The sequence below is a fragment of the Phascolarctos cinereus genome, unplaced genomic scaffold, assembly GCF_003287225.1.
Source record: "Phascolarctos cinereus isolate Bilbo 61053 unplaced genomic scaffold, phaCin_HiC Scaffold_4;HRSCAF=312, whole genome shotgun sequence".
NCBI lineage: Eukaryota > Metazoa > Chordata > Mammalia > Diprotodontia > Phascolarctidae > Phascolarctos > Phascolarctos cinereus.
In genome coordinates, this window is record NW_027555847.1 from 157,574,199 (window position 1) to 157,646,287 (window position 72,089).

Below are 72,089 nucleotides of genomic sequence, written 5' to 3' on the forward strand. Positions count from 1 at the left end.
TAGGATTTGGAACTGATTGAATGTACCTAACCCAAATAGCAATTTGTTACTTGGAGGGGGATCTCTAGTAGAGTGCTTCAGGATTCTGTTCTTGGCTGTTGGCAATTCAACATTTTTATCATCAACGTAGTTGAAAGGATACTTGCTTTACATATCAAATTGCATGCGGCATGAGGCCGTAAGGGATAGGCAACAGTCAGGGTCTAAAGAGATCTTGCCAAGGCAACTGTAATAAGATGAAATTTAATGTGGACGAATGGAAAGGTCTTTATTTAATGTCCCACAATTCTACTTCAGAAGCACAGCATGAGGGAAGTGTGGCTAGGCTAGAGTTCGTATGAGAGAGCTGTGGGTCTCAGAGATCATAGACTCAATATGAGTTAACATCCAGGAAAACGAACTCAATCTTAGATTGCATTACAATGGGGCATAACCTCCAGATTGTGGAAGGTGATTGTCCCATGGGATTCTGGTCTGCATATACTACAACTGGGGCATTATGTTGAATGCTGGGTGTTATTCTTCAGGAAGGATTTAGACAGTCTTGAGTACATTCAGATTAGGGCAATCAGGATGGTGAGAAACCTGGAGACCATACAGACATCGGATTCTGGGAATGTTTAGTCTAGAAAAGACTCAGGGATGATGTGTTAACTATCTCCAAGTATTTGAAGTCATTTGGAAGAGAGATTAGATTGACAGACCCTCAGAAATGAAACTAGAAGCAGAACCAAACCTAACTACAGAGACCCACAATTAAGTCTTCATATAAAGGAATATTTAGAACTATTCAAAAGTGGGCTGCCTTTGGGAAGTAGCAGACATTCCTTCACTGGAGAGTTTTAAGTGGAGCTTGGTATACTACTTGTTGGTGATGCTATAGAGGGAATTCCCATCCACGGATCTGATAAGTAATTTCTTCCATGTTCCTCTACTTGGATCATGATTTTGCCCTTTCTGTTTAAAATCTTGTATACATTTGGAGCTTGTCTTAGTATATTATGTGAGATATTGGTCCATATCTATTTTTCATAGACTACTTTCCAGTTTTCCCAACAATTTTTATCAAATAGTGAGTTCTTGCCCCAATAGGTGGGATCTTTAAGTTTGTCAAACATTAGGCTACTGTTCTTATTTGCTAATAGATTAGTCTTCCTGGCTTCTAGTCTGATATTCTTCACAGTCCACCACACTATTTCTCTGCCTGTGGATTCATCAAGAACTAGGAGAGGAAGGTAATGATAGTAGCTCTCTCGAGTTAGCTAGTCTGTCTCTAGGGTGAAAGAACCCTAAAGCTTCCCTGGTTGGAGATGACCAAGCATCCTTCTCCAGGTTTCTTGGTTTCCACCCCATCTACCCTCCTGGTAGAGATGACAAATATTGGGTCTGGAGTCAGAGAACCTGAGTCGGAATCCTTGCTCTGTCCTTGACTACTTGTGTGACCTGGAACATGTCACCTAACCTCTCTGGATCTTAGTTTGCATATCTGTAAAATGAAGGGGTTGGATTAGTTGATCTCTAGGGTAACTTTTGGGTCTAAACCTGTGATTTATGACCTCAAGGTTCATTCCAATTCTGTGATCTTATGATCTCCACTGGAAGGTCCACTGGTGCTGGATACATGGTAGGCACTAAAAGAAAATGGCTGAGGGGCAGCTAGGTGGTGCAGTGGATAGAGCACAGGCCCTGGATTCAGGAGGACATGTGTTCACATCCGGCCTCTGATATATAACACTTACTAGCTGTGTGACCCTGGGCAAGTCACTTAACCCCATTGCCTAACCAAAAAAAAAAAAGAAAAGAAAAGAAAAAAAAGAAAATGGCTGAACTGCTTGTAGCTGTGCATATATAAATAGAATTGTGGTGGGGGCAGCTAGGTGGTACAGTGGTTGCTGAGGGTCGTCTTCACTGTCAGCGTTTGTGATCATAATGCTTGTCATATGGGTTCTTGGCTCTGTTACAGTAGTCCAAGGATGTGGTGGCAGGGAAAGAGGAGAAAAGGAAGGTAAGCTTCTAAATTTTTTGGCATTTTTCTCAAGTTTAATGGTATTTTATTTTTTTTCCACAGTTACATGTCAAGAAAATGTTTAGCATTCATTTTTACAAGATTTTGAGTTCCAAATTTTCTCCCTCCCTCCCCTTTTCTGAAAATGGTAGGCAGTTTGACATTTTGGCATTTTTCTCATCTCATCATCACTGTCATTCCAACAGCCCATGCGGGTCTGGTGCTTGATCCTCCCCTGTACCTCCCTTTGGCCCAGAGGTCTGTCCTGTTCTACTCTTTACCCTCCTGTGATAAAGGGCCCAAGATGGCCCCAGAACGCCTTTTCTCTGAAGTATTATATAAATCTTTCTTCAGTCCTTTATGGCCCCCCAAACTCTATATTAGCACTTATGAGCAACTTCCCTAAAGGGGTCTAAAGGAAAAAAAAGAGAAGGGTGTAAGGGAAGGATGTTGGGAAACAGGAGGGAACTATGTAGCCCAAAAGTATGCTTCCTAGTATAAGTTCTTAAGGGCCCTGTGCCTGCCTCTGGTGCTTCCTCTAGAGCAGGTTAGAGGAGAACCTGGGAAGATCTGTTCTTTTCTTTAGAGAGCTGTAGAGAAGATTGCCCTTGGATAGGAGCAATTGATGGTGAGGAGAGGAGAGAAGAGGAAAGGAGGCAAGCCAAGCCATGGGGTCCTCTGAAGAAAAGAAAGGAAATAACCACAGGGCTTGGCCAAGACTAGGGGATATCCCCGGGGGGGCTTACATGGGCAGGGAACCACCCTTACAAGCTGTTTGCCTTAATCCCCTGGAGTCTAGTCCTGTCTTCACCACTCAGCCTCTTAGACCTCACTCCAGAATCCCATCCCTAGAATTTTCTCCCCAATTCCTCCCCGGCAGCTAGCTGGAGGCATCACCAATGGCTTCTCGCTGCTTGGCAGGACTTGAGAGGTGGGGAGGGAAAGAGGAGGGGCAGCACTTGCACCCACAGAAGGGGTCAGAGGACATCATCTAAGTGTCCCAAATAGGAATTATAACTGCATTCTCATAGAAACATGGTTACACATGGTGACTAGGTACTGAATTACTGAATTTGTATAGTACTGCATTTCAGGTATGTTATGAATTAAATAGGGATTTATGTGCTGGCCTTTAGCCACCATTCATGACATTTTTATCTGAAAATACTTCACAATTAGAATAAGCTTACAATGGGATGGGTCTGTATTTCTGGGTTTTTTGTTTTGTTTTGTTTTGTTTTGCTTTGTTTTGTTTTGTTTTCCAGTTTGAACATTCCCAAACAGTTCCTTCAACCTGATTCTCTTTGTGCTGTGATGTCTGATCTCTCAACATTTTGGCTGTCCTCCTCTGCATGCCGTCTAGATTTTCAATGTTGCTTTTAAAAATGTGTCACCTAGAAACATTCACAGCACTCCAGGCATGGTCAGACTGTGGTGGGATGTAATGGAACAGTGATTTCCCATGATTGGAACATTACACTTCTAAATATAGCCTGAGACTCTGCTAATTTTTTTTTTAGCAGCCACATGATATTAAGATTATGGTTAATAGTAATGGTAGTAGCAATAATACTAATAAAAATAATGATGACATTAGCAAGCATTTATATAGAACTTATGTGCAGGGCACTTTACAAATATTATCTCATTTAATCCCCACAACAACCCTGGGAGGTAGACACTACATTATCCCATGTTACAGTTGAGAAAACTGAGGCAAGCAAAGGTCAAGGAACTTAGCCAGGGTCACACAGCAAGGTAGTGTCCAAGGCTGGATTTGAATTCAGGTCTTCCTGATTCCAAGCCCAGTACTCTGTGCACTATGGCGCCATCTAGCTGCTTTGAGGTCTGCTTTTTCACTGGAATTCCTGCCACCAAGGGGTTCTTTGTCCTGTCCTACAGTTGTTATAATTGACTGAGGATGAATAAATGACTCCTATATTTGTCCCTGTTAAAACTGAATCTTTCTGATTTTAGCCCAGAATTCTGATCTGTTGAAATCATATAAAATTTTGATTTTGTCCTATTATTCCTCCTAGCTTTATGTCATCAGTAACCTAAAGCATTATCTTCTTTGTTTTTTATTCAGGTCATCGAAAGAGATGTTTAAACTGGCCAAGGTCAAAGCCCTGTGGCACCACATTAGACCTGCCATGTTGACAGAGAGAGCCACTAACACTCCGTGGGAGGGAGGGGAGGGTTAGCCAGCTGCAAATCCACCAAAATGCATTCTTATCTAACCCACATTTCTTTACTCCCCATTTGCTGGGATATCATCAAAGGAGGCTGGTTCAGTCCCCAGTCCTCTCCCTTCTTTGTACCTTAATTTCTCCACCCATAGCTGTAATAGACCGGCACCACTGCTCTCTGGAATGCCGGTCTGAGATTACAGGAAATCCTAATGAGAAAGATCTTGGGGCACATTAGAATGCTAGGTGGTTCTCCCTCCCCTCATCCCCCCCAAGCCCCAAACAACAGAGTAGGGGGTGGGTGAAGGGACAGAAGACTCTGCTCTCCCATTAGAGGAATAGAATGTATTTGGGAAGGACGGTGGCCCCACATTAATGGAAAAGAATACTGTCCTGATCAGAGGGCATGCATTCATGAGAATGAAGTCACTCTCTCTGTTGGGACTGAGCTTTTTTTTCTGAGGGAGCAAAAGTTGTCCTCAGAAGGCATGAGGGAGGAAGGATCATTTTCCTGCTGAACGGACATATCTGAACAGTGATTGAAGCGCTGGCACTGTTCTGGGTTCCAGAAGTGTGGATGGCCCTTGTGGCAATTGAGATGGTGGATCTGACTCGTTGGGGGGGCCTTGGTACTGACCAGAAGGTTCTTACTTGGGAATGGGTAGGAGTGCTCCTTGAATTCCACGTTCTTCTTGGCTTTCTGTCCCTTACTTGTGGAGCCGCTGGCTGAGATCGGGACCTTCTTAGGAATACCCTTCTTGGATGGTGACACCTCAGCCCTGGGGAAGGTGTGGACTAAGTTCTGACTCCCAAGTTTTTTCCTGAGGCTGAGCCAGTGAAGGAAGTGTTTTGTCTTTTCCATAAAGCTGTTTTTTGAAGGGGTTTGACCCTGGGGAGTATAAACTATTCCCTCTGGGACCTGCATACTTTTTGCTCTCTGGGCCACTTTGATGGGATTTTTAGGGCCACTGGATTGGGAGTTCTCAGGGTTCCTTGTCAGAGAAGAAGTGCCCTTCAACTTTCTTTGGCTGCCTTTATGGTCATCCCTCTCAGCCTCTTTCCTCTCTGGCACTCCAAAAAGTGCCCCTGAATTCTCAGCTTTGGAAAAAGATTGAGGAAACTTCTGGAGGAGGGTGGTGTGATAAGGGTCCTTGTCCCCTGGATGTGGGGATCTCTGGGCTCTGCTCATAGGAGGCTTGGTTGGCCTTATGGCCTTAATGGCATGGCTCCTTTTCTGAGAAGAGGTCCCGCACCCTGCATCCCCTCCACCCTGATCTTCTCCTTTGGAGCCTTCTATCTTGTTTGGGCTTGAGCCGATGCCCTTGGCCCAGCAATCCCAGGGACTCTGTGGCTCCACTTTCCAGTACTTCCCTTGGCTTGGGCTTCTCTGTTCTACTTCCATATGTACATGGAGCACTTGAGCATCAGCCATGCCCCTACTGGACTTTTTCTGGGAGTGTGGCTGGGTAACCTTGCAAACCTGGAAGCCTGGGATCTGGGGGGATGTCAGGGAAAGAGCTGTGGGGGAGCTTTGAGTTTGGTACTCTGATGTTCTCATCAAACTGAGCTCCAGCTTATTGGAGAGCTGCTCCTTAAAATACGTCCAGCTTGGAACCTCAACATCTATTGCCGCTGGTAATGAGCACATTTCTGGGAACTCTTGGCTCCGTGGTCTGCCGAGAATCCTTTGTAGTTCTTTGGGGCTTTCTGGACTCACAGCTGTGGGAACATGTCCTAAGCCAGGCTCAGGTAAAGAAAATTGCAGAGCTTCAGAGAGTTCCCTAGAATCTATAGCTTTCTGGGGAATCCCCATACTTACTTCTAACACCTTCTTCCTTAGGTGGGAATCCATCTTGGCCAAGATGACAGACTTACTTGGCGAATAGGGACACTGTGGGCAGTCAAACCCTCTTTGTTCACCTATTCCCTGTGGACTCTTCTCATCACCTCCTCTTTCTGGTACTGCCTCTGAGACGTTTATCTGTTGTGAAACCACTAATTCATTTCCAGTGTCCCTAGAGTTCATGGTGGAGTCATTAATCTCTGCTTTGGGGAGAACTGATTGTTCTTCAGCCCATATCCTGTAGCTTATGGGGTCAATTTGTTCCTTTACTACCCCTTGCCCCATGCCAGGCACATCCGTTTGGGAAATAGCTAAAGGGAACATTGCCCTATAGAGAGCCACATAATAAAGAGCTGGTAATCCTGATAAGAAAGTCAGGTATTTGTGTCTCAAAATCATTTGCAGTTTCTCCATTACGCTCTCTGGGAGGGTCACAGCCTGGTCTGGCTGCCTCATGGTTTCATGCAGCGGTGTTAGTTTCTGTTGGTGCACACTCAGCTCCATCCATGCTGTTGTATTTGGCTCTTGGAAAGCCAAGACTTCTGACTCCATATTGGAGTGGGCAGCTTCCAAAGTTCTCTGGGTAGCAGGGTCTCCCGCTGACAATTGGTTCCCAATGTCCCATGACCCAGGGTATGATGTCTGGAAAGCTCCCTTGTTTGATCTGCAGACATTTTTTCTCTATGTGCATTTGCACGGTCACCCTAGCTTTGGCATAGGTTTCAGGCTTGATGAAATGGGCAGGAGTCCTAATGGGAGCAGGTGCTTGAGCCATCTTGAGTTGGGGATTTTCATTCTGGGGAAGTGTCACTTCGATCGAGGTGCTCTCAGGGACTTGTGGCTGGTTAATTGGGGACAGAAGCAAGGGAACAGACTTCTGTCTTGACTGAGGTGGCCTTAGCTGATGCTGAAGGATCCGCTTCTGAAAATGTAGCTCAAGGAGCCTCCTGGCATGGTCCGGGAAGAAAAAAAGCTCCCGGACAGAGACATTCATTTGGGGACAGGGAGGCATAAGGACCTGGTCTGCCTCACAGAGTTCATGATCGAGGGGTCTCTGGGACTGTTGACTCATCTGGATTAAGGGGGGGTACACCCCATAGCATTTGGAGCTGTCTCTGTAGTAGATGCCACTCCAAGGTTTCACATTCAGCTACCGTGAGAAATGGGACATTGATTTGGGTCTTTTCAGGGGCTTTGGTGCTGTTGCCAATCAGAATAGGTGGAGAAGGAGGAGGGGTAGAATGCGGCAGCAAGGGGAGGAAGGACAATTCATTGAAGAGGAAAGTACTGTCCAAAGAGGAGACGCTACTGGGTGGGGAGAGGGGAGTCGTGCCTCAGAAACGTGGCTACCAGGGATTCACTGTGCAGAGAGGGGAGACCGCAGAACAGTTGACTGTACTTCTGTTGCAGACAGTTCTTCTTGACGTCAGTAGTCCCCCCATTCAGGGGACAGGAGTTGGTCAGGACTGGGATGGAAGGAGGAGGCAGAGCCATGCTAACGCAGTTTGGGGACTCTCCAGAAGTTCTCCTCAGCTCTGCTTTTCCTAAAACGGGAGGGATCATCTGAGAGCCCAGGAAGGGCTGAGCAGGCTGATCTGTCCCCTGCAGTGCCAAGGGATGGGTGGCTGCAATCTTCACCTCTGCTATAGATACGTTGGAGACTTCCTTTGGGAAGAAAGGGACTATTTGATTCCCAGGGCAAGAATGTTGACAAGCTTCTGGCATGAGTTGTTTGATTGATTGCTCTACTCTCTTGGGGAGACCCCATCTCTGGAAATGCACTCTCTTTTGAATGTGCACCTCTAGAAGCTTCTGGACTTCAGGGCTAAAAAATGAACGGCTGTTAGGCAAAATTGTGAGCTGCTGTACGGTTGACGAGTGTCTGGTCAACTGAAGGAACTCAGTATTCAGCACGACGACTTTCCATTTAAAATCCTCAATCTTGTTACCCCATGTGACAGACTGGTCCCCGTGGTCACTGGCATCTTGCTTTGTTTGGGGGTCCTTGGGTTTCTCTGGACTGGAAAACGAGGTCTCCTCCAAAGGGTTTCTTGACATTTTGGTTACAAAGCCCTTCTTCTCCAGCTGGAGCTGTTCAGTCCAGGAGTTTGGGACCCTGGGGGAAGACAGGGAGGCTGTCTGAGTTGAAGGAGTTTGGCCTGGGAGTGGGGATGGCAGGGATTCTGTAGATGAGCTTCGGTCCAAACTTTGGTCAAGAGAAAGAGTAGACGTGCTCATAGCCTCTAAGTAAGAAGACCCAAGTGATGTGTTCTGCAGTGGGGGGGGAGTGTAAGTCTTTCTCACCAGAGAGCAGCAACTTTGTTTCCAAGGCCGCAGTATTACAGATGGAACAGGTAGGGTCCTCGCACAGCAGCTTCTGAATGCTACTTTCTTTGGGAACCCAGGTTTGGCTATTGGGGAAAGACAGGATACTAGTTATTTCTAGACAAACTCCCTTTTCCATAGAAGCCTGTTTTCTACTCTTTTTCTCCCTCTGTAGTAGATTTCTTAACCTGGGGTTCATGGACATCACTCCCCCTCCCCACCACCACCACCAAAGGAGTATGTGTGGATAGGCTTCAGGAGATTTGTGACATTTATTTTTTGGAGGGTTTTTTTGTTTTGTTTTTGATTTTTGGTGAAGAAATCGGGATTAAGTGACTTGTCCAAGGTCACACAGCCAGTAAGTGTCAAGTTTCTGAGGCTGGATTTGAACTCAGGTCCTCCTGACTCCAAGGCCAGAGCTCTGTCCACTGCACCACCTAGCTGCCCTTGTGACATTCATTTTTAATATATTTTGATAACTATATTTGAATATAATTGGTTTCCTTTTAAATTCAATGTATTTGATTATATGCTTTTATGTGTTATTCTGAAAAGCAGTTCATAGCTGCTCAAGGGGCCCATGACTCCAAAAGGTTAAGAATCCCTTTAATTCCCTCAGCAATGGCAGATGGCCTGAGGCTTGGAGGACCTGGCCCAGAGAGTCACTCAGGCCTTCAGAGAAGCCTGGGAACTGTATTTAGCGCTAGGAAGCTCTGCTTCACCTTTCTACCGCACGCCAGAGAAGGGAACAGAGGACCCAGTTGGTAGGTTAAGCTAATGACTCATCAAGTCTAAACTACACTAAAATTAAGTGAGGCCGAGTATCTAAACCTGATTCTGTAACTCCTCAATGGGGCTAGGTCTTCTGGAGGTTCTGAAATGCGTGCCACATTCTATGCCCTTCTACAGGGATCTTTAAGAAGCATGTGGCCCTGGAGTTCTTAGCTTGGGGGTCCATGAACTTAAACAATATATATTTTTGGCAACTGTATATAATAGGTTTCTTTGTAATTCTCCATATTTTATTTTATGCATTTAAAAACATGATTCGGTGAAGCGATCCATAGGCTTCACCAGTCTGCCAGAGGAGTATGTGACACACAGGAAAAAAAAGAAAAAGAACAACCCCTGGTATAGACTGAGTTGTGAGCTGTGAATCTATGGGCTCCCTGAAAACAGTAAAAGAGAACATGGTCTCTGGAAAGCATGGATAGTCTGAAAGAGTTAAGAACCTATGATTAAGATTCATAGCATGACAGTTGGAAAAAGAATAGCTGTGATGATGTCTCAATTATGGAGAAGCCATTTTTCTAGTTGGACAGCTCCAAAATCTGAGTTGTTCTGTTTTGTCTTATGTAGCCTTTTTTGATTGAGATCAATCAATAACCCAACTTCTGAATCCCAGGACCAATATCACTGTAGTTACTAGCACTGAGTTCTGAATAGGTGTCTCATACCCCCTTCCCATTTTCTATTTATGGGCATCTTTCTGTTACAATAAAGGAAGCCCTATAAAGAATTCAACAATTTTTTTTCTGTTGAGCACTGTCACAGTGATGGGCCCCCCATCTTTCAATCATAAAGTGTCCAACATGATCATTTCAAGTTCTTTTGTTCAGGTTCACTAGTCCTCCTCCCCACATGCTAGATTGGGAATTTGGGATTAGTTCAGATGATACCGGAAATGGGGATATGAGAAGAAGGGGTAGATCACCTTTTCAGGATGGACAACACTTCCAAGGGGGTCTTGGTGTCTTCCTGGGAAGATCTCCAAACTAGGAAGCCAGCAGAATCAATCAATCAGTCAATAAGCATTTATTTAGCACTTGATATGTGTCAGGCACTGTGCTAAGTGCTGGGGATACAAAGAAAAACAAAAACAGGTCCTGCCTTCAAAGAACTCACAACCTAATAGGGGAGACAGCATGCAAATCACTGTAAATACAAGATATAGAATCCAGAGGGAAGGCACTAGCACTGGGGTGGAGGGGAAGGAATAGGAAAGACCTCTTTGAGAAAATGGGATTTGAGCTGAGTGTTGAAGGAAGCCAGGAAGCAAAGGTAAGGGAGAAGACCATTCCAGGAATAAAGGGTGGTCAGTGAGATTGTCATATACAGCCAGATTATTACTAGTGTTACAGGATTGTAGAATATGTGGGGAGAGAAGCGAAATGTAAAAAGACTGGAAACGTAGGAAGGGGCCAGTTTGTGAAGGATTTTAAAAGCCAAACTGAAGGTTTTATATTTGATACTAGAGGTAATAAAGAGCCACTGTACTTTATTGAGAGTGGGAGTGATATGATCAGAGCTTTAAGATCACTTTGGCTACTGAGGGGATGATGGACTGGAAGGAGCAGGCAGGCAAACTGGAAGGCTGTTACAATGAGGTGATAAGAGCCAGTACCAAGGTGGTAGCTATGTGCATAGAAAGAAGGGGACATACATGAGAGATGTGAAGGGGTAGATGACAAGACTTGGCAATAAATTGGGTAGATGGAAAGAGGAATCGAGGATGACACTATGGTTGTGAGCCTAGGTGACTAGGTGCTGCCTTAGACAATAATAGGGAGATGGGAAGAGGGGAAGATTTTGGGGAAAGATAATGAGTTCTGCTTTGCTCATGTTGAGTTTGTGATGTCTTTAGGACATCCAGTCTGAAATATCCAAGATGTAGAGAAGTTAGGGCTGTGTATATATATATGATTTTTTTTTTTTGGTGAGGCAACTGGGGTCAAGTGACTTGCCCAGAGTCACACAGCTAGGAAGTATTATGTGTCTGAGGCCAGATTTGAACTCAGGTCCTCCTGATTCCAGCACCAATGCTCTAACCACTGTACCACCTAGCTGCCCCAGGACTGTGTATATAGCCTGGCAAACATCTGCATAGAGATGATTTAATTCAACCCATGGGAGCTGATAAGATCACCAATGGGGAGATAGTATAGAAGAAGAAGAAAACAAGACTCAGGACAAAATCTTGGGGATTGCACACTGTTAGTGGATATGACCTAGATAAAGAAGCAGCAAAGGAGACTGAGGGGTGGTCACACAGGTAGGAGGAGAACCAGAAGAGGATAGTGTTACAAAAACCTTAGAGAGGAGAGAGTATCCAGAAGAAGCTGATCAGTAACGTCAAAGGCTACAGAGAGGTCAAGAAGGATGAGGATTGAGAAAAAACCATCAGATTTGACAATTAAGAGATCATTAGTGATGCAGCAATCAGTTTTTTTTTTATTATTTTTTCCTTTCCCAACCCTTCCTCCTGCCCCCCCCCCACAATTTGTCATATGGATTGGCCCTTGGGGAGAGGGAGGAGGAGGGATACATGGGATACTTTGATGATATAAGAAACAGAAAACACCAACAAAATATTTTTTTTTAAAGAGATCATTGGTGACTTTGAGGAGAGCAGTTTCAGTTGAATGATGATTTTTTTTCAGCGAAGTATGAGGTAAGGCCCGCAACTGAGAGAGTAGAGGCAGGGAGTGCTGTGAGAGGCTTGAGGAGAGATGAAAAGGTTTGGAACAGCCATTCTCAAGAGAGAGAGCATGAATGGTTTTTTGTTGTTGCTGTTGGCTAGGCAATGGGGTTAAATCATTTGCCCAGGGTCACACAGCTAGTAAGTGTTATGTGTCTGAGGCTGGATTTGAACTCAGGTCCCTCTGACTCCAGCACCAATGCTCTATCCACTGTGCCACCACGCTGCCCAGAGCATGAATGTATTAAGGAGGTATAAAAGAATAGTCTTTCTGCAGGGAGGGCCCAGTTAAGATTATGTAATATAAATTTGTAGTGGACCTAGTGAACACAGTTTCATGACTTTATCCAGTTCTGTTCAGCGGCATGCGAATAGCAGCAAGGGCTGATGGGAGTAGTCCAATGCTGGGGCAAGGCATGATCAGTGATAGGACAGGGAGCAAAGGATTCACATATGGAGGATGGTATTGATTTGGACTGGTTCACTAGGGCCACGAGATAGGGAAGGGAGAAGAGTGTAGCCAGGGCAGGGGTCATAGCTTTGAAAAGAACTGAGGGAGGGAAGGCCTGGAGGTCATGGTGAGAATGAAGAACAAGGTTAGGGGTCATAAGGCACAAGGAAAGGTGGAACGTGTTGAGCAGGTGAATCTGGGCAGAGTTCTGGGAGGGCAGGTTCTTGGACAGCCTCAGGAGTTCTACAAGATCACTTTGGGTGAGGGTGGACCACTGCCCTGCCCCCTCATTCTTTCAATCCTGTAATAGGGACAGAGCAAAGAGTTTAGGAAATTTCCTGGGTTTTGGATGGGACCACAAGGGAGTTGTAAGGAGAAGGTAAGTTTGCTCCTAGGATAGGTTGGACAGGGCTAAAGACTTAATGTAAGATCTCACCTCTTTGTTCTGTGCCTTCCAAACTCCTTTGGACTTTTCTTTGACACTGAAAGGCAGAGGATAAGTGGGAGAATGGAAGTTTATTCTTTTTTTTTTTTTACTATCTCAAAGGAGACGAAGCTCACCAAAGTTCCCCAGTCTTCTCTCTCTAGGCATTCAACCTTGTATATTGTTTTACCAATCCTTACCACTCCCCTCCACTCCACCTCACTCCCTTCCTGGCTTTGTAATGAGGATATCCTACAAACAAGGCTTCCTAAGAAAAGGCTTTTTTTTTGTCTCATGGCTCATTCTGACCCTTAGTCAGAGAAGGAAGAAAAGACTGAGAAAAAAGTAAAGAAGGTAGAAAAGATGAGGAAGATTAGCTCTAAGGCCTTCTCATACCCTTTTGCAGGCCTTGGGAGTGAGGAGAAAGGGACTTGGGTGTTTACCTACCTGGCAGCAGCTCTCATTAGCAAGTTTCCTAAACGCATAACAGAACTGTCGCACAACCATGATAAGGAACAAGGACCCAAAGGCGTAATAAGCATAGTCACTGTTCCAAAGAGCTAAAATATATTTCAGCATGATCCAAATGCCACTAAGGCAAAGAGACTAGCCATCCAAGGATGGAAGCTCAAAGTCCTGGACACTTTATGCCTCCAGAAATACAGAATTCATCATCCCTACATCACAGAGGATATAGAACCTGTGTTACTTGATACATCACAAAGGGGTCCTAATTATGACACAAGAGAGAGTTGCTACAATAGGTTCTGTCCCTGTGGGGAAGCTGAAGCTATATTTAAGATTGTGGCTGTGAGTTTCTAGTTAGCTCTGTCAGATGAGGTGATGCTAATGAGGACAGTATCATGGCACCCGCCTTTATATGGGTCAGCTAACAGTTCTATTCTAGGCCACAGATTGCATCTTTTCCTCCGGCAAATGTCTCACAAATGCATGCCATGACCTTGGTGATACTCAAACAGATCTGTGATCTCACTGACTTGAATCTTCTTTCCAATGATAACAGATCAAAATTCATCCATACCCTCTTGTCCTGTGCAACTCTTTTCCAGAAACCTTCTGAAGTTCACCCAATGGGCTATAGGCCTGCCTCACTTTCTCCTGAAATCACAAGGGCACCAGCAGAGCACTTGAGTTTTCTACCTGTCATCATTCACCCTGATGACATCTTTTATTCTTGTTCATCTTTTGAGCTCCTCATTGGTTATATATTGCAGTGTGCTCACAACCACAATGTGTCTTTCATTTCCCCTTCTGTGAATACAATTTCTTTTCTTTTTTTTTTTTTTTGTCTAGGCAATGGGATTAAGTGACTTGCCCAGAGTCACACAGCCAGTAAGTGTTTTATGTGTCTGAGACTGGATTTGAACTCAGGTCCTCCTGAATCCAGAGCCCGTGCTCCTTCCACTGTGCCACCTAGCTGCCCCTACAATTTATTTTTTAAAAATAGATTTTTATTGATATATTTTGTTTTTGCTTTGCCTAAATTTTTCCACATAACCCTCCTCTTCTTCTCTCTCAGAGAGCCACCTTTTCTCAGGGTTATTGTGAGGTTGACATGAGATAATATTAATGAAGAGCTTTGCAAATTTTAAAGTGCTATAGAAATGCTAGCTATTAGTATTTTTTCTAGTATTTTATTTTCCCCCAATTACATGTAAAAACAATTTTTAACATTAGTTTTCAAAACTTTGAGTTACAAATTCTCTCCTTTCCTCCCTCTTCACTCCCCCCTCATTGAGAACACAAGCAAATCAATATAGGTTATACATGTGTAGTCATGAAAAACATATCCATAATAGTCATGTTGTGAAAGAAAACATGGACAAAAACAAACTCAAGAAAAATAAAGTTAAACAAAAAGTATGCTTCAATTTGTATTCAGACATCATCAGTTCTTTCTCTGCGGATGGATTAGCTATTAGTAGTATTATTATAACAAAGAATTTAAAAAAGAAATGAGGAAGAAGAGGAAGAAATGGTTATAACCTAAAAAATGTGATCCTATTTGCAATGTTCCACCTCTGCAGAACCCCTCCCCCAACAATTCTTCAAAGGAGTAGAAGATGTCTTCTCATAATGCAATATTAATTTTAAATCCTTCAGAGACTGTGCTATTACATGCTTTGTAGCCATGCAACACTACTGGTAGAATATTAGAATTGAAATTTTGGGCCTTTGTTGCAGGAAAAATATGGGATCACTAAAAGAACTTCGCAATTTCCTAAAGGCAATCTAGCCAAGTATACTCTCCCTGTTAATTCTGGCCCCAGCTCATTGTCTATTTGTACGGTTTGTTCCAGGTCTGCATACTAATTGACAACTAAATGTTGTCCATTCAAAGGTGTGCTGTCACCTGGGCAATAAATGTTCTTCGTCCACTTGGTTTTTCTTGTGTAAATAGTCACATCACATTCTTTTGAGTGGATCTGGGTGTCTTCCAGGATGCTCTGTGATGTTCTGGGACTTGATACAACTGGTAAAAAACAGGAACTTCTTGAAGGCTTCGCCAGCCTCAGGAAATTCCTTTTTAACTTGAATCCTTCACTGGATTTCCTATCAATGAACATCTTTGGTGAACATACTTCCCTTACTTTGTGTCTCTCTTGATGTTTGTGATCAGGACAGGGTTATTTCTGTAGTTATAACTTTCAAAGAATCTTGAAGGATTTTTTATGGGAGAGGCAGGGTGAGACAGTGGAAAGAACACTTGATTTGGAGTCAGAGGAACTCAGTTTGAATCTCAGCTTTGCCACTTACTGTGTGATCTTGGGCAGATCACCTACCCTCTCTGGGCTTCTGTAGAATGAAGAATTTGAACTAAATGACCCCTGAGGTTCCTTATAGCTATAAATCTGTGATGTTCTGGAGACACTTTGCTGGAAGAGAGTTTTTTGCTTTATCAAATCAAATGGTTTTTTTAAAAATAGTCAATAAACAAGCATAGTGAGATCTTTTATTCTTTACCTTTTCAGTCAAATGCAAAATAGTGGTGGTATGTTCTGCTATAGAACATCCCTTATGAAAGTCTGTCTGATCCCTACTAATGGCTTCATGGAGGTTATCCTTGATATGTGCTTAGACAAGTTTCATATTTTGCATACATAGAAAAGTAAGCATATGAGTGAGTAGTAGTTGTTGTTTTCTGTCACCTTTCCTTTCCAGTACTAATAAGGTCTAAGTTTTTCCCCCATGCTTTTGATTATCTTCCTTGCTTCAAATTCCAGACTCTTCCACTTTGCCCCCATCCAAGCACCACCACTATTCCCCACCCCCCCATTTTCAGTTTGTTTTTGTGTGTTGTCTTCTCCCACTAGATTATAAGCTCCATGAGGGCAAAGGCCATCTTTTTTTGTATTTGTTTCCCCAGAATTTAGCACAATTCCTGGCATATTTAGGTGATTAATAAATGTTTATTGACTGATTAGCTGACCAAAATTACCTCAGCCAGCAAATATTCAATCGCCTTACCAAATAAAGTAATGTAGACGCAAAGTACAACATGAAATTAGAGTATAACTTCATTTACAGAACCTTATGTAGTGGTTTTGGAGTATACTTCATGGAAAGTGCTGAGCTCCCCCAACAACTTCTGGGGCCAATATGATTTAACATGAGGGGCTTGGCACTTTGGGATGATGTAGCAAACACTGGGTGGTATCTTCATCCTTTCCCCTCCTTGTCTTTTATCAAATGAGATAATATTTGTAAAAGCACTTAGCACCTAGTAGGTGTTATATTAATGCTTATTCCCTTTCCTTTTACTCCTTCATCATAGCTGTAAGGGGTAGGGGAGAAGGAAAGTTGTATCAGAGAGAAATGGACATAAACCAGGAAGAGCAGACCACTCAATAGATTTTTCTTTATGGCAATTGGGGTTAAGTGACTTACCCAGGGTTACACAGCTAGTAAGTGTCAAGTGTTTGGTCTGAGGCCAGATTTGAACTCAGGTCTGGGCCAGTGCTGAATCCACTGTGCCACTTAGCTGCCCCCACTCAATAGATTTTATTTTTTTTATTTTATTAATTTATTTTGATTTATCAACAATCACTTCCATATGCTTTTGGGTTGAAAATTTCTCCCCCTTCTTCCCCCCCACCCTCCCCAAGATGGTACACAATCTGATATTGGCTTTATATTTACATTCTTATTAAACATATTTTCATATTAGTGAAGTTGTAAGTAAAAATTAAAACCAATAGGAGGAACCATCAGAAAGATGAAACAAAACTCAACATAATAATATATAATATAATATAATAAAAATAAGCGCTAGTGATTCAACTTTCATAGTTCTTTCTTTGGATGTGGGTAGCATTTTCCATCCTGAGGCCTCTGGAGATGTCTTAGATCCTTGTAATGCTGAGAAGGGTTCAATTTAACGATATTAGTCATCGTATAATGTGGCTGTTATTGTGTACAAAGTCCTCTTGGTTCTGCTCACTTCACTCAGCATCAAACCATATAAGTCTTTCCAGGTTTTTCTGAAGTCAGCCTGTTCATCATTTCTTATTGCACAATAGTATTCTATTACATTCATATACCACAACTTGCTCAGCCATTCCCCAATTGATGGGCATCCTCTCAATTTCCAATTCTTTGCTACCACAAAAAGAGCTGCTGTGAATATTTTTGTACATGTGGGTCCTTTTCCCATTTGTCTGATCTCTTTAGGATATAGCCCTAGGAGTGCTATTTCTGGATCAAAGGGTGTGCACATTTTTGTAGCCCTTTGGGCATAGTTCCAAATTGTTCTCCAAAATGGTTGGATCATTTCACAACTCCATCAACAATGTATTAGTGTTCCAATTTTCCCACATCTTCTCCAACATTTCTAATTTTCCTGTTTTGTCATGTTGGCCAATCTGATAGGTGTGGTGTGGGCAATAGATTTTAAATGGAGTGACTCTACCCTCTGGATTGCTCCCTTCCTCTTTCTGAGATTTCTTGTGAAAGGTAGGGGAAAAGTGGACCTTCCCTCATGCTGGCAAATATGGTGGACCAGATGTAACAGCAGACCCAGGTGCTTCTGGGCAAGTGTGAATTGGGATCTTTCTACTTTGCATTTCTTTTCCTGAGCATTGGTGACCAAACAACTATTCTGAGATGGGTATTTCAGCCTTGACTGCAATCTTGTGAGTTCTAGAGGTTGGGAGCTTCTGGGTCCCTCAGTTGGTACTGGCTACATTATAGCAGGTGCCACCTACATCTACTACAACACTTCTTAGAAAAAGAAGATAACCGCTAGGAGGAGGAGGAGCCAATCCTTGGACTGGCATTCCAGAGGCAATAGACCTTGAGGAAGACTCTATAGAACTGAATATGAAATACCTATTCAGTAGTCCTGCAAAATGTGATGTTTTAAGTATTAAGGCCCTAGAAGAATACAATAGTACCTAAACATTACTGCTTAAATTTTTGGTTAATGCTTAGTTGTGATTCTGTGTATTTTATAATTTTTTTAATATGAAAGAAATAAATAGCTATCCTCCATTTGATTTACATTGTACACTGAATACCTGCCTACTTCTCTTTGGGGGAAACACAAGACATGAACCAAACCTAAGCTCTAAGGAGTTTTCTTTCTTTTTTTTTAATAATATTTTATTTTTCCCAATTACACATAAAGTCAATTTTCAACACTCAATTTTTTAAAAAATTTGAGTTCCCAATTTTCTTCCTCCCATACTTCCCTTCTCCCTAAGATGGTAAGCAATTTGATGTAGGTTATATATATGCATTCATGTAAAACACATTTGCATATTAGTCATGTTGTGAAAGAAGAAGAAGACCAAAAAAAATAAAGTGAAAAACAGTATGCTTTGATCTGTATTCAGACTCCATCAGTTTTTTCTGTGGATACGGATAGCATTTTTCCTCATGAGTTCTTTAAAATTGTCTTGGATATTGCTAAGGAGAGATAAATCACTCACAGCTGATCAGTAAACAACATTGCTGTTAGAGTGTGTGATGGTCTCCTGGTTCTGCTCACTTCACTTTGCATCAATTCATTTAAGTATTTTCAGATTTTTCTGAAATCATCCTGCTTGTTATTTCTTTAACTATCATATTCTACAACTTGTTTAATCATTCCCTAATTGATAGGTATTCCCTCCATTTCCAATTCTTTGCCACCACAAAAAGAGCTGCTATAAATATTTTTGTACATGTAGGTTCTAAGTGATTTTTCCCTGAGTTCTGAGATAGTTCATAAAAAGCTAGAAATCAAAGGAACAAAGGGACTTTAGAGGCCAAGCTCACCCAGGACAGAACCTGGTTTGCTGTGTATAAACCCAGAATACCTCAGGTCTGCTAGGTTTATCAGTGAGTTCTGTGCTGTTACAATTACAGATGAGGAATGCAGAGATTGTGAATAGCATTGGTTCATAAAACAGTAAAAAACAGAGGAGGGGGAAATGAGCCTATAGAAAGCTTAGCATGAGACCCAATTAAGCTTGATTGCCCCAAAATGAAAATGGAAAAACAAAAAAATGGAGAATGGAACAGATTTACTAGCATTTTAACAATGATTTATTGTTATCAATGATGACAACGAAACCACCACATTTAGATGTCATCTCAGTTTCCGATGTAAAAATGGAAACTTTCCTAGGCTTATCCTGTATATAATGGGGGGTCCTTTTCAATGGGGTTCCAGTCCTCAGAGTCCGTTCAAGGGGTTCTACCTTCTACAAGTTCAGCGCTGAGAAATGGACCCATCAATAGCCTACCTATCTATCTATCTATCTATCTATCTATCTATCTATCTATCTATCTCTCCCTTCATTCACCTTATTGTCTAGCCATATCCTTCTTGTTCCTCATACTCAACATTACATCTCCTATCTCTTTGCGTTTGCACCTAGTTCCCCCAGTGTCTGGAATGCACTCCCTCCTCACCTCTACCTCTTAGAACACTAGAATTTAGAATACTTCGAACTTTCTTCAACTTTCAATTCAAGCACCTTCTATATATGGCCTTTCCTGATCCCCCCAGATGCTAGTAGTACCCACAAAATTGCTTTCCATTTACTTTATTTATATATGTATATATACATAGGCATATAGATACATATACATATATTGTGCATATACATACATATATACATAATTATTTTATACATGTGTATGTGTGCATATATATGTGTGTGTGTGTATATATATATATATATATATATATATATATATATATATATATATATGTATATGTGTATATGTATATTCACAATTTCTTGAGGTCAGAGACTGTTTCCTTTTGTCTCTGTATCCCTAGCAATTTGTATGGTGCCTAAAATGTAGTGGGTGATTAATAAGTGCTTGTCAATTGATTAATTGATTAGGTTTGATAAGCCTTGGGAGATTCTCCATTATGTCCTGGATACATGCACTGGCAAGATAGCAGTTCTCTGCCGGCTTTTTAAAAAAAAACTGGGACCTGTGATTTTAAATAGTGTAGAGAGCTCCCAGTGAGGCAACTCTGCCAAAATAGATCAACACCTGCTCTGCAATTTATAGTATTATTGATGTTGCTGGGCAGATGAATATTTTCCTCAATACTGAGGTCTCAGACTGTAGTTACCAACCACCAAGTCTTTTACTTCTTTGACCCTCATTGGCTGATCTCTCATCTCACAGCACCTATTGGCACACATTATCATTCTTGGAGTCAACAAGCATTTTGCTGACTTCTTAGAATATGAGAAATCTTTCTTCCTTTACAGGATCCAACTCTGTCAACTTTGGAAAGAGCTTCATATCTATAATGCAGCTTCAGTATTCAATAGTCCTTCTCTTATTTCCTCTGTGCCACATTCTTCCATCTTACCAACTTCATGACACAGATTCTGTTATACCTCTTCAAGTGTTTTTTTCTACTTTGTCTTCACATGCAAATCCTTTTCAAATTTTTTTAAAAGAATAATACTTTATTTTCCCTGATGACCTGGAGAGTGGAGAGGTACTCTTCAACCTCACTTAAATTCTCTTATATCATCTTCTTTTTAAGAATAGACTATAATTATTTGGCCATGGCAGAAAGAGAAATATTTTGCACTGTATTTAGATCACTGCAAACTCCTCCCTGCTGTCCATACTTTCTGCAATCATAGTTTGTTTTTTTAAAAATCATTCTTGCTAGTTCTTGTCAGGTAATTTTCCTTTTAAAAGAGAGAGAGTGCTTTCCTCACCTCACCTTTGCACTTCCCTTTACTTGTCTTACCAACTTTTTTCTCTCTTTCCTTCTTTTTCTTTTTCACCTGAGTCCTTCTCCTTATCCTTCAGCTTGAGTCCTTTTTCTCCTCAAGTCCTCCCAAATTTCCCCTCCCCAGCTTCAATATCTGGTCTTCATGTAACCCCTTCCCAAGAGATGTTGCCATGGTGAGACCAGATTGGGGTGGTAGAGACTCTGCACACAGGTTTGTTTGCATTTTATCCAGACTTCCCCAAGTTCCTGGGGGCTTTTGGCCTTTGGGAAACTTTCTTCCAAGAGAGAAGTCGTGTGACTGAGACAAAGAGAACGAGAGAGAAGTGAAGGAATACTATAGTGATCCCCCATGTAAATAAAGCCATTGCAACAGAAAGTAGGGAAAATAAGTGGAACTTTGACCCAGTGACAGGGTGGACTGTTCATTAAAGCGGGGAGAGACCCGATCAGGTGTGTCAATGAGAGTGGACTAGAGGATTGGCCGGAAAGCAGCAGTTGTGGTTGGTGGTGAGATGCCCAGAGTCTAGTCCACATCGCCTTTGCTTCACTCATCTTTCCTGGAGAGCTGTCTAAGGAAAATCCCAGCTCTTCTTGTTCCACGTGATTGCTTCATTTCCTGTTTCCCTTCTGATGAGTAGGAGGAGAGGCAGGGGAGAACAGAGATTTTAACACACACCCCCAAGTCCCGGATACAGCCATCACTTCCTACTATGTTCATTTAAATGCTTATTTGTGTTTCTTTGTTACTTAGTGCCCTGTTAAAGAACATACCCATTTATAATCATTTTAGTCCAAGCCAATAAATACACAAATCAAGATTGGGGAAGGAGTAGCCAACCTGAATGGGTGAAGAGATTTTCCTTAACTCCGTTTGAGGTGAACCAATTGGAGACTTTCTTCAATGTTAGTGATCTCTGAGAGATCTTCTTTTGAATCCAGAGAGATCTTTAATAAGGGAGTGAGCACGTGGCAGTGAGAGGTAGAAGTCGGTATGTTCGTTCAGATAATTGTCCCAGTGAAGCAATACCGCAATAATGCATAGCCAAAACCTCACCTGGCTACATTCAAAAGGGCAAAATCCCCTAAATCTCCCTCCACTAAAAGTTGTTGTGTACGTCAATTTCTAGTTAGGAAATAGTTCTATTAAGTTTAGAAGATTTAAGTGAAATGGAGATTTGTCCATAAATGAATGTTTTCCGGGTACTTCTGAGAACACAGTAAATATCTTTTGTGGAATTAGCCTACACCTGGACCTCAAAGCCTTTTAGATATTGCTTGGGTGGGAATTACATCTATGTTGAATATGTTTATCCTAACTGTGTGAAGTCAGTTTATTTTCTGTTTAATTTGCTATTCAATCTGCCAGTTCAAGTGCTTTTGCAACCTTAAGAAATCTCTGTGGGTAATATAATGTAGCAATGAAATCCGTTGCTAAGGGAAACCAGCAACGAAGTTAACATGTCATTATACATAGAGTACAATTAAACAGACTCTATGTAGGAGAAAGCCTATAGAAGGAGAAATATTCAAATAAGTCTTTCCAAAAAAGAGAAAAAGGGGAAAAATACTTCCTGATTGGTGGGAGGTTAACACTGAATTGATGCTTGAGAAAGAGGTGATGTGGGGATATGTGGTCTAATTTTCTTTTCCTGCCTTGTTAACAGTTTATGCCTTCTGGTGTCTGAGAGGATCAGACATTTGGAAGGTGAGAAAAGATAGAAGAAAAGAATGCTGATGAGGGGTGAAATTTGGCTGCTTCTAATAGAAGCCTATGTCTTAATTATAACCATCTCCAGGAGTAGGCAGAGACATATGAAAGCCAGCAGCTATGAGAATCACAGACTCACAGAGTTGGAAGGGAGCTCAGGGTCATCTAGTTGCAGCATACTTATTTTAGGTCTGGGTTCAAAGTATTGTTTGATTTGTTGTTTATTCAGAACTCGGCCTGAGCCCCCATCAATACATCCCTTTGCTGCACCATACCAAACAATATATAAAGCAAAAGCAAAAGACATTTAATTGAAGAGGAATAAAGGTGAATCACAAAGAAGTGAATTAGGTATGGACTATTCTTTGTATGTGTACACCAATGGCCGCCGTCTTTTATACCTTGGGAGTTCTGGTCGACTCCTCCCATTTAATTCTTCTGCATCCTCAAATATTGCAGGCGAGGGGCACAGTTATAGAAAACTCCCTATGCTGGAGTTAGAGCTTAGATTCTCAGGTCAGTGGGCTAGAGACCTGGTCCGGTTGGAATACCGGAGATGAAGACCAAATGGGTAGATGTATGCTACTTGTTCCACTGCCATCTGTGTCTCTCCCACTCAGGTCTCTTGCTGCTCATGCCAGATTCCCATATGAAACTCTTAGCACATTTTAAACCTTTTCTGCTGCAGGCATTTCTTACTCAATCAGAATTTATACTGGATGATATCACTACATTGCAGGCTCATGCACTACCATCTGGAAAATGTAGCCCAGAAAATCACCACCACTGAGTGAGATTCAAGTATTGTGGGAAATGGAATCCATAAACATGCCCTCTATACACTTCAGTCTGTAGCTGAGCAAGAGTTTTCTCTACAATATACCCCACAAGTGGTCATTCATCCATCTCTTAGTGATTCTACCGCTTCCTAAGGCATCATATTTAACTTTTTTTCCTTCAAATATTTAATGATAGCTATCACCTTCTCCCTGCTGTCCCATGTTCATTTCATTCCCAGCTCATTCACTCTCCAGCCTGCTCCACTTCCTCAGCTACCTCACCCCCTCACAGGTACACTCTTCTCCCCCACCCAATTTCTAGCACTCCTTTATGGATTGTCTTTTCCTATCTTCTATTTGACTATAAGCTCTCCTTGAGGGTAGGGATTGTCTCATTTTCTTGCATTTGTATACCCAACACTTAGTAAAATGCCTGGCATATAGTAAGTGCTTCATAAATGCTCCATCTTTACTTCCTTCCCCACTTAAGTAGGTGTAGTAAAGATTCTAGGGCAATCCCCAACTAGGGGCAAATTAATTGTTACTGTCAATTCTCTTAGTATAAATTAGTGCCTTATCTGTATCTTGCTATCTCCCTGACTTAACAGTTTCATCTGGGAGAGGAAAATGAAGTGAGAACAAGAAGAAAGCAAGGACTAAAGGAGAAAAAAAAAGAAGGAAGAAAGGAAAAGGAAGGGAAAAAGAGGTCAGGAAAGAGGGAAAAGAAATGAGAAGAATGGGAAAAGGAAAGGATCACAGAATCATTAATGATAAGGTTAGGATTTTTTTTCTCCCTCTTCCTTATTCTCAACAAATGCCTACCCATAAAAAAATCAAAGCTATCTATAGTCATATGAAAAAAATGCTCCAAATTTCTATTGATTAGAGAACTGCAAATTAAAACAACTCTGAGGTACCACCTCATACCTATCAGATCGGTCAGTATGACAGAAAAGGAGGGGATGTGGGAAAACCAGTGCACTAATGCGCTTTGGTGGAGTTGTAAACTAATCCAACCATTTTGGAGACCAATTTGGAACTATTCCTAAAGGGCTATCAAACTGTGCATACCCTTTGACTCAGCCATACCATTCCTAGGTCTATATCCCAAAGAGATTTTTTTTTAAGGGGAAAGAACCTATTTTTTAAAAACATATCCATTATAGTCATGTTGTGAAAGAAAACATAGACAAAAAAAAACACAAGAAAAATAAAGTGAAAAAAAAAGTTGTTTCAAGCTGTGTTCGGACACCATCAATTCTTTCTCTGGGGATGGATAGCATTTTTCATCCTATGTCCTTCAGAGTTGTCATGGATCTTGTATTGCTGAGAATAGCTAAGTCATTCAGAGCTGATCATCTTACAATGTTGCTGTTACTTTGTATGTAGTACATTTCACTTTGCATCAACCCATGTAAGTCGGAAGAACTTGCTTACACAAAAATTTTATAGCAGCTCTTTTTGTAGTGGCTAAGAATTTGAAATTGAAGGGATGCCCATCAATTGGGAAATGGCTGAACAAGTTGTGGTATATGAATGCAATAAAATATTATTGTGCCGTAAGAAATGATGAGCAGGATGATTTTAGAAAAACTTGGAAAGACTTATACAAACTGATACAGAGTGAAGTGAGCAGAACCTGGAGAACATTGTCCTTAGTAACAGCAATATTGTACAATGAAGAACGGTGACTGAACTAGCAATTCTCAGCAATACAATGGTCCAAGACTATCCCAAAGAACTTGTGATGAAAAATGCTATCTGCCTCCAGAGAAAGAATTTTTGGTATTTGAATACAGACTGAAGCAAGCCATTTTCCCTTTTCTTCCTTTCTTTCTCTTCCTTCCTTCCTTCCTTCCTTTCCTTCCTTCCTTCCTTCCTTTCTTTCTTTCTTTCTTTCTCTTTCTTTCTTTCTTTCTTTCTTTCTTTCTTTCTTTCTCTTTCTTTCTTTTTCTTCCTTCCTTCCTTCCTTCCTTCCTTCCTTCCTTCCTTCCTTCCTTCCTTCCTTCCTTTCTTTCTTTCTTTCTTTCTTTCTTCTTTCTTTCTTTCTTTCTTTCTTTCTTTCTTTCTTCTTTCTTTCTCTTTCTTCTTTCTTCCTTCCTTCCTTCCTTCCTTCCTTCCTTCCTTCCTTCCTTCCTTCCTTCCTTCCTTCCTTCCGTCCTTCCGTTCTTTGAGGTTTTTTCCACAGAATGACTAATATGGAAATGTTTTACATTATTGTACATGTATAACCTATATCAGATTGCTTACCATCTCAGGGAGGAGTGAGGAAAGGGAAGGAGAGATAGAATTTGGAACTCAAAACTTAACAACAAATGATAAAAAAAATTTACATATAATTGGAAAAAAATAAAATATGCTAAAAAAAAGAAATGCCTATCCATGCCTCTCCTAGAGCCATAGCTGTGGCCTTATTGGCACTCCAGCCTGGCTCTCTTTGAACCCCTAAAGTGCCAGATGGAGCTCTATCAACTTGAGTTTGTTAACAATGTCCTTGTCCTTTATGTACATTATCTGTGTGCTTACATTCATAAAGGTTCGTTCTCTCTCACACATATACTTGGACACAAAAGAGCTAAAACATGTACATACTCATACATTCATATACAAAACCTTTAGAAAAATACACCTTTGTATATTACATAAGCACTCGCTCTGACCTGTATATCTGTAAACTATTACACAAATAAATGAAACCCTCAATGGCTCTACATTACCTACAGATCAAGGTCACATCCCAAAACCTGACCCCAATCTGCCATGTCAGCCACATCTTTTACTACTTCCTTATTTAAATACTGCCCCACCTAAGACAAACTGACATACTCACTAACCCATAACAGATTTTGTGCTTTCTCTCACCTGTGCCTTTCTTCAGACCATTCATCCTGACTGTAATGTCATCTTCCTTCCTCTCTGGATTTAAATCTTATACATCCGTCTAGGTCCAGTACAGTCCCACTTTCTCCTCATACCAGTCTAATCCACAGTAATCCCAATATCTTTTAGATTTATGGCATTTACTACTAATTCCTTTCATCTGTAAAATTGATCCTATCGCCTTGTAACATCTCTTTCTTTGTTTCTTTCCTTTTCAATGTTAATTTTTTTTGAGTTCTAGTCTCTTTCTCCCTCCAGCCCCTCCCCCACTCACTGAGCAGGTAAGCAATTTGATGCCCATTATATGTGGAGGCATGCAAAATATATTTCCATATTAGATTGCAAAAAAAAAAGGAAGAAAAAATGAAAAAAATAGGTTTCAATCTTCATTCAGAGTTCATCAATTCTCTCTCTGGTGGTGGATAGCATTTTTCATCATGAGTCCTTTGGAATTATCTTGAATCATTGTATTGGGCAAAGTAGCTAAGTCTTTCACAGTTGGTCATCATTACAATATTGCTGTTATGGTGTACAATGCTCTCCTGATTTTGTTCACTTCACTCTGCATCAGTTCATATTCCTGGCTTTTTCTTCAGCCACTCCCCTCATCATTTCTTATAGTGCAATAGTATTCCATCACAATCATATACCACAACTTGTTCAGCCATTCTGACATCTCTTGTATTATTATCTTATGCTGTTATTTCTTTTGCATTGCAACTCATTATTTGTTTGTGTTTTGTCTTCTCAACCAATTTTAAGCTCCCTGAAGGCAGGAACTGTGTGTGCCATTCTTCTTTATAAACCCTACAACATTTAACAAGGTATATGTGATCAGCATTCAATAAAAGCTCTTTAGCACCTTGTATAGGGATGTGAATTCATGGCCAGAACAAAGGCCTCATCCTTTAACCCTGCGAGGCTGATTAGGCTTCTTATGATCATGCCCTTTGTAGATGAGTAGATATTTCTGCTTCTATTCCTCCTCTTTACTCCCTAGCCTTGACCCTCTCCACCATCCCTACAAATTCAGCAGGCATATTCTCTATTCACATCTCTAGATTCTAGCCTTTCTTGTTCTTCTTCAACCAGGATTTTACCAACTAGTTGGGAACACCAAAGTCTAGACCTTCCTTCCCTGATTAAAGAGCTGACCATCAGTGATCTGTAGCTAGTCAAGTGGTAGGCAGGATGCCAAGGTGCCAGAAGTGCCAGTTAAAGGGATACAGTAAGTTAGGAAAAAGAAGAGAGAATCACCAAACCTAACCATAAGCATCCCACTCCATAAGCAGCTGGATGAAGCCCTAGTCCTATTCTAGATGCTGGAGTTAGTGAAGTAGGGGTGCAGAATGGATGAAAGAAGAGAAAAGGTTTATTACAGTTAGCAGCAATCTAATCCTTAGGATTCAGGGCTGGGTAGCACAGGAGATGGTATGATGGAGCTACCATGGTGAAATAACAAGCACTCTAATTTCAAGATCAAGTTAACATCTGACAAAGCCTTTTTCCTAACTCCAAGTCTGAGTGGAGGGTGGCCCAGGAGAATGAGTTCTTCAACTCCCACCCTCCACTTACTCTTTTTTTTTTTTCATGGTGAGGCAATTGGGGTTAAGTGATTTGCCCAGAGTCACACAGCTAGTAAGTGTTATGTGTCTGAGGCTGGATTTGAACTCAGGTCCTCCTGACTCCAAGGCCAGTGCTCTATCCACTGCACCACCTAGCGGCCCCTCCTCCACTGACTCTTATTCTAGACCTTAGAAGTTAAGAGAAGGGTCCTGGGGACAAACTATTCTTCACTAAAACTGGAGCAATAACAGAAGAGTTTAAAACTTCAGCACAAGGGATTTAGGACAGCTATAAGTAAAAGTGTTCGTGCTAGTATTTTCAGATATTGAAATGGATTATTAACACATATTGACATCTCCTCTGGATGTCTTTAAAAACAGGCTAGATTTTGATGTGTCAGAGGCCATCTAGGAATCTTGCCTGAAAATAGAGATTGGGATGGGTGATTTCTCAGAGTCTTTTCCATGCCCGTAATTCCGTACCACAAAGAATGAGGACTTTTTTTTTCAGTAAACATTTCTGTTTAATATACATAAGAACCAAATTGCACATATTAAATTTAGATTTTTCTTCACTAAATACACTCAAAGCCAAGCAGGTCAACCTCAATTTGAAAATCTTTTATATTACTTTCAGAATGTGGAAAAATGCATGCAATTATATAAAAACATTCAATTAATAAGTTTTAGAATCTTGGCTAATCCGTTGCTTTGCATACAACAGTTCAACATTTTAAAAGTGTTCAATTAAAATTCAAGCACACCACCTTATTCAGTTCTTTCCTAGAAATTAACACAACTTAGCACAAACTTTTAAATTAAATATATTGAAAAATACTAAAGGAAGTCTTCCTTAAACCTATCCAGATTATACTTCAATTTCTGATTGCTTCTCATGCCTTAGATTATTAGTCTCTGTTGCTTTCTTTGTTCCTGGATTGAAGATTTAGAAAAAAAGTTTCTGATTAGATTTTCCAAATTACAGTGCAATCACTTTCTTTAAGGGTTTTTAAAATAATCTGTTTTATAAATAAATGCTTTTCAGATTAAAATGACCATGGTCCATCCCTATCATATATTAATCCTTCACTAATTTTTTGTTCCTCACTACCTTGTTTCAGTTTTCCTGTTAATAAAGTTCCAATATTCAAAAAATGTTTTAATAGTATTTAAACAGATGTTGAAAGATTTTTAAAAAATTATATATCACAGATATTTAACATTTATTATAATGGCCATTTCCACTGGTTGGCTGGCGGTTCTTCCACTAAAGGCTCCCAGGGTTTCTATGTCAACATTTTTCTTTCCAGGGATAATTCATTTTCAGCCTGAAGAATCACCTTTTCTAGCTGGCCAGCCTGAAGCTTATCCTTTAGTTTCTGAAGATGTTTCCTCTTTTACCATATTCAGCCTTTCATTTGTAATCTGTTCTGCGTACTTTCTATAGGCATTTGAGAGGGCATAAATTCAAGAGCATCAAAAATCCTTAAATATAACGATCTTAGCCACTTCCGTGGGGTCTCACATACGGCCAATCCCATGAGACCTGTTGTCTTCTTCAGCGCCCTGGCCATGACAGCAAAGCAACAGGGGACTCTTTTTATATAAGGACCACTGATCTAAAGAGAGTAGAGTTCCATGCTAGCAAAATAAAACAAAACAAAAACCCCTTGATTTAATTAGCTCTTTGAGATGAAACAAGAAAGAACAAAGAGGTTCCTCTCCTACTGCTGGTCCATATTTCCTACCAACTTACCTGGTCACCATTTTCTGAAACCTCTATTCCCCCTCCTTCCACCAACCACATTGGCACAAGCCAGTGCCTTAGCCCTTAATCCTCCCTCCAAGACTCAAACAGGCCAAAGTCAACCACCAGCTTGTCCCCTTGCCTAGCATAATTGGCAAGCATCAACACATTTTATCAGCCTCTCACCTACCCTAAATCTGGGTAGTTTTTGCCCTCATAACATTATGCTACTAGTGACATCTATTTCTTCTTACTTTACTCAAGGCTCCTTTAAACCACTTTCCAAGAATTTCCTCCAATTTCTCCAGCATCTGCATAATAATGAGCTGTGTTCCAAAACAGTTTTACTGTACAAGAATGTTATCACTTTTATACTGTCAAAGATAGGATCTGTTTCTGTCTCAGAATGAAGTGTTAAATCAAAGATAGCACTTAGACCAATGCCTTGTACATGGTAGGCACGTGACAAATATTTGATTGACTAAGGCTTGGGCAGAGGACATTGAGATCTGCATTTTACATAAGGCCTCTTTCGAATACATAAAGGTTCTATCAACATGTCAGAAACCTGTGATTTTTTGTTTGTTTGTTTGTTTTTAGGCAATTGGGGTTAAGTGTCTTGCCCAGGGTCACACAGCTACTAAGTGTCAAGTGTTTGGTCTCAATCGGATTTTGAACTCAGGTCCTCCTGACTTCAGCGCCGGTGGTCTATCCACTGCTGCCACCTAGCTGCCCCCAGAAACCTGTGATTTCATAGTGGGAACTACCTCCACCAACCAACCATCTATCACTTAAAGTTCAAGAGAGTTGGGTGAAACTCAAAAAGATCAAGTAACCCACTGATGGTCGCAAAGCTAGAAAGTATTGGAAACAGGATTTGAACCCATCTCTTCCTGAATCCAAATCCTGCATTTTAACCACAGCAGTCTATTGCCTGTCTGTAAGAGCATATCTTATTCTTTAAATGATAGTTATGGGCTGACAGACCTATTTTTTTTGTTTAATTGCTGCAGGTGATATGAAATTAACAGGCTAGATGGAGTAATGGAGTGTCAAAATTCTTATACAGTAGAAATGCTTTAGAATACAATTGGCTATTATCTATAATTTGGGTCTAAAGCAGGGGTTCTTAAGCCCTAGGGGGTCTGTGGATCAATTTCAGGGGATCTGTGAACTTGGATGGGGGAAAAATTACAGCTTTATTTTCACTGATACCTAACCGTAATTTAGCATTTTCTCCTTTAAAAGCATTATTCTGATGAGCAATCTATGGACTTCACCAGACTGCTAAAGGAGTCTACAGCACAAAAGTTTAAGAATCTCCATCCTAAAGCATTGTAACTATATAATTCATGCCTGTCTTATCTCGGACCACAAATGTTATAAAGGGATTCCCCTGCGTTTCTCATAGCAAAGTTAGGAAAACTTCCTTTGAATCAGCAAAACTGTCAGTAAAGAAGAGTCAAGGTATATTTTCATTTAGTATAATGAAAATCATGTGTAAGTAACATTCTCTATTTCTAAGTGTAACGTAAGGGTAGCAAGGGTTGGATGTTCTTGATAAAGGCACTAGAGGGCAGCATTTGTCCACCCGGCTCTGTCTTTTCTGCCGCCAAGGTCAGTATGTGAGCACCCAGCCGCATTTTAAAACAGCGAAAGCTAGTCCCTGGCAGTTCAAAGAAACACATCAACCTCAGCATTTGTAGGGAGAAGGTGGGAGATGATGAAATTAAGTACAAATTCATTGAGACTGAGTTCTGTATTTCCCAACTCAGTCTACTCTCTCTCTCTCTCTCTCTCTCTCTCTCTCTCTCTCTCTCTCTCTCTCTCTCTCTCTCCTCTCTCTCCTTCTCTCTCTTCCCTCACTCTTCCCTCTTTCCCTCTCCCCCCTCCCTTTTTCTCTTTCTCCTTTTTTTCATTCTTTACACACTTCTTTCCTTTTTTCTTTCTTTCCTTTTTTCCTTATTTTTCCTTCTTTCTTCCTTTTCTTTCTTCTTTCTTTCCTCCTTTCCTTCTTTATTTTCTTCTTTATTTCTTTAAAAAATATTTCGATAATTGCAATTCAATATAATTGGTTCCTTTTGTAATCCTTTTGTATTTTATTTTATTCATTTATTCTGAGAAGGTGTCCAAAGGCTTCACCAGACTGCCAAAGGGGTCCCACGACACCCTGCAAGGTGGGCATTCTAAGGTCTTTTATAAGGGGATGTTACTTATACTTTTATAAGGGATGGGATCACAGTGGGAAAGGAGAAGACCCAGGTTGCTTTGTAGCAAGAATTATAGACAGAGACTGGGAATCTTGGCTTCTCATTGCTGTTCTAATGACAACTTGCTGTGGTCTTGCTTGTTGGAGAAGAAACATGATATATGGGGCTATCAGCCTGGGCCTCAGTTAGTTGAAAGCTGAGAGGGGAAGTAGAAAGCAGGAACCTCCTATTAGCCATCTCTGCACTCAGCCGTCCAAGCCAGTGGTTCCCAACCCTTTCCAGTATAAGGTTTGCTTCTTAACATCAAAAAAAAAATTCTTGGACTCCCACATGAAAGTAGTTAGGATGCATTGATTGAGAAAACAAAAGATGAAAAGCTATGTCCCTTGATGCCAGCCAGATTGCCTTCTCCTGGGCCACATTGCTTCTTGCTTCTATGAATTCAGTAATGCTTTTAAATTAACTTGTATTAAAAATACAATTAATGTCAAAATATGAAACACAATAGTATCTATATACATTGGAAAAATTGCAACACATGCATGTATGTGCAAGACCTATTACACCGTGACATTTAATGAGATGGATATTTTGCAATAACTACACACTTCCAACCGCAGGTTGGGAATCACTGGTATGGGTTATACTTCTCAGCTCTTAATGCTTCTCTAACTGTACTCTGGAGAGGCCTCTATAGACAATCAGCGAATGAAAAAAGCTACCCACCCAGACAGTCTGTGGAGTTTCTTCTCCCTTACCCTGAGTGCTCTCTACCTGCTATGCTTTGCACACAGTTAAGTGCTGAATAAAATACCTGTTAAATTGGATTGCTGTCCTCTGCCTCTTGCTTTGGCCCTGAAGCCTTCTGGCAGAGACCTCTAGGGTTCAAAATTTGGGCCCTCCAGGATTAACTTGTACACACTTTTTTCTTTGAAAAAAGGTTTTCTTCCTTCACGTACATGGCTTGGCAACCCCTCTTTCACCCTTTTTCCTTTCAAGTGACCAGACAGCAAGGCAGTTCTATTCCTTCTTACACTGTCCTGCATTGACAGTTTCGCTCTCTGCTGGGCTTCCAAAACCTTTTTTTTGCTTCCTTCTCTTCCCATCTCCTTCTTTCTCCTCTCTTTCCACTCAGCAAGAATCACATCGACAAATTGTCATAGAGTCAGAGAACTTTGGAACCTTAGAGAGTGTGGAATTCAACCACCTCTCTGTACAGATGAGGGAAATAAAGTCCAGAGAAATTGTGATCTGCTGAAGGTCACAGAGACAGTGGCCAAGCCAGGACTGGAGCCAAAGACAAAAGCCAGGACTAAAACCCTTACTTCTAGTTGAATGTACTCCACTGGGGTCATCTTCTCTATTCCGTTTCCATCTGAGAATGGGATTCAGACTCTGGAGCCACCATGGGCTTTGATAAGCCAGTCTTGTCTTACTTGGTTCTAGGCTTCTACCTCACCTCCTGTACATCTCCAGCCATTATCCCCTCCATTTCCAGCTTCCTTTTCTTTGTCATATTCCCCCATTATAATGTAAGCTTCTTAAAGGCAGGAACTGTCTTGTTTGCTTTCATATGAATCCCCCACGCTTGGCAAATAGTAAGGGCTTAATAAATGTTCTATCTACCTATCTCTTTGTCTCACTATCATCTGCTTTTCTGCCTATCTATACCTCTAATCATTATAACATGTTTCCTTCCTTATAAAAGTCCTGTAAAATGGGTACAAATATCCTGTATAGGTCATTTGCATGGTCTTGGAATTAGCTATCAGGGTTATGCTGGGATATAAAAAGAATTTAATCACTCCAACATAACCATTGAGCCCCATCAATGGGGAAGTTCCCATCAATGAGGAGTGAAGCTGCGACAAAGAAAGATTTTGATTCAAGGGGTTCTCTTTTACACTGGCTGGGTGAGACGATGGGCCTTGGTAGAGCTCTGAGCATGAGCTTAGACAGAAGATGTCAGCAGCACAGTGATCTCCCGACAGATGGCAGCAGCACCTGAGTGGGGAAATAGCACTTCACAGGCAGAGAGAAATGGTAGTTGTGAAGACATCACCCTAGGACTGGCAATTGTCAGGAAAAAGTGTTTATTCCCCCACTCTTTTGTTGATAAGTGTTTGGGGGGCAGGGGCAGCTAGGAGAGGAGGGACATTCCTGGTTATAGACCTTAGAATTCATGTATCATACAACTTGGTTTGGCATATAGAAATACAATGATGGGAACCCAGAGCTGTGAGTTTCACTAGATGATTGCCCCAATACTGAACCTGGAAGAATTAAGAGACCACACTGAGGAGAGCCTGAGCAACATAAAGGTAGAGGTTTTCTGGATCCCAGCTTGAATATATGCTATGCTGCATCAATACTTCAATGAACCTATAATCTTATCCAACGTGCAGCTAGGGTGGCCTAGTGGATAGAGTGCCAGGCCTGGAGTCAGGAAGACCTGACTTCAAATCTGGCCTCAGACTCTTACTAACTGTGTGACCTAGGCCAGTCACTTAACCCTGTTTGCCTCAGTTTCCTCATCTGTAAAAATGAACTGGAGAGGAAACGGCAAACCACTCCAGTATCTTTGCAAAGAAAATCCCAAATGGGGTCACAAAGAGTCAGATACAACTAATATAACTGCACAACAAAAACCTCAGCAATCTGGATCAACTCTTGTACATGTCATCTCATAAATCTTCCACCAGGGGCCTGTCCAACATGTTTTCTTCTAGGTCTCTTGATGCTGCATGGGAGGTGCCCATCAGTATCCCATGCTCTGTTTACATGCATGCCCAGCCCACCTCCTTTTCTGGTCACGCATTCTTTTTAATGGTATCTTTTTCATCACTTCTGCAAAATTCTTCACTGGCAACATGTTTTAACCTACTCATGTCCACATGTACCCTTGCCATCCTTTCAGGGACTTGCAGCTTTAATTCTTTGAAAACTCTAATAGTCCGTGCTTTGCAATCATATAATATCACCTGAAGAATGTTAGGTGGCCCAGTGGATAGGGTGCTTGTCCGAAAGTCAGGAAGGCCTGAGATAAAATCCAGCATCAGGCACCTACTTGCTTGGGTAGGCCTGGATAAATCACTTAACTGCTGTCTGCCTCAGTTTCCTCATCTGTAAAAAGGGGATGATAATAATAGCATCAACCTTCTCAGGCTGTTGTGAGGATCAAATGAGATAATATTTGTAAAGTGCTTAGCTGAATGCTTAGCACAAAGTAGTTACTTAATAAATGCATGCCCTCCTTTCTCTCTTTTCAGGGAGAACTTTGCCATTTCCCAAAAGCAATCCAGTTTATTATCCTCCTCCTGGACCCAGTTCATTGTCCATCAGTGTCTGTCTAAGACAGGTCTACTGAAAGATAAGCTCTCTGGGTGTCACATTCAACTGCATGTCAGAATCTGGACATCAAATATTCTCTATCCACTTGATTTGTCTTCTGTGGATAGTTAAGCTGACCTCTTTTAAGTGATTAAAGCTCTCTTTTAGGAGGCTTCAGTGTTTCAAGTCTTGATGCAATTAGTACAATATCATCTGCAAATAGGACTATGGGTTGGAATCCTTCATGACAGCAGCAACTTTGGTTTGCATATGTGTCCCTGTTTAATGCCTTTAATGTATATTAATAAGCAGAGGTTAGATAAACAAAACTATCTTTGTTATTGCACGTTTCAAGAAATGTTGCATTTTTCTGATTTATGCATAGAAGAAACCCAGCTGCCTGTAAGGTGTTGTTTTGCTCTGCTGAATCAAATGCATTTTTAGAGCCAAGAAACAATAAGTACAGTAGGATTCTATATTTTCTGCACCTCTCAGCAGATTGTATGCCTAAACATGTTGTGTGCTGTAGAATATCTGCAGAAGCTTGCCTGTTCCCTTTTTTGTACCTTTATCAAGGATGCCCTCGATGCATATGTAAATGATTCTTTTAAGATTTTATAGAGATGAGAAAGCATATGGGGTTGGTAGTTATTTATAGTTTCTTGCCTTTTTTTTTTTTTGCTAACAATGAGGTCTGTGAATTTTTTCCCTCAAGTCTTTGGTACTCTTACCTCTCAGTTATAATAAGAATAAATTCCTTCATGCCCTTAAAATTGTGTCACCATTATTAGCACAGACATTCTAGGTGCATATTTTGTCTCATCCAGCTGTTTTTCCCACATAATTTTTTAAAAGGTCCTTTCTATTTCCTCATGAAACAAATCAGAGTCAGTGATGACTGGGTTCTATTGACATTGGTGGAGAAGAGACTTTGTTAAAGAAATATTTATTGATTTTCACTATTTTTTGCTGTTTATTGTCCTCCAGTTTCATCTTTAAATGTCCCTTGAATAACTGGTTTTAGTTGGGTTTCTACCAAGCTTTCTTTAAAATTTTCTCACCACTTTCTATATAAAGTATCAAACAGTGCTGTTTATATTCTTCCATTATCCTCCTCTATGAAATTTTTCCAGTGAGTTTATATTCTAAATCACTGCCCTTGGTTGTCATACCTCTCCATTTGGCAGGGAGATTAAGTGTTTGCTGACTAAGGTGGTTTGGGGGCTCTTTAATCTCCTTGTTGTGATGATTGATTTAGATCTATTCATCTTACTTGGAAAATGTTAATCGTCTTTGTTGATGTCTGGCTTTTTTTTCTTTTTTAAAAAATATGTTCAATATGTCAAAAAGTGAACTCATTATCTTTCTCTCTAATCCTCCCCTCTTTCAAACTCCTCTATTTGTGTTGAGGCATCACCATCCTTCTATTGTCTCAGGTTCATAATCTCAGTATTATCTCCCTCAACCCACACATTCAATCAGTTGCTAAATCTCACCGTTTCTGTCTTCATAGCATCTCATAACATCTCATGCTGATGACCCCTTCTCTCCACTCACACAGCTTCCACCTTAGTTCAGGCCTCAGTCTCCCTGCCTCTGAGTTTCTCCCCACTCCAATCCATCCTAGCCACCACTGCCAGAGTAATTTTCCTTAAGCATCGATTTGACCGTGTGAGTCCCTACTCAATCAACTTCAGTGGCTTCCTATTGCCTCGAAGATAAAACATAAACTTCTCTGTTTAGCTTTTAAAGCTCTAGACAATCTTGCCCCAAATGATCTTTCTTCCCTTGCTAGACATTACCTCCCCTCCTGCACTTTGCAATCAAGCAAAAACTGTCCTCACTGCTCCTCATTCACAGTATTCCATTTCCTAACTGTCTTATTGAAGAAAATATGTGTGGTATATGGGAGTGGGGATTCTGTATAGTCTAAAAGCCTTTGCTTTCCCTTACTTTTTTTTTTTTGAGGCAATCGGGATTAAGTGACTTTTGCCCAGGGTCACACTGCTAGTGCCTGAAGCCGAATATGAACTCAGGTCTTCCTGACTCCAGGGCTGGTGCTCTATCCATTGTACCACCTAGCTTCCCCTTTCCTATCTTATTCTTCATACAGACACACACACACACACATGCACGCACACATCTATGCATTGAATATATAGCATTGCATTTTACATTATTTTATCTTTTATTCATATGTCTCTCCCAATATAAGCAATGTTTTATTCAATGGAGCCCAGCTAAGGCGATAACTCAAACTGATTTTCTGTGCTTGAGTATATTTCTCTTATAGGGGATCTAGCTCATCTTGTGGGAAGTAGTAATATAAATTTTAATGTTGTAGGTAGAAGGCCAAGCTTAAAGTCAGAAAGACCTGTGCTCAGGTCCTGCTTGACCCTGGGAGAGTTGCTGTGTCTCAGTGGCCCAGCCAACGCTCTAAGATGGAGAGAGTTTCCTCACGCAGAGTTCTCCTGCCTCTCAGGTACCCTCTTCTTACCCTCACAACTGCACACCAATAAAATCACAAGTGCAGAGTCAAAAATAAAATCTTAGCTTGAAACTCATTTTGGGGCTCATTGTTTCTTCTTGGAATGCCTTTGCCTCTTCTTTCTACCATTTCCCTCAGGAGGCCTTTTGCTAATGACCCTACCTAATTTTGTCAACTCTTCTATTCAATTATACATTATGTGTACTATATATACCAACAATTGAACTCTTTTTAAAAAATCACTTTCCTTCCAAACTCACCCTTGTTCCTAACTTTTCTTTTTCTGCTGAAGGCACCACCCTACCACCAATAACCCAAGTTCACAATCTCAAAGTCATCATTCTTTCCTTCCTCCATCTTCCTCATCCCCCATAGTCAATCAGTTACCAGTCTTGTCAATTCCTTCTCCACAACATTTCTCACATCTATCCACTTCCTTTTAATCACAGAGCCACCATCTTGCCTAGAGGGCTGGAATATTACAATGGCCTCCTAATTGTACTCTCTGCCCCCAGCTTCTCCCTGCTTTAATCCATCCTCCACACAATCACAAAATGACATTCCTAAAGCACAAGTCATCCCCCTATTCAAGAAGCTTCAGTGGCTTACTTCTAAGATAACATATAAGCTCCTCTGGCGTTGAGAGTTCTTCCCAATAGGGGTTCAGTCTACTTTTCCAGACTTATTTCTCATCACTCCTCACCCAAACTATATTCCAGCCAAAATGGACTGAGGGTCCATAGACTGGCATACATGGCATTCTATATCAAAGGATCATAGATTCAGAGCTGGAAGGGACCCTGGAGGTGATCTATTCTCATTTAACAGATGAGGAAAATAAGGCACTGAGAGGTTAAATGACTTGCCCAGGGTCACACAGCTACTGAAGCTCTGAGGCAGGGTTTGAATTCAGATCTCCCTGATTCCAAGGCCAGTACCCTATTCCCGCTCTCATATTCCTTTGATATCCCATCCCCATGCCTGGAATACTATAATTCCTCATGTCTGCTTTTTGAAATCTCTAGATGCTTCTAAGGCTTATTTCAAGCACTACCTCCTACAGCAGGACATCCTTGATTCCCCCCACCCCCAGTGAGTCTCCTCTGCCAAATACTTTGTATTTACTTATCTGCATCTATACTATTCCCCCAGTAGAATTAGGCTCTTTTAGAACATGGACTGTTTCCATTTTGCCGTGGCGAGCTACCCAAGCAAACAATGGGTTAGTAGGCAGACTTCTGTCTGGTTACATTTCATCACAACCTCAACATCCGTTCTGGGTGGGTTATATTTTAGGATCACATGAAAAAAACTCAGTGGAATAAAGTATGGAAAGAACTCCAGTCCTTGCTAAGCATCTCTCCTCTCCTCTCCTCCCACCTACTCACAGTTGAGACCTGTGGTCTTAGTGGTCAAAACCACAATATGACCTAGTGGCTCAAGTCTCACAGAGGTCATGGGTCTTAACAGGCTGGGATTTGAGATGGAAGACCTCTTAGAGGTAATCCTGCCAAATCCTCCCACTTTATAAAGTGGGAGAAGGAAACTGAGCCCAGAGAGGTTTGAGATTTGCTTTAGGTCACAGAGATAATAAGAAGCAGAATTAGTATCTCTCTACCTCAAGGTTAAATTTCAGTACCATTTTCATCTAGTGTCTCATTATGTTTGTTTCCCTGAGCCATTATCATCACTTCTCTGGTCTTATGGTACCTTCAAATTGCAGTATTTGTCATTAGCTTGAGAAATACACACAAAATGAGTCTGTAGCAAAATATTGCCTCCCTCCTCAAAATGTGGCTGGGGATGGAGGGGCAATCCTCAGTACAGGGGCACAGGTTTATGTGTTAAAAATATAATGGGGAAGATTTAAGCATTTTGAATGTTTTAATAAAAGATAATGGCGACTTCTCAGGAAAAGATGGTACTTGTCTTTTGACATGCAAATCTATATTTTGAATCTCTGAAAAGGAATGCAGATTCATACTGCATTGTGGGTGGGGGAGGGGGAGGAAGAAGGGTTGGGGGAAACAGGTGGCTTGATGATGCTGTGGGATGGAGTTATAAAGAGCTTTTCAGAAAACTGCTTCAGATAGAAAAAAAGGAGACAGAGAGAGAGAAAGAGAGAGAGAGAGAGAGAGAGAGAGAGAGAGAGAAGAGAGAGAGAGAGAGAGAGAATAAGATGAGCTGATCAAGAGTAGAAGGGCTGAAGGTACCAATTTTTCAAGGGCCAAAGATTCAGGGTTAGACAGAATGCGTAAAGAGACCACCACTCAATACCTAGGGGCAGGGCTTAGGGCATATCTGCTGAATGAATGAGACAAAAGGCAGGGCCAGAATCTAGAAGAACATAAAGGCCACTGAGGAAAAGATTCTCCTTCTCCAAGATCAATTGGCTAAAGGCCTTAAGCCAAATCGGGTAAAGTTGGATTAATACTGAAAAGCCCAATCCTCATTAGAAAGGGAGATGGTAGACTGACCACAGGAGTGGCACCCAGAAGGGATTGTTTAGTGCTTTCAATCTGCATCAAGCTAAGTAATATGAGACTATGCTTGGGTTCTACCTCAATGTAATGGTTTTGGGGGCAACAAGATGGTCCAGTAGATAGGGTGCCTGACTTGGAGTCACGAAGACTTCGTGAGTTCAAATCTGGCCTCAGATACTTTACTAGCTGTGTGACCCTGGACAAGTCACTTAACCCTGTTTGCCTTACTTTCCTCATCTGTAAAAAGAGCTGCAGAAGGAAATAGCAAACAATTCCAATATCTTTGCCAAGAAAATCCCAAATAGGGTCACGAAGAGTCAGACAAAACTGAAAAATGACTCAGCAACAAAATAGGGTTTGTAAACCCCTCACCCCTAATTTTTCTCACTCCATAATAAAGTTTAATGAAGCACTTGGACTAGCTATGTGTGTTGGACTACGGTAAATAGGATGGATCGGGTGGGAAGAAGGGTTTAATTTTCAAAGAAAAAAAGAGAACATAGTGTAGTACCCATTAAGACTATTTTGCCCATTCTATCAGGCAGGCTGGGTCCCATTGGATAGCTGACTATGTCTCCTCTCAGAGTTTTATCATCAGCTAACCCTTAGGAATAGGGATGTCTAAGATTGTCACTGATCTACTCCATGTCCTATTTGTTACCAATTATCAGCCAATCAACCAAGTGATATTAATTACCTTTTCCCAAACCAGATGCACAATCCCCCCACCCTCACCTCCCTTACACAAACGCACACAAACACATGTATGCACAGAGTCTCTGGGGGAAGTAGTCTCAAACTTAAAGTAATCGTGCTGGTGAGGCACATATAGAGACCATGTGGAAACCAAGGAACACCTCGTGACTGCTGACCCTGGAAGTCTTTTTCTCTCTTTGAGGAATCCCCACCAAGCTCACTTCAGGAAGTGGCATCAGTGATAGATAAGTTGCTCCCTTGCCCAGCTATTGCTGGCTTCTTCCAGGAATCCAGTGTCTCAGCTGATGCATCAATCCATAGCTATGAAGGGTCCTGCTATGCTGGCCCCTCACTGGACTCAGCTGCTGCCCACCATCAGCTTCTGGACTCCAGTTATTGATGGGATTTTGAATGGCTTTGATGGATCTTACTGGTCATTTGAGCACTCCCATCTCAGAATACCAATTCACCAAGGAATCACTAGTTCATCTAAGAAAGAAGAAACAAAATGTAAAAAGGGGCAGTGTACTCTGGGATATCTGATGGCCAGATGGGAGGTAGCACAGCCTGCCCCTCCTACACTCAGCAGCTCAAAGCATTCCTCCTTCCTCAAAAGCCACTAGGGAAGGGAAAAGAAGATCATCCATGCAAAGCTTTTTGCACACTCAGTTCTCAGCCCATCCTGCATCATTAGTCCTTTGGGTCTCTCAGCCAATCAGAAGGCTCTTTGTCACTCTACAATATCTGCTCTTCAGTCATTCAGTGGTCAGAAACTGGCTCCCCAGGGTTCCACATGTTGATTAGGAACTACATAATGAACATCCATGCAAACTCTCTTACCCACTGGTAAGGGCAAACCTGAGCGTGCTCTAAGTACCAGGCCCTTTTATTGCAAGAGAATAATCAGATGGCCTTTTCTTCATCCTCATCTTTAACTACTTCACAGCTTTTGACATGGTCTGCCAGGTTGAACTCTTGTATACTCTCATTTCTCACCTTCTGTGACACTATTCTCTTCTACTGTCCCCACTCTCCTTTGCTAGATCAACACCCATGTCCCATGTGCTAAATGTGGGGATTCCTGAGCTCTCTTCTTTTTTCCACACTCATCCTTTTAGGGATTTCATTAATTTCCATTGGTTCAATTGTCATCTTTATGCAGATGACTCCCAAATCCATATTTGGATCTGATCTCCCTCCTGATTTCTAGGCTCAAATTAACAACTACCATAAAGCATCTCTCTCTGGATGTCTCATAGGTATCTCAAATTCAACACATTCAAAATCAAACTCTTCCTAAACCTATCTTTACTCTCAAGTAAAGTCAACAAGCATTTACCAAGTTCTTGCTATGTGCCAGGCACTCCTTTAGGCACCTGGAATACAAATAGAAAGAAAGACAGCCCTTGCCCTCAAGGAGCTTATACGCTGATTAGGGAAGACAATGTATAAAAGGGAGCTGAAAAGGGAGTGGAGAATGAAGGGGTAGGGGCAGCGGTGGAGAGCTCAGTAGAGAAAGTCCTCTAGAGATGAGTCAGGGTCCAGGAAAGAAGGCATAATTGGCCTGGGTCTCCTGCTGAAAATGAGGGTTCTGGGAGGAACCAGCCAATCAGAAGGAAGAGCTGAAAGGATGTAGAGTGCTTCCAATGTGAAGTCCAGGGATGGAGGAAGCTCCTAAGGTGAAGAGGCTTCTATAACATAATAGGGAAAGTCCCGTGGAAATGAGTCAGGAATAGAGCTTGGAGTGGAATGAACCTATTATTTCTGTTGAGGGCACTCCATCATTCCAGTCACTCAAGTTTGAAATCTCATAGTCATATTTAATTCTTTATTCTCTCTCACCATTGTTGTTTGGCCATTTTCAGTCATGTCCTACTCTTTGTGACTCTTTTTGGGGGTTTTCTTGGCAAAGATGCTGAAGCGGTTTCCCATTTCCTTCTCCAGCTCATTTTACAGATGAGGAAAGTGAGGCAAACAGGGTTTAAGTGACTTCCTCAGGGTCTGAATCTGGATTTGAACTCAGGTCTTCCTGACTCCAGGCCTCACCAAGCCACCTGTTTCCCTTAACCCTTCTTCCTCCCCATCCCCCACCCACCATGCAATATGAATCTGCATTCCTTTTCAGAGATTCAAAATACAGATTTGCATGTCAAAAGACAGGTAGCATCTTTTCCTGAGAAGTCTCCATTATCTTTTATTAAAACATTCAAAATCCTCCTCGTTATATTTTTAACACATAAACCTGTGCCCCTGTATTGAGGATTGCCCCTCAATCCCCAATCATATTTTGAGGAGGAAGGCAGTATGATGGACAGCCAGGTGATGCAGTGGCTTGAGTGCCGGGCCTGGGGTTTATCTCATCATCCCTGTCCAATTTGTTTCTGTGTTTTATTGACTCTACCTCCATGACACGTCTGATATCTGCCCCTTCTTTCTACTCACAGTTCACCTCTTACCTTCACTATTGCAATAGCTCTCTCTGCCCCCTCTCTCTCCTCTTTCCAATCCATCTGTCATACTACTGCTGAATGAGCTTCCTAAAGCACAGGCCAGGCCAGGCCACACCCTTACCCCAAAATCTTCTGTGCCTCTCCATTGCTTCTATGACAAAATGCAAACACCTTTGTTTGGCATTCAGGGCCTTCCACAATCTAACAGACTCCTTTGTTTGGCATTCAGGGCCTTCTACAATCATGCAGATTCCTTTGTTCCACAATCGAACTCTAGCCTACCTTTTATTTCACGTTCTTCTCTCACTCCACATTCTAGTCGAATTGGTGTGTTTGTTCAAACTGGACTCATCATTACATGCCCCATCTCCGTACCTTTGCACAGACAGTTCACCATGTCTGGAATGCCTTCCCTCTTCATAAACCTCTCAGAAACCTTAACTTCCTTGATGGTTTAGGTCAGGTAGTGCTGCAAAAGGTTCCCATGAATAGCCTTTCCTCATCCTTCTTGCTGCTAATGCTCTTTTCTTCTTCAACTTATCTTGTATATGCTGCTCTGCCTACATGCCATACAAGGTAAATTCCCTGAGGATAGGAAGTAGCTTTTCTTTTTCTTTTATCTCCTCTACCTAGCACAGAGCCTTACACATAGTAGGTGCTTAATAAATGCCTGCTGAATTGGCTTGGAAGGCCATGCATGACTCAGAAACAATGTTTGACAAAGAAATCGACAACACTTTTGCCCATGGGTGGTGGCCCTGGAACTGTGATCTAGGAATGGATGAGATAAAGGGGCTGGCTCTGATAAGTCTTCTTTGCCATCTGGTTGTTTGAACAGGTGCTGGGTGGGCAGGGCTCTGTTTCATACCAATTTACACAGTCCAAGTGAAGTTGTAACAGAAACTGACCAAACAATGCCAATAATATGTGTTCAATCGACCCAGATTATTGCATCAAATTTAGCTTATTTTCCAGGGGTTTGGATGAGACTGGAGCTATCTTCTACTGGATCAAGGGAACTGTTTATTTAATTCTCAGTATGGCCATTTATACCTTGGAAATGGCAAACAAATCAGGGCTTGATTTATTATTTGTTGATTGTCTCAATTTAAGAAAGTGATGGAGAATATGCTAATATGGAAGATTAATGCTAAAAATATGTCTTTGGTACATCTTTTTCTGTTTCTGTTTTTGTTTTGAAGAGCCTATGTTAAATATTTACCAGAACACCAATGACATCAGTGTTATTTTTCTAGGACTGATCACAAGTGCTAAGTCTCTAAGTTCTAGGTCCAGAAAAACAATGCAGAGTTCAATTCTACTACCATGACTGATTTTTATCCAGAAGGGATCCACTATCCCTTTGCTGACCTGAGTGGAAGAACTTTTGTCCTCATTATATGTGTGTGTGCATATACATGTGTATATATTATATATACATTATATATTATGTTATATATTGTATGTGTACACGTATATATATGTATATGTATATGTGCATATATACATACATGTATCCGTGTATACATGCACAGCTATGTATATGTGTATGTATATGTATATATACATATATGTGTGTGCATGTGTATATATTACATGCACATTATATATAATATATTATATATTATACATGTATATGTATATGCATGTATATATGTATGTCTCTGTATGTGTGTGTGTATATATATGTATACGTACACACACACACACACTCTTCCAAATGTATTGGCACGCAGCTTCAAGGACCCAGTTGAGATTAAATATCATAAGTCTGTAGTAGATCCAGGCAACACAATTGTGTGATTTCCTCTAGCAGTATTCAGAAGTGCACAAGTAGAATTGGAAAAAGTGCTTGGTGAGGGTTAGGGTTTGAAAAGAGCTGAGTGGTAATACAACAAAGCAGCAAAGGACTCAAAGACAGGAGATGGAGAGAAGATGAATTGGTTCACTTATAGTACAAGATTGAAAAGGAAAGGAAGAATGAGGCCAGAGCAGGAGAGATGGACTGGGAAGGCAGAAAGAGGTAGAGTGACTGTAGGGTATAGTAAGTTCAAAGAATAGGCATGGGAAGGATTAGGGACAGGGAGAGGTGTTTATGATACCATAGAGGAATTTCACTGATGGATTGGATGATGGAGGTGAAACTTTTGCTGGTGATGAGGAAGCTTACGGGTGGGTAGGTAAAGGGGAATGAAGGTGCCGGTGATGGGAGTTGAGAAGGCTGAGGAAGGAGAAGGCTAGAGTATCTGAGGGAATATGAACATGAACATACACACATACATACACACATGTCTAAGTATACAGTCAAAAGTCAGAGGAAAGAGGAAGCTGGTAAGGGGGAGAATAATGCCAACAAGGGAATAGCTACCTCCTTTTCCTAAAGGAGGGATTAAAAGGAAACAAACAAACAAAAAAGAAATGATAAGAATCTGAAGGAATACTCATAAGTTGGGGAATGGCAGAACAAATTGTAGTTATATGCATGTTATGGAATATTATTGAACCGTAAGAAGTGACAAGGGACAATTTCAGAGAATCTGGGGTAGGAAGAACTGACACAAAGCAAGGTGAGGATAAACAAGAGAACAATTTATACAAAGATGACAACATTGTAAAGACAAAAGACAAACTTTGGAAGACTTAAGAACCCTGATTAAAACAATGACCAACCATATCTCCAGAGAATATATAATGAAACATGTTACCCACGTCCTAGTAGAGAAATGACAGACTTAAAGTGTGGTGAGACACATAGGTTTTCGGACATGGTCACTGTATGGATTTAGTTTGCTTGACTATGGTTATTTGTTACAAGGGTATTTTTTGCTTATTTTTCTTGGTTTTTAATTGGAAGGGGATTAGAAAGGTAAAGAGTTAGCTAACAATAGTGATGCAAAAAAGATCCCACTCAAATATTTTTAAGATGTAAAGAGGGGAATAGAAGGAAGCACAGACAAATGGGACAATTTTGAAAGTGATATGTAGAAATATATACATATACGTATATATATATATCCATATTTAAAGGAAACACTATGAAATGGTTTCACAGTTCTCTTTGTGTTCTGCTTTGCATGTGTAAATTCTTTTTTTCTGTTTAAATTCAAAATAAACCTAAAATTAAATAAAATACACATTGAGAAAGGCAGTATAAGATAAGGCTGGAAGGATAGGAAGGTAATGGCAGGTTGTATGTAGTGAGGGAAGGAGGGAAAAAGAAGAGATAGAGACAGAGACAGAAAGAGGAGAGACAGAAAAGAGAGAGAGAGAGAGAGAGAGAGAGAGAGAGAGAGAGAGAGAGAGAGAGAGAGAGGGAGAGAGAGAGGGAGAGCGCCAGAAAGTAGAAAATATTGCTGAAGCCAATGAAGACAGTATCAGGGAGGAGTGAGTGATCCACATTGTCAACGTGGTAGAGAGGTTTTTGCTGAATGTTTCCCTGTTGAGCAAGCTATATTTCTATACCAGACTAGCTCTATTCAATCCTACTTTGTTTGTTTCAGATAAGAGTGAGACTTAACTGATGCCTGCTCCCCCTACCCCTTCCTCCATTAGTGTTGACCTTTTTTTCACCCACCCCGATTATGATAGAAACTTCCACGTCTTTCTTCCCTTCTACAATAGTGTATTTCTCTTATCTTCTTTTTTCTTTCCCTCTTAAAATCCTAGAACAGAACCAACTCTTTGGTTTTTCTTACTTAACTCCCTCAAAAACCTTTGAAAACATTATAGTTCTGGGGGCAACTAGGTGGCACAGTGGATAGAGCACCGGCCCTGGAGTCAGGAGGACCTGAGTTCAAATCTGACGTCAGACACAACATTTACTAGCTGTGTGACTTTAGAACTGTGTGGTTTTAAAGGGTCACTCTCTGTTCTGAAGGGAACCTCTTTGAGGTTCAGAGCACAGGATCTTTGGGGCATTCTATGCCATCTCAGGATAAAGTGCTAGGAACTTTGGAGCCTCTAGCCTCATCTGGTCTGAGTGCTGCCAAACCTCATGGGTTGTTGCCACTCCTTAGGGCTTCCAAGGCCCTCAGTCTGGGGCTTTCTGACCACTCTGAGGCTTTAAGAAGAAAAAAAAAGAGGAAATCTTCCTGGGTCTTTCTCAGGGAGCTCTCTATTTTGCTGATTCTAGACACAGAACCTTGCAGGCCACAAGTGTCTCTAGCCCATCTTTGGGAGAGCTAGGAGACTGTTGGCTTTGCCCTGGTGCTGGCTTTGCTGGTGGTCCTCTTTCCTATTTCCTATAGGCTTCTGGCTGAGTTCTTAACGCAGTTCCAGGGTGGAAAAAGATACTTACTGTAGTTTCTCATTAGATTTCTTGATCACTGTTCTAGTGTGAATTTCAGGGTTTTGCTAAAGTAGGAATGGGGGAGCTGGGTAGTCTGCTACCTTCTTGGCCAGAAGACCATATATATTACATTTCAACCAAACTAGACTATTTGCTGTCACTCAAACCTACCCACACTCTAGCCTCTGTGTTTTGGAATTTTCTTTTGGAGCTTTCTAAGTTTGGGATACCCTTCCATAAAATGTAAGAGTGAGGAATGAAGAAAGGAAGAAGGAAGGAAGGAAGGAAAGAAGGAAGGAAGGAAGGAAGGAAGGAAGGAAGGAAGGAAAGGAAGGAAGGAAGAAGGAAGGAAGGAAGGAAGGGAGGGAGGGAGGGAGGGAGGGAGGAAGGAAGGAAAGAAGGAAGGAAGGAAGGAAGAAGGAAGAAGGAAGGAAGGAAGGAAGGAAGGAAGGAAGGAAGGAAGGAAGGAAGGAAGGAAGGAAGGAAGGGAGGGAGGGAGGGAGGGAGGGAGGGAGGAAGGAAGGAAAGAAGGAAGGAAGGAAGGAAGGAAGGAAGGAAGGAAGGAAGGAAGGAAGGAAGGAAGGAAGGAAGGACTTACTATGGGCCAGGTACTGTGCTAAGTGCTTTACAAATATTATTTCATTTGATCCTTGCAACTCTGGGAAGTAGATACTATTATTATCCCCATTTTACAGTTGAGGAAACTAAGGCAGACAGAGTTTAAGACACTTGCTTAAAGTAGCACAGCAAGTAATTGTCTGGGGCTGGATTTTAATTCAGGTCTTCCCGAGTCTAGGCCCTGTGCTCTATACACTGAACTACCTAGTTCCCTCTGGGGAGGCCAGCAGGATATTCGGCTTGAACCATGTAATGCACATGACAGACCTAGGATAGGCACTGACACCTCCCTAGATGCAACACTGTCCTCCTTCAGGGAGATAGGAAAGTCACCATGAAGCACATGGAAGGAAGATTTTTAAGGGAATTCCTGCTAGGGGGAGTAGGGTAGGGAAGGAGATATTAGCTCCTGCTGGAGAACTCCAGAGGCCCAGAGAATTGAATTAAGGACCAAGGCTTGGGAAAAACTAGGAACAGGATAAAAACCTAGTTAAGGCAGGCTAGATTGAGTTGTGTACTCAGCTCATGATCCAGGGACAATGACCTCATGAATCTCTGACCTGTATCTTAGTAACTTTGGACTTTCCCCAAACTAATAGCTGCCTATTCCCCCTCTCGAATACTCAAATGGATCCATGACCTGGGTGACACAGGTGCTCCCTTCAACAATGTAGATCACATTCTAGCCATGCTTGTTCATCATGTTGGGCCCGTGCTGCGGGACTCTTGCCCATGTTCCCTCAATAATTCTCTGCAGGGGCTCCAGCCAACATGGTGGAAGCCTTCCTCACTCTCAGGACATCACAGGGATAGCAATGAGCACACAGGCTGTCTAACAGTTACCCCTTGCTCGTGCCAAATGACCAGTCCATCCTCTTTTTTGATCATGCATTTTTTAAATAGCATCCATTTAGCTCAGCTCTTCGTTAGCCCTGGTTTATAAGATGTTGCAGCTGGCTTATGCACCCCATCCCCCATGCACCTGCGCCTCTGCATTGCACTTTGGTTCTTCAATTCCATTACTTCATAAACTGTGGCATGTCATTACTCTCAGCCATGAAATCACACTGGAAGAACAAGAGTATTAAAAAGACCAGTCTTCCTGAAGAAGACCTAAGAAAACCTCTCTCCCTTCTTTGTAGACATCAGAGTGTGGCATAGTGAATATACTTCCACACTTGGTTGATTTGTTAGCTGATTTTACTTAACTGATTTTTTAAAAAAACTTTATTTTTTATTCTTTGGAATAAGAATGGCTCATTGGGAAGGGCAGGGGGCAGTACACTTGGAAATGAGGGTGATATAAAAAAAAGATATCAATCTTTTTTTGGGGGGGGCATAGCAAAAAATGGACCATTGCTCCAGAGAGAACCTTGATGTCATTAAAAGAATTTAGCAATTTTACCCAAAGGCAATTCAACCCACTCTCCTCCAGTACAGTTCTGGGCCCATTGTGTGGGTTGCTTTCATTGTCCACTGTGTGGGTCACTTTCTAGTGCCTGCTTTCTGCTTTTCCAAGATTATATAATATATGTGTGTATCCATACACATGTATAATATATGTATATACGTACGTATGTATATATAATATATAAAATATACACTGTACATTATACTATCTGTATAAAAATATTATATGTATAAGATTATCTGTGTGTATATACATACATGTGCATAAACATAAATAGAAATATATTAGACTACACATACATCCCATCCAGCTACATATCATAGGCTGAACAATAGGCATTCTTTATCCACTTGATTTTTCCTGTGTGTCTCAACTCTCTCTACGTCAGTATAGCTCTCATTTAGGAGATTCTGCAGTGTTTTGGGGTTTGATGCAATGACCACATCATCTGCAAACAGGACCATCTGGAGGACAGCACATTATATAGCTGTATAGTTGAGGGGGGAGGGTGTTAAGCTTTTCTCAGTCATGGACCACTTGAGCAATCTGAAGAAGCCTATAGAGAGAATAGGGTCTTTAGAATAAGAGATCTCAGAATAATGGTTTGTTGCCTATATTCACAATTGAAGGAAAGCTAAAATTTTCAGTTAGAGGTTAGTAAAAAATAAAGATGTAATTTTATTTGCCATCTAAGTTCATGTTGTTGTTCAGTCATTTTTCAGTCGTGTCCAACTCTTCATGATTCCATTTGGAGTTTTCTTGGTGAAGATACTGGAATGGTTTGCTATTTCCTTCTACAGCTTATTTTAGAAATGAGGAAAATGAGGTTAAGTGACTTGTCCAGGGTCACACAGCTAGTAAGTGTCTGAGGCCAGATTTGAACTCATGAAGATGAGTCTTCCTGACTCCAGGCCCAGGACTCTACCCACTATAACACCTAGCTGCCCATCTAAGTTCACGGACCCCCCCTGAATTCACAAACCACTTAGGACCCTAAGTTAAGAATCTACAATCTCCTGGGAATCCTTTGACTGGGATTCTGCATATCCTTCATGGCTGTGGTGAACATCTTAAGGAAATGACACATCACTCTTTTTAATGTCTCACCTGAAATCAATGATCACAAGATTTTGAACAAGATTATTTGTTGTTATGCCTTTTTTTTTTTTGCAGTTTTTTTTCTTTTTAGGCAATGGGGTTAAGTGACTTGCCCAGGGCCACACAGCTAGTAAGTGTCAAGTGTTTGGTCTGAGTCCGCATTTGAACTCAGGTCCTCCTGACTTCAGGGCCGGTACTCTATCCACTGTGCCACCTACCTGCCTTTTAAAGAATCCTGTATATTTTTGTTAAATGCACAGGAGATGCTTTGCTGGAAGACAGTTTGCTCCACCAGATAAAAAGCTTTTAAGAAATAGATTTGTTCTCTACTTCTTTCAGTTAATTGTGTGATAGCAAAGATGTGCCCTACTGTGGAATATTGCTTGGGATAGAATGACCTGGATGCCCTTGCTACACGTGTTGGTTATTCTCATATTTTCAAGGACTTTCCTTTTAGATATCATTGTTGTAGTATGTCTATTCCTCTTTGGGAATAAAAATCTTTAAAAAAACTAAAAGGATGAAACACCTGGCTAAAGGACAGTAGAGAAAGAAGTTAGGGACCATATCCATATTTCAAATCCACAGCTGGGTTGAGAAACACTAATACCCAGCAGCAAATAGCCAATGAAGGAAGTGAGGAAATAAATGGTCCAGATTGTCCCTAACCCTGGAAGAAATACTTTTCCCTGCCTGGAAAATGAATACCTATTTCTCTGCTTTTGCAGATTAACATTTATATTTATATCTGTATATAAAATGTCAGCATATATAGGTGTAAATAAGATTGAAGGCTGGTAAAAATAAATATGACAAATCAATGGAAAAATAATTTATTTCTTAAAATTATTGTTGCTATACCTTCATACAATTATATGTCAAACATGAAAAATGACTTTGAAAAGGAAATTCCAAAAACTAAGTTATTGTCAGAAGGGCTTACTAATTAAATATGAATTATCACAATATATACAAAATAAGTTTTTCGCTCCCAAAATGAACTCATTCAACCACATTTCACAATTGTCTTACGTCAGCCTGAAGCTATGATTCTACTTTCCTTTTTAAGCTTACATAAAATCTATATTTTATCTATCTGTTAAAATAATTTTGAAAATTGTTCATATGAGCAAATAAAACAATTACATCTAAATCTAAATAAAGAAATGCATTCAATAGAAACCTTTCACAAAAGTGAACTTAATTCATTGCTATTAATGATTTTTTTCGATGTCTAACCTAAGTAATACATCTCTTTCTGTCTTCATTAGAGCAAATGATTTTGGATACTTCTAACAGAATTGTTTATGAGAGATCTAATTTGAAAAAAAATATTTGTCATAAGCCAAATGTGTTGTTGGCATTAACAGGTATCTATAAACTTGGCAAGATATCCTGATAAATTCCTCTGCCTAAATAAATTGTAAGGGCTAAAGTCTGATAAAAATACCCATGACATAGTCATGTGCTCACACGCAGTCAAGTTACTTTTCACATTCATTGGCCATGGAAGACATCTCCCTGGCTTAAGGATATTTATTATAAAAAATGGTTTAATCAGTCTCAGATTTTTTCTAATCCCGCAAGTTTTGCTCACATGAAGAGTCACTTCTTCACCAAACTTTTTCAGAATGTTATTTAAGTTCTGAAATGACCACTATCTTGGCATTCAAAGAATTCCCTTAACAAGCATAAAGCGTGTGGGATGTAAAGTCAAAAGACAGACCAAATCCTGACTCTATTACTTACCACTACCCATCTGATATTGAGCAAGTCACTTCAGTGCTCTCTGCTTCAGTTTCCTCTTCTGTAAAATAGAGAGGTTGTGCAAAACTATAGGATCATAGATGTAAAACTGGAAGTAACCTGATTTCACCTCCTTTTGCTTAGAGCAGGATTGCGTTGGAGCATAGCCTACGGAGCCTGGATGGGGACAGGCCTGCATAGGTCATCCCACAGAGCATGTCAGGAGCTAAGCTAAGCTCCCTTGACTGCTCAGATAATACATCTGTTGAGCGCTGCAGGACTTTGGGATGACGCATGAGTCCCCTAGTCTCCCTGCTGACAGCCCTGGTATGTTCTCACAAGGCAATGGGCACATGGATAAGCCTGCCTGCCTGTGTAAGCCTACGGCTGCCTGTTGCGCTTTGCGTTGTTGTCCCTGAGTGTGGGTAACCTCGTTGCGATCCTAAGACGTATGGTTTTAGTGTGGAGGCAGCCTTGTGAGTTTGAAAGTCCAGTTTCTGGGCTTCTTGGTCAGTGCGTGATGCTCTACAGGAGGTGCTCCTTCCAGCTGCTATAGCACTTCTCGGAGGAGATGACCCCACCAGGAGGATGATTGCTGAAGAAACTAATCTGGAGGGAATTAGCTGGTCAGTGCAGAGCTGAGATGGAGGGGAAATGGCTGCTCAGCAGTCTCACTAGGAATCTCATGTTGTAAGTATCAAACTCCCCAAAAAGTATACTAGGAATTACACGTTACTGTGTCATGTTTTAAGCCTTTGTTAATGTACGTTCACGAGTCTTTTGTGTTTTAAACACTTCTTTTGGGTAGAGGAAATAAATAGCATCCCATGTCTCATCTACCTTACACATGGAGTATCTTCAGGCTTCTTTTTTTTTTTTAAATTAATTAATTTTGATTTATCAACAGTCACTTCCATATACTTTTGAGTTTAAAATTTTTCTCCCCCCTTCCTCTCCACCACCCTCCCCAAGATGGCGCACAATCTGATATAGGTATATACTTATCATGTTGCTAGGAGAAGCCAAAACCACATACGTCTCCTGAGGAGGATGGGCTAGAACAGGAGCCTCATCATTCATTACTATGTATTGTACATATATACATATACGTTCCTATTAAGCATATTTTCACAATAGTGATATTGTAAGTAAGAATTAGAACCAATAGGAGGAACCACCAGAAAGAGGAAACAAAACTTAACAAAAGAAAAAAAAATAACAAATAGTATGCTTCTATCTGCATTCAAACTCCATAGTTCTTTCTTTGGATGTAGATAGCATTTTCCATCACGAGGCCTCTGGAGATGTCTTAGATCCTTGTAATGCTGAAAAGGGTTAAGTTTATCAATATTAGTCATCGCACAACGTGGCTGTTATTGCATACAACGTTCTCTTGGTTCTGCTCATTTCACTCAGCATCAGACCATACAAATCTTTCCAGGTCTTTCAGGTTTCTTTTGAGGAAACCCTAGACTTGAATTAAATCTAAGCTTTAGATGATTTTACCCTAGGGTTTTTGGGTTGGCAGTGTGAAGAGAAAATGAGAAAAAGAAGTTGCTTCCTCTTCCTTAGAGGTTAGGTTCTCCTACTACTGTAGCCAACCCATAGTTAAGCTTACAATGTGGGCCCCTTAGTGTAGGAGAAAACCACAGCACCTTGGTCCAGCAGGATTTGTTGTTACATGAGGAAACTGAGGTCAACGGACTTGCCCAAGGTCAATGGTTATTAAATGTCAGAGGTGGGATTTGAACCCAGGTCCTCTACTCCAAAGCCAGTGCTCTTTTCACTGTCTCCCTTGGGTGACCTCTTAGCTCCCATCGAACTCTAAAATCCTAAGGTTGCTCTGGACTTATTGCTTTTCTTACATTTTGTCTGTAAAGTATGAATGATTGGATCCAATATACTATCATGTACTCCAATTTCAAAATGTTTTATTGGACCAGCTTCTATTTCATTGATGCAATTTCATCAGACATCTGGGTTTGGTTTTTTTTTCTTTGTGGAAATGTAATATGTATTACAACAGAATTTCCCTTAAGTGATTTATTCTGAAGTAAATCTGAACCCCAATTGATGAAAGTCTACTGATACTTAGTGACCCCACCCCCAACATTTGGCCCAACATAACAATTAATATTTGCCTAAAAACACATGCCCTAGGCAAGGCATCATTCCTGTCGAGGCTTAATAGCTGACTTTCTCTGAGTTGGTTTATTTCAGTAGGGTCAGACAGAAGGCATTTCCCAGCCTGATGACAGTCCTCTGAGCAAGGGTCAGTATTAAGGTGTAAGGGCTAGAATGGACAGAGAGGGAAAAGGATGTGGTATCCAATAGACAGGTCCAGATGTCACTACATGGCAAGATCAGCACTGGGTGAGATCCATTTCTATTTATTTCAGGCTATTTGGGGGTTGGTTTCAGTGTAAATGACCCTCTCTCTGATTCTTCCACCCTCTATCATGTTGCTAGAAGAAGAAGTCAAAACCACATGTGTCTCCTGAGGACGGCGGGCTAGAACAGGGGCCTCGTCATCCATTACTATATATTGTACATGTGTACCACATACATATGCTGACACTTGGGGGAGCCCTAGAAGAAGCAACATGAGATCCGGGTACTTCCCGGCCTATGGCATTACCACTCCATCTGAGTTGGATTGCTGTATACTTGGCAGTTCCCCCGAGTACAGAGTTTGTGGCAAATACTTCAGCTATAGTCATGGCCCACTGGCCTCCATAACATTTACCAATTTTTCTGGATTTTTACAGAACCACAGAAAGGTAGATTCTCCCTTGCTAAAAAGCTCATTACATTCCCTGGGCATTATGAGTCTCCTTGTTTTAGAAATAGCAGAGACAGAATACAGAAAGAAGAAATTATTTCTCTGGGATTACCTAGCAAGTCATCAGCTAAACTAGTATCAGAATATTAAGTTCTGTCTCTCGGACCTGCTCTGTTAATATTACCTATGTTATGACTGCCTGTCTTAGAACTCTGAGGAAAATTACTTTCAGCAAGATTCTATGGAATCAAATATCCTGGATAAATCACTCAACCAAAACTATCTTCATCATCTTATCACCAAAACTATCTCCCCTCTGTGATTATCTCATTTCTACTAATGATGCTACTATTCTTTAGTCCTCCAAGCTAGAAACATTGAAGCCATCTGGGACTCTTCTTCCTCCTTCATCCTCTATGTTCAATCTGTCACCAAAGCCCGACTTTTTCTTTTAAAGAAAAGTATCTCAATTCACCTCTTAATTTCTATTTCCATTGCCACCACCTTAGGCCCCTATGCCTCCCCACTTAGATTACTATTTGAGACGCTTGTGAGATTGAAGAAAGCAAGGCATTTTAGTAATATTACCCTTGAGGGGTATTATTAGGGTACCACCTAAAGGGGAAGGAGAAGTCTTGGTTTATCTTGTACAACATCATTCCAATTCCAAGTGCTTAGAATAAAGCCTATTATTGAGGCTGATTGATTGGGCATCTAATCACTTTAAACAGAGTCAGGTCACTTGATTGAATAAACCAATCAACCCCACCCTTACATGAAAGTAATGGCAAATCACTGAAGGTTTTTGAGAGTGTCATTATGAGAACAGTCCATTAGGAAGATTACTCAGGCCCTGGCATGTGTTTAGAACGAATTAGAAAGGGAAGGAACCAAAGACAGGAAGACCAGTTAGAAAGCTATTACCATAGTCTAAGTAAGAAGAAATAAGAGCCTGTTTAAAGCCTGTTTATAGACATGGAAAAGAATCATATATCTAGAGGTAAATGGGACCCTAGAGGTTATCTCACACAACTTTATCTTATATCCTTATCTCTTATTTCTACAGATGAAGAAACTGAGGCTGAGAGAGGCAATGAGACTTGATCAAGGTTATAAAAGGTAAATAAAAGAGTCAGGATTTGAACTCAGGGCCTGAAGTGTGCAAATGCAGCACTCATCCCACTTCACCAGCAGGAGATATTGTTGAGGTAGAATTTCTAGGACTTGGCAATTAATAATTGATTGCTGTTCTTTGTCCTTTGTTCTCGAAGAGGACCATGACATCAGGGCAGTGATGCCATGACACGCAAGTGACTTGGATTTAAGTGAGGGAGGGCTGTGCAAAGTCACCAGCCTCGCCTTCTCCTCCAGAGCCATCTGGGTCCAGTGGTGAGATACAGATCAGGACAACTGGAGACGGCCCTGGATGCAGTGGGAGACTTTGGCCTTTTTAATCTAAGGTCTCAGTTTAGCTGAGGCAGTGCCCATCCGGTGATTAAGGCTAGGTAAGAAAGGAGGCAGAGAAAGGCCTCTTCTACTTAGTAAAAAATAAAAAAATCAATCTGGAAGGGGAAGACCCTCAGGGTGTCTGGCCAAAATAGAAACAATTGCTATTTACATTCACCCTGAGCCAATCAGGGTCCAAGTGGAGTTTGGCCTGGAGCCTATTGCTGGTCAATCAATGAGAGCCAGACTGATTTCCAGGGCCATCGCCAGTCATCCAGATCTATATCTTCTCTGGAGGAGAAAGTGAAGCTGTTGACTAGGCACAGCCCTCCCTCACTTAACTCCAATTCATTTGCACGTCACGGTATCACCTCTCTGATGTCTTTTTCAAGATCGAAGGGCAAACACCAACCTTTGTGAATAGTAGTAGGAGCTGCCCCACTGGGAACCCAACTAGAAACGGCCAGTTGAGCAACACAGCTCTTCCTTCCTTCCTTCCTTCCTTCCTTCCTTCCTTCCTTCCTTCCTTCCTTCCTTCCTTCCTTCCTTCCTTCCTTCCTCTCTTTCTCTCTTTCTCTCTCTCTTTCTCTCTCTTTCTTTCTCTCTTTCTCTCTCTTTTTCTTTCTTTCTTTCTTTCTTTCTTTCTTTCTTTCTTTCTTTCTTTCTTTCTTCTTTCTCTCTCTTTCTTTCTCTCTTTCTCTCTTTCTTTCTCTCTCTCTTTCTCTCTTCCTCTCTTCCTTCCTTCCTTCCTTCCTTCCTTCCCTCCTTCCTTTCTTCCTTCCTTCTTTCTTTCTTTCTTTCTTTCTTTCTTTCTTTCTTTCTTTCTTTCTTTCTTTCTTTCTTTCTTTTTCTCTCTCTCTTTCTCTCTCTCTCTTTCTCTCTCTCTTCTTTCTTCTCTCTCTTTCTCTCTTCTTCTTTCTCTCTTTCTCTCTTTCTCTCTTTCTCTCTTTCTCTCTTTCTCTCTTTCTCTCTTTCTTTCTTTCCTTTCCCTCTGTCCACACAGAGCACCATACCCTCACCGTCAGGTGCTCTGCCCAAAGGAATATTAAGTTTTGATCACTGAAACTTTGAAAGATATCTTGGGGTTTACAGAATATGGGTTTTTTTTTCTTTCTTAAGGACCATGCCTTAAACCCAAACAATTGATTAGATGTGGGGGCCAAGGGAGAGGGAGGAGTCAAAAACAACCCTTTGGCTTTCAGTCCAATTAGGAAGCTAATGGTTAACAGATATAAAGCGGGGCTGGGGAAGGTCTGGGGGGAAGTTTAGAAGTTCAGTTTGAGGCATATTTCGTTTACCAGGGTCACATCCAGGTAGGAGTATCCAGCAGGCACTTGATCACTGAGCAGAGACAGAAATATGAGTAAATGCTGATAACTTCCCCAGGAATTACAGTTCCCCTTGTTCTAGAAATTAGAAGCAGCATTCGCCAGACCTTGTACTTTTCAGGGTCTTCTGTCTGCCCTATTTGAGGTAGAAGAGGGCTTACCTACTAACCCAATGAGTGGATAGTGGATCCTGCCCGGGCTTAACAAGCAACCCTTGCCATGTCAATTTATTTCAATAGGGGTGGGTATAGAGGATTTCCCAGCCTGAGAAAAGCCCAGTCAGCAGATGTCAATATTGAAGTGTTCAGGCCAGAACAGACAGGGAGAGAACAAGAGCTGAGCAGGTGGGGTAGCCAACAGACAGAGCAGGGTTTCCTGCCCTAAGTCCCAAGTAAGGCCAGGTTGGGGTAGAAACTGAAATGGAATAGATTGGTAGACACAACACAGATTGGTAGTGGGAGTTCCAAAGCTAGGAAGATAAAATGAGAGGCAGACCAGAGCTAGAGACCATAGATAAGCAATATGAGTGAACCTACGTGAGCAATCTGCTCCATCCTCTCAAGGGAGGCCTTTTAAAGGTCTGCCAGGAGTAGTATCATCCTACCGGGGGTGGGTTAGCTCAGAATAAAGAAACCCCCTACAAATCTGAGTCAGAGGGTGGTGATACAGTCTTCAGCAAATGAAGTTCCCCAATAACCAGTCCAGCCATGGCATAGTTGCCAGATACCCTAAGGAAGTACTAGATTTGAGGTTGGTAGTAGTAAGATAACTAATGGGGAGCAGAGAACCAGAGTTCTAGTTCTTCCCCAGATATCTGAGGCCAGGGATATTTCCCCGAGAACTAACATTGTCTGAGAAGCTCAGAGATTCTCACAGACTCTTTTATTCTCACAGCTTTTGGGGTGGTAGGGAAGGAGAGAAATGGAGTTAGTTCTTAATAACATGTACATGTTTATACAGTGACTCAATAGTAGATTCAGGAATAATAAGTCAAAGTCTTAGTTTCATAGCTCTCTAATTCTAACCCTTACAAGATGGTCCTATAAGACATTTTACTTCAGGTATTCAGTAACAAGTGCTTATAATACTTTAAGATTTACAAAGGACTTTCTCCACAGCAACCCAATGAAGTAAGTAGAATATTATTATCCCCATTTTATAGATGTCCTCTGAAAATTGAGGTTCCGCGAGTGACTTGCAGTATGTGAGGTAGAATTCCACCTCAGTTCTCCTGACTCCAATTCTAGTGCTCTTTTCATTATGACCTGCTGTAATTATTTAGTGGGATTCATGTTTTTTGATGTTCAGTCATTTCAGTTATGTCTGACTCTTCATTACCCCATTTGGAGTCTTCTTGGCAAAGATACTAGAGTGGTTTGCCATTTCCTTCTCCACCTCATTTTATAGATGAGGAAACAGAGTTAAGTGACTTGCCCAGGATCACACAGCTAGTAAGTGTCTACGGTCAGACTTGAACTCAGGAAAACAAGTCTTCCCAACTTCAGGCCTGGCACTCCATCTTTGTGGCCAGGGAGAACTAGCACCTCTGGTATGAGGACTTGCCAAGCCCTTTCCAGGGCTGCTCATTGATTTCTGGTGTCCGCTTTTCACCCAACTCTCACCTGTGGCTACAAGAAGTTATAGTGTGTGCAACGGTTACACTCTAGTAAAATTGTCTCAGCAGATGAGTTAACTCAGGTTGAGGGTAACTGACAGGCCTCGAACCCATCTGAGAGTTAGAGGGACATCTACCCCAAGCATGTGAACACTTTTCCAGGCAGAATAGGTGAATGAGAACAATTTGATCCAGTGGCCATGAAGGTGGCTGAAGCAGGCATTGTAGAGTTGTTGAGAGCTTGGTCAGACATCAACACCAAGGTCATCCAGTGCATCTGCGCCATCACTCATCCTGACTTTTGTCTTGCCACATGTTTTTGATGACTCTGGAAGACAGGGTAAGGCTGACAACTTTGTGTAACTCTGCTTCACTTAAATCCAATTCATGCACAAATCAAGACAATGTCTCATGATGTCATTGGTCCTCTTCAAAAATGAAGGACAGACAACAACAGTAGCAACAACTCTAATTATTTAATCAGTGTGTCATCCTCTAGAAATGCAAACCATCAGATATGGTAGCAAGTCCTGGCTCTCTCAAAGGACACGTGTACATTTCCTCCAGGGCAGAGCTTAGCCTGATTTTTGTACCCCTGTCCTTGCACAGTGGACCCACTTTAGCACAACGTAAACACTGAATAGACAGAATGAGTCATTGGCTAGGGGAGGTCATGCATAGCTCTTTTAATGTCCTCTGAACCCTTTAGACTACATAATATCTTCTCTTTTTTGGTCACTGCTTTCATCAGCTAATTTCTCTTTAAACAACCATACTATGTAGAGGCCATATTGTGTGCACCATGGGATAGAAGAGAGAGACTAGGCCTGTGATTTCTGTGGTACAGAGAACTTCCAGGTGAGGAAATTCTCTCCACAAATGTAGGTTAGCACCTTCTCTGTGGCTTGCGTCATCTTAGATTTAGGGCAGTAATTTTGCTGCTAATAGGAATGCAGTAGTGGCAGGAACCTGATGTGGACACTCCTAGTGGGCTAATGAAAACCTTGAGACTCATACTTGACCTCCTATCCTCCCTGAAAAAGCAGCTTTCCCGGGTTACAGTGTTGTGTTGGAGTGGTTGAGGAGATGGGATAAACAGCCTGGTGGCATGGAGATGGTCTAGAAAGCCTGTGTTCAAAAGGTCATAGATGTATTTAGAGCTAGAAGAGACCATAAAAACCATCTAATCAGACCTCATTTACAAATGAGGAAACTGAGGCCCAGAGAATTTAAGTGAACTGTCCAAGGTCAGGTCATAGATTCAAACTCAGATCTTTTGACTACAAAATCCAGCACTCTAATCTTCACTCAGAAAGGCAGCTGCTATGTAGTCTTCCTAGAGGAGCCCCAACTCTCTTAGCCATAGCCTCAGGATGTTTTAGCTTTTTTTTTTTTGAGTTTTAGCCTACTCTCCCACCTAAACAGTGAGCAAACACCAGCAGAAGCCCTCAGGCAGAGATTTAAATCTATATTTTTAACTCCTTTGCTTCTGCCTAAGCTGCCACTCCCTGATGCAAATGTACTATTTGACTTGGGGTAAGAAAATTCATTTCAACCCCTTTCAACCACTGTCATGCTCCTCGTAGTAAATCAAACTAGGAACCTCACTTTAACCAAGGCCAAGAGCCTTGCTTCCCTTATTACTGCTAGAAACATCATTACTGCCAGATAAATACACATAGATGTGTAAGAGAGGTTGATCAGATAGTCCCTGATCAATCTAATGGGCTTACAGGGCACAAGTATTTGTGGGGACCTTCCTATGGATACTGTGAGCATGCCCACTGGCACTTGACTAAAAGGACAGGTTTGTGTCCTGATTCGTTTCCAGTGTCTAGGTATGCCCCCATGATAATCTGGTAGGCTAGGTCTATAATGTAGATGGATGATTCTTTTTTTTTTTTTGAGTGAAGAAACGTTTATTATGGTTCTTGCGAGAGAACCAGGCATATCTCTCAGAAGAGATACCACTGATTACAGAAGCGAGAAAACTGTTTCATACTGTTAGAATGCCACGACTCCTCCCTTCCGGGCCCAGATTGGTCTGTTCCTTTCCAGGTTACAATCTTACACATCCACCCATCTCATGTCACCTTGACATGCCTCCTCCATCCCTCCTCATCCAAAAGCCCATCCCCTTTGTCCTACTTAGGGCTAGTTAAAATTGGCTCTGCCTCTAGATGGACTCTTGTTAGAGGAACTGCCTCTCTATGCCAGGCCTATAAAAGAGAGCAACAGATTATTCTCAGCCCTTTTTGTCTTTAAGAAAAATTTCCTTGTTCAGAGGACAGAGTATAGTATAGAAGACCCAAGTCATGGGAGGAGCTGTTCTCCCACTGAGTCATGAATAGTGGCCTTGGGCAGAAGAAGCACATGCTAATTCTTGCCCATACCTTTCCAAGCAGGTACTTATCAGAAGCCAGAGACCAAAGAGTGGGCTTCCCTGGCTCAAGAAAAGGCAACAGCAAAGGCAAAGATAAGAGGAAGCACATGGAAGAAGCAAACAAGTGCTTGCTTGCTCAGTCTGAGAGTGGAATTGATGGAAAATGTTTCTGAGTCCCACCTTCCTGTGTAGTGGAAGGAGGATTTAATACTTCTAGGCAGCATGACTCTGAAATCCAGCCTTCATAGAGAAAGTAAACTTCTTTGGCAGTAGAGGATTCACAAATATATGTTGATTTAATGACTGTAGACCAAACGTGGTGGGGGTGGTAGTGAAATCCCAGAACTGAGCCTTGTAGAAAGAGAAGAGGTATTTCTTGGGCAGTGTCAGCCTTGAGAATTGCCTCAAAAGTAGCCACAAGTTTGAGAGTCTTGAAATTTGGCCCTATAGCCAAAGAAAGGAGATTTCCTATACAATGTGATCCCAGAATCTAGCATTCTAGCTGGAAAAGGTATGCTTCTTGTGCACCATCAGCCTCAGAGATTACTTAAGAGTAGCCCCATATGGGGGCAGCTAGGTGGCGCAGTGAATAGAACATCGGCCCTGGATTCAGGAGGACCTGAGTTCAAACCCGGCCTCAGACACATAACACTTACTAGCTGTGTGACCCTGGGCAAGTCACTTAACCCCATTGCCTAGACAAAAAAAAAAAAAGAGTAGCCCCATATGGGGGTAAGACCTAGAGAAAAAAGGGGATTCCTGAGTGGTATGACTCTTGGAGACAGAAAAGGATCTCCCCCATGACTCCTGTAGCTGGAGGAACAAAAAGGATTAAAGCCATGACTTGGGAGGCAAGAGATGAAGCAAGACTTTGCCACTTCCATTATTCCTATGAGTGATTTGGACAGTGCAGGTCTGATAGAAAAGGAATTGCCTATCCAGCTATGCCTGCCTTCCAAGGGAAGCCAAACATGGGGGGGGGAGCAGTAGGAGTGAGGCCTGTGTCTATAAGTCTGGGAGGGACTGTGCAAGGCTAAAAAAGAAAGGAACTCATTAAAATGTTGTAGGGCATCACCAATAGCAACCCTGAGCTTAATTTCTTCCAAGGAGAACTACTGTGTAAGTGCTTTATTTATTTTTCGTATGTGTTTAAGGGCTCCTGTGATTCCTCTGAGTGCCTTACGTGCTTTCTGTATATGTTTATGTGATCCTGTGGGTCCTTTGCATCTTCTATATTTTCTGTTGTGTGAAATAAAGGCCAGCCTATACCTGATATGCATATTACCTTGAATGCTTATGTAGAATATAGGGATTCTCTCTTCCTCCCCTGTCCTGCCCCTTTTACCAACACCTGAGAAAATAAAGACACAAATAATGTTTGGAGATTTTCACAAAGAGTAAGCACTAGAGGAAGTCGATGAGCTAAAAAGAGAATATGCCCCTTTTTAGGTCAGCTTCTCAGAGCAGAACTGTTTTGTGTCAGCCCAGAGCCTTATGGAGCCTTAGGCCATGGATTATAACAGATCTCTTTCTTTCTTTCACTTTCCCTCTCCCTCACCCTCTCCCTCTCCCTCTCCCTCCCTCCCTTCCTCCCTCCCACTATCTTAAACTAGCACCCCTCACATACATTTAAAACACAAATCTCAAGGACTACAATATTTTGAGAAATTTTCAGGCTGTCATGATCACTTAATTTCATCATATCTAGCAATAACTACTTAAACTGATCTAATTACTTTAGACAAATTACCCACTTCAGTGGACTCCTAGTGCCCAATGGACCTGAAACCTCTTGAAACTCTAGTTCATAGCTATTTCCATGCCTGGTATCTCAAGCTCTAATTGCTCTTCGCTATGAAAGCAATCACAAGGGCAATCCAGCACAGTGATGAATAAGGCCACTTTGTTCTTGTGCTTATCTTTTCTGTAAATTGACTCTGCCAAATATAAAAAAAGAAGTCATATATTAAAACCACATTCAAAATCTGCTAAGGAGGTGGGAGCCACACAACCAGTATCAGGAACCTGACTCATCTTAAGAACTTGGTTTGAAAGGACCAAGGGAATAGAGAGAACCTAAGGGACAAGAACTTCTCAGCAGAAAAAGAGGAAGATAAGACTACTCCCTCCCTGGAATTCAATTCCCAAAGAAGCTTCATGGAACAAGATCCTATCATCTGAAATAGATACAGAAGTTTCCTGGGCAAATTAGGAAAAATCCTTCCTCAAAAGGACAGAGCTAGTGAAAACAAGACAAGGCCCTTTAAATTTCAGACAGTTTCACTTGGGGGTGGGACCAGTTGGGTACTACCCACAGTCAGGGAAATAGTTTGAAAAACTGGAGGTGCTGGCCTACTGAGCTGTCCAAGGTTCTGGATTCTGTCTGACTCCTCTCTGACCACTCAGTCCTAGTTTAATTATTTATGTTCTTACTCAGGTGATCTAATGTCTGTGAATCATGCCCAGCCTCATAGGTATGACAAAACTGACCCTGACCATATGACCATGCTATGTGGAGTTATGCCAGCTTGTTCCAGATTTATACCCAGGGAATAGAGTAGGATCAACCAGGTTTAATTAATCTAAGGAAGGACTGAGTGAACTTTTTACCCTGGGGTAAGAGCTAGTCTTTTTTTTTTTTAGTGAGGTAATCGAGGTTAAGTGACTTGCCCAAGGTCACACAGCTAGTACGACTCAAGTGTTTGGTCTGAGGCTGGATTTGAACTCAGGTCCTCCTGACTTCAGGGCCGGTGCTTTATCCACTGTGCCACCTAGCTACCCCTAAGAGCTAGTCTTGGTAGAGATATCTGGAATTTTACTGGCCCTGATCAGCCAAAATATACAGAATAAAGGAAAAATACATTTTCATACAGAAACGTATGAACCCTAGGAAAGATACTACCAATGGGGTACTAGGTATGCCCAAGCAAAGTGCGTGTCTAACTCTAACTAACCCTGGAAGAGAAGACATGCTACTTCTGTAAATCTATTTATATTGTGAGCACTACAGGCATTGTTTGCATACCTGATCGGTCAAAATTACTTCTAATTGGCAGGAAAATTTGCTGATTTCTCTAGTCTGGAATCACCGGCAGTCTGGCCAGAAGCAACGAGTCTCAGCTATATGAAATCACTGCCCTTCCCAAGGATTTTACTGCCAGTGCTCAGATCCAGTTTAGATAATACGAGTAGCAGAAGCAGGGTTAGTCCATTTAGGTGTGGATATAAGCTCTACACCATAACACCTCCTTTTAATTCCCAGCTCTAGGATACTCACTACCCAGGATTCTGCGTGTAAGGCACTGCTTACATACCTCATTTAGACTCATAAAAATCCAAACTCTTCAACTATGCCAAGATGCCTTAAGCTCACTTTCTCAGAACCAGGATTAACAGTGGTTCTTAATGCAAAATGATATGTGATATTGTATGGGCAAAACCTATATCTAGTCAAAAGATGGGAAAGAGCAAGCCTAAAGGACTCCTACAGCACCTACCCACCCTCCCAGCACCTTGTTCTAGATTATAACATCAATAACTACTCATGCTTCAAGGATTACACAATGATTTCTTCATAATAAAAATCTCACATTTCTATAGCACTTTAAGGGTTTCAAAGCTTTTCCCTCACAATAACACTGTGAGGTAGGCATGTTCACAAATTTAGCGAGTGATGGAGCTGGGTTATCAACCCAGGTTCTTCTAACCTATTTATCTTTCCCCCCAAACCCCACCTTCCACCCAGCACCTGCCTTCCTATGACTGTAGAGAACAACAGCACCCTCTCAGTCCATCAGGTTCACAACCTGGGAGTCATCCTGGATTCTTCACTCTCTCCTTGTCCCCCCACCCCATCCCATATCCAACCTGTAGCCAAAGCCTGTCAATTTTACTTTGGCAATATCTCTTGCATCTGGCCTCTTCTCTCATCTGACACAGCCACCACTGCAGTGCAGGCCTCGTCACCTAACTCCTGGACTACTGTACCCTGCCAGTGGGTTCTCAAATCTCTCCCCCCTCCAATTCATCCTCCATTCAGCCACGTAAGCGATTTTCCTACAGCGTAAGTCCTATCATATCACCCCTCTATTCAATAAACTCTAGTGGCTTCCTATTGCCTTGAACATCAAATATAAAATGCTCTTTGCCATTCAAAGCCCTTTATAACCTAGATCCTTCCTACTTTTCCAGTCTTTTTTTTTTTTTGGTGAGATAACTGGGGTTAAGTGACTTGCCCAGAGTCACACAGCTAGGAAGTATTATGTGTCTGAGGCCGGATTTGAACTCAGGTCTTCCTGACTCTAGGCCCGGAGCACTATCCACTGCGCCACCCAGCTGCCCCCTTTTCTAGGTTTCTTATACTTTATGCGCTGACACACACTCTTCAATCCAATGACACTGGCCTCCTTGCAGTTCTACATACATGAAGCTACCTTTTGGTTCCAGGCATTTTCTCTGGCATTTTCTCCCCCCATGCCTGGAATGCTCTCCCTTCTCATCTCTGCCTCCTGGCTTCCTTTAAGTCCCAACTAAAATCCCATTTTCTACAGTAAAGCCTTTTCTGACTCCTTTTAACTGTAGTGTCTTCCCTCTGTTCATTACTCCTTATTTATCCAGGATACAGCTTGCTTGTATATATTTGTTTCTTGTTATCTTCCCCACTACATATATGTATGTCTATACATACGTATATTATATTATGCATATTATAGCATTATACATGTTATAATGACAGCAATGTTTTTATATCTATATCTCCTCATATAACAATATGCATAGTCAAGCAAAACAAATTCCCACATTGGCTTCTGCCACCTCTCTGGCAGAAGACTTCATCTTTAGTCTGGAATCGTGGTTTGTCATTGCATGGATCAGAGTCCTAAAGTCTTGCAGAGTTGTTTTCCTTTATAACATTGTCATTGTATAGAGTGTTCTCCTAGCTCTACTCGCTTCACTCTTTATCAGTTCATACAGTTCTTCCAGTGTCCTCTGAAACATCCATTTTGTTGTTTCTTATGGCATAGTAATATTCCATTATATTCTTATATCATAATTTGCTTTAGGAGAATTTCCCAATGGTAGGCAGCCCTTTGGTATCCAGTTTGGGGCTACTATGAAGAAAGCTTCTGTAAATATGTATTTTTAACATATAAGTCCTTTTCCTCTTTCTACAATCTCTTTGGGGTATAGTGCTATCAGTGGGCCAAAGGGTATGCAAGGTTACTGACTTTGGGGGCATAGTTTAAAATTGCTTTCCAGAATGACCGGACCAATTTGCAGCTCCACCAACAGTCCATCAGTGTGTTCATTTTCCTGCAGCCCTTCCAACATTTGCCATTTTCCTCTTCTGTCATCTTTTCCAATCTGATAGCTATGAGGTGGAGCTTCAGAGTTCCTTAAATTCAACCATTTCTCTAATTATTAGTGATTTGGAGCATTTTTCCACATGGCTATAGACAAATTTGATCCCTTCCTTTGAAAGTTGCCTATTCATATCCTTTGGCCAATTATTAATTGGGAAATAGCTCTTAGTCTTATAAATTTGAGTAAGGTACTTATATATCTTGGAGAACTTGTTGCAAAAAAAATTTTTTTTCTCAGTTACCTGTTTCCCTTCTAATTTTAACTGCATTGGTTTTATTTGTGCAAAAACAATTTAATTCTATGTAAACGAAACTGTCCATTTTACCTCTGTGATTCTCTCTATCCCTTGCTTGCTCCCAAACTATTCCCTTTTCCACAGATGTGAAAGTTAATTTCTTCCTTGTTCCTCTAATTTATTCACAATATCACTTTTTAATGTATAAATCACTTATTATTTGGAATTTATCTTGGTATACAACTTGAGATGTTTGTTTGGTCCATACCTAATTTCTGCTAGACTGTTTTCCAGTTTTCTCAGCAGTTTTTGTCAGTTAATGAGTCTGTACTCCAATGACTAGGGTATTTGGGTTTACTAACCCTATGCTTTTGTGTGGTATGTACCTAATATGTTCCATTGATTGACCTCTATTTTTTAACTAGTACCAAATCATTTGATGATTACTGCTTTGTAGTATAGTTTGAGATCTAGTATTGCTAGGGCCCCTTTTCCCACTTTTTTCCATTACTTCCCTTGAGATTTCCTACCAAATGAATGTTATTATTTTTTTCTAGCTATGTAAAATAATCCTTTGACAATCTGATTGGGATTGTACCATATAGGTAGGTTAATTTAGGTAATATCATCATTTTTATTATGCTGGATCACTGTACTTTGTCATCAATTTACCACTACCTCCAAAATGATCACTGTTCCTCATAGTGGATACCTTGAAAATGATGACTCAATACATATCATGCCAGTGGACATCCTGTGCTGCCACCATCCCATTACCACTCACCTTTTCTTTCAGGATGGGTTCTACCTCAATGGGCTCCCTGACAAGATTATTTCTGCTTAGACCCTAGTTAATATTCCTTCTCTAGCTAATTCTATTTTCATCCTGGAAAGCCAATCCCATTGTCTGCACATCACCCACAGACAGATGGTCAAACTGAAGGAAACAAATGGTACCTTAGAATAATGCACACTATTATATGATATACCAATATGATAATTGGACTAAAGTCCTCTCTACTACCAATGACACACATAATAACTCTCCTACGCAAAATGTTCTTCTTTTTGCTTCTTACATGTCTCATTCATGCTACTTCCTTCTCCAGTACTTCACTTCTGTATCCACAATTCAGGTACTCAGTCCAACATCCAAACCTTCCTGAATGACAATTCACTGCTCTTTGACTCTACCCTGTGGGCCACATACAAAGAACACACCAACCACTGGAAAGCTTCTGGAAACTCTCCATGTAAGGGTCTTGGCTTGACTCTCTATGAAGTGTCTCCATATGGCTTGGCCATTAAAAATAATCACTTTATCAGGACAGTTGCCATTGCAGAAATGATGAAACTTTTACTGTTTAAGCTCCAACTATTACACTTTTGAAGGTATAGTCAGTCTTTCACCACTACTTTCTTCATCCAGCCAAGCTTGGCTATGATCCACACCTACAACCTATACCACATCTCTCAGGCTACAGAAACAAAAAGGATAGATTGGAGGTGCACAAAATTCTAGATCAGGAAGCAACTATTTACAAATATTTTATAGTCAAGAAAGCCTGTGGTCTTCAGAGCCATACCTGGGACATTTGTCTGGCTAAGTTCATGCCCCCTGCCTTGTCTGGCATTCCATCATAGGTACCTGGTGAAACAGTCTCCTTTCTGCTTACTGGAGGAGGAAGGAGACAGTTCTCATATTCTGGGTTCCCAATACTAGTTGTCCTAACACTATCCTCCAGCTGATGTCCTGTTGTCACATTCACTTCACTTCAACAAATGAATACTATAGGGGCAGCTAGGTGGCGCAGTGGATAGAGTGCTGGCCCTGAAGTCAGGAGGACCTGAGTTCAAATCCGGCCTCAGACCAAACACTTGACACTTACTAGCTGTGTGACTCTGGGCAAGTCACTTAACCCCAAATGCCTAAAACCAAAAAAAAAAAACCCCAAACAACAAATGAATACTATGTGCAAGGCACTGCACTAGTCACAAGCCGGTCCCTGCCTTTAAGGAGCTTACAATTTACTGAGAGGATATAGCATGTGAATAGATAAGTAAATACAAGGTAATTTGAGGAAGGAGAGAGGACTAAGATTGGAGGGTTGGAAGCAGGCTATTTTCTTGCTGTCCCAACTCAGGACTTCCTGGTGATGCCTTCCTAGACTGCCTGTCTTGATAGATCTGTTTAGTCTTTAGAACATGGGCCATCCCTGGTCACCCTGGCTCATTGCCCACTGAGTCCTGGTACTAACAAGAAAGGTATTCCAAGCAAAGATAACTGCATAAAGATATTTCAGTGTGTATTTATTGAGGCATTTATTTTTCTCCAGGTTTGTGTATATATTTTTGTTTGTTTATCTGATTATACTTTGGTAAGGTTAGGTAAAGTCTATGAATTTCTTTGGAGGGGCTTATATCAGAGCTATATTTATATTGTTTATGGTGGGGGTTTCTTCATGTAGACATGAGCCATGTAGATATAAATCCTGCATTTCACTACCTGTTTTATGGTGAATTCTCAATGTGGGTGTTTTCTTTGGAATATTTTGGTCTGTGTAGATATGCAGAGGGCATGGCAGAGTGAGAAGGAAATGGAGAGAAAGTTTCTATGAAAGTTGTTTGGTCAATCCTCTGAACCAAGGCCCAAACTTGACATTTTTCCTGAGCAATGGAGAATATTTTTCCAGGTCTCTGCTCTTCCAATTGTCCACAGTTTTTGTTTTTTGTTTTGTTTTGTAGGCAATTGGGGTTAAGTGACTTGCCCAGGGTCACACAGCTAGTAACATGACAAATGTTTGGCCTGAGGCTGAATTTGAACTCAGGTCCTCCTGACTTCAGGGCCGGTGCTCTATCCACTGCGCCATTTAGCTGCCCCTTCTATTGTCCACAGTGCTACAAGTGGCATGATACCTATCCTACTAGTAAGAGAAGCTGAGTCTCTCAAGAACAGAAAATTTTTTATTACTCTTCATTAATAAAAGATCTAATGCCCACAAATGCAGACTTGCTATTATTATTTACTCTTTATCACTCTTTTATGTCTCCATTAGTCCCTTTTTCCTTTCTCATAGTTTAGATTTCCCCCTTCTTCTTGATGATGCCTCAGTTTTCCTCCTTTTTTTTTTTGCCACTTTTAAACTTTGTTTCCTTGCGATGATGAAGGTAGGGATGATGCAAGGAGAAGCTTTGTAGTCAGAGGATCTTGAGTTCACATCCTGCCTAAGATACTCACCAGCTGTGGAACCTTAGGCAAGCTACCTACCCTCTCAGGACCTTTGTTTCCTCATCTGAGGAGGGTTGGACCAGATGACCTCACGCTCCTCTACAGTTTAAAGTCCTACAAAGTGCTATGCTTGGACTTGGTGGTTTTTCCTGGGGCTACAGGCTTCACAATATAACTCTGCCAAAAATGTTGAAAATGATTAATAGAAAAATACTCTAGACAACTTGAATATAAGAAATACTGTACAACAGATGTTAGGATTTATAAACTGTATACACTATATATATGAATATATATGTACACACATATCCATATCTATATATATATATATATATATATATACATGCAATTTGCAAATTACAGCTATATAGAGTAGATACTGAATTTATCCTGTCTATATCTTGTTTGTACGTAGTTTTTTGCATATTATATCTTCAATTAGGCTGTGAGTTCCTTGAGAGAAGGGACTTTTTTTGCCCTTTTTTGTACCCCTAGCACTTGGCAGAGGGCCCAAAATATATAGGCGCTTGACTTCAGTTGAAGGAATACATCTTAGAAATTGCTAATTCTAGATACTTCAGTCCCGTACCTTGAAACCAGCCAGTCTATTTATGGTCTTGTCTTTCTGGCTCCCTAAGAGCGCCATATTTCCTTTCTAGTTCCAGCCTGTTTCAGCTATAAAGCCCAAGACCAACCCTCCCTAATAACAAGGATTGACAAGGCAGCTTGGCACAGTGGGAGGACCTAGATTCAAATGCTAGATTTTTGAGTTACTACCTGAATGACCCCAGGTGTGTCACTTAACTTCTCTGGGACTCGGTTTTCTCATCTGGAAAGCGAGAGAGCTGGGCCAGACAATTTCTAAAGTCGTCTTCCAACTCTACACTTCTGACCCTCTGATATCCCCTGGGCAGCAAGGAAGCAGTGACCTCTTCTCTCTTGTTCAGGAAGACTGCCTCCCTGGGCCTGCTTCTCCTAAACCTCTAAGATAGAGATCTCGGCAGTTTGCCAGTTTCAGCAGAGTTCTCCTTAAATCTAAGATTACAACTGGGGCTTTTCATCGCTGTCCCTCCTTTTTGTGTTTTTCTCTTATTCTCCCTCTCCTTTATTCTGTTGTGACCTCAGTCCCAAAGTCCCTAGGTATGGATCTCTCTCCTCATTGGTGTAGATGAATGCCTTGCCTTATGTGAAGGGTGGGACAGAGTTGGAGAGAGGGGGAAGGGAGCTCTTCAATCTCTTCGGTTTTCTTAGAAAGTTTTTCAAGTCGTTTTGGG

At 41.3% G+C, this 72,089-nt stretch overlaps 1 protein-coding gene and 1 pseudogene across 1 annotated transcript; both read right to left on the reverse strand.

Moving 5' to 3' along the window:
• Window positions 1-4,545: 4,545 nt before the first annotated feature.
• LOC110194561 (protein SPATA31F1-like) lies at window positions 4,546-13,294 on the reverse strand. The gene is given in 8 exon segments (XM_020966958.2): window positions 4,546-6,658; window positions 6,660-7,124; window positions 7,126-7,359; window positions 7,361-8,320; window positions 8,322-8,448; window positions 10,077-10,137; window positions 12,728-12,773; window positions 13,163-13,294. Coding segments are annotated over 8 exon segments (4,077 nt in total). The 3' UTR covers window positions 4,546-4,606.
• Window positions 13,295-29,094: 15,800 nt separating this feature from the next.
• LOC110194534 (NADH dehydrogenase [ubiquinone] 1 alpha subcomplex subunit 5 pseudogene) lies at window positions 29,095-29,442 on the reverse strand (annotated as a pseudogene).
• Between the last annotated feature and the right edge of the window lie 42,647 nt (window positions 29,443-72,089).